Source organism: Micromys minutus, assembly GCF_963924665.1.
Source record: "Micromys minutus genome assembly, chromosome: 13".
Taxonomy (NCBI): Eukaryota; Metazoa; Chordata; class Mammalia; order Rodentia; family Muridae; genus Micromys; species Micromys minutus.
Window position 1 is genome coordinate 1,913,127 of NC_137982.1, and position 61,142 is coordinate 1,974,268.

The 61,142-nt window shown below is 50.4% G+C and overlaps 5 protein-coding genes across 5 annotated transcripts; 1 reads left to right on the forward strand and 4 right to left on the reverse strand.

Annotated features, from left to right (window-relative positions):
* Positions 1 to 1,672: 1,672 nt before the first annotated feature.
* Positions 1,673 to 24,039, reverse strand: RABL6 (RAB, member RAS oncogene family like 6). The gene is made up of 15 exons (XM_080927450.1): positions 23,690 to 24,039; positions 19,466 to 19,600; positions 18,392 to 18,439; positions 15,248 to 15,300; positions 13,752 to 13,843; positions 10,675 to 10,815; positions 10,186 to 10,291; positions 6,921 to 7,024; positions 5,687 to 6,012; positions 5,300 to 5,450; positions 4,233 to 4,442; positions 3,875 to 4,142; positions 3,407 to 3,578; positions 2,753 to 2,811; positions 1,673 to 2,634 (listed from the first exon to the last, which is right to left on the reverse strand). Exons 1-15 carry the CDS (start codon positions 23,817 to 23,819, stop codon positions 2,437 to 2,439), a joined length of 2,193 nt encoding a protein of 730 aa, XP_080783576.1. The 5' UTR covers positions 23,820 to 24,039; the 3' UTR covers positions 1,673 to 2,436.
* A 223-nt stretch (positions 24,040 to 24,262) lies between these two features.
* Positions 24,263 to 31,720, reverse strand: CCDC183 (coiled-coil domain containing 183; the record flags this gene model as incomplete). The annotated part of the gene is made up of 14 exons (XM_080927872.1): positions 24,263 to 24,381; positions 24,859 to 24,955; positions 25,030 to 25,140; positions 25,224 to 25,392; positions 25,561 to 25,721; positions 26,322 to 26,422; positions 26,818 to 26,869; positions 26,960 to 27,085; positions 28,313 to 28,435; positions 29,501 to 29,605; positions 30,270 to 30,437; positions 30,640 to 30,717; positions 31,092 to 31,213; positions 31,651 to 31,720. The coding sequence occupies 14 exons, from the start codon at positions 31,718 to 31,720 to the stop codon at positions 24,263 to 24,265; spliced, it is 1,602 nt and encodes a 533-aa protein (XP_080783998.1).
* A 2,399-nt stretch (positions 31,721 to 34,119) lies between these two features.
* TMEM141 (transmembrane protein 141) lies at positions 34,120 to 36,004 on the reverse strand. Its single transcript, XM_080927093.1, has 5 exons — positions 35,922 to 36,004; positions 35,605 to 35,671; positions 35,353 to 35,436; positions 35,025 to 35,132; positions 34,120 to 34,595 (listed from the first exon to the last, which is right to left on the reverse strand). Exons 1-5 carry the CDS (start codon positions 35,973 to 35,975, stop codon positions 34,582 to 34,584), a joined length of 327 nt encoding a protein of 108 aa, XP_080783219.1. The 5' UTR covers positions 35,976 to 36,004; the 3' UTR covers positions 34,120 to 34,581.
* Positions 36,005 to 39,074: 3,070 nt separating this feature from the next.
* LOC308429274 (ficolin-1) lies at positions 39,075 to 42,233 on the reverse strand. The gene is made up of 10 exons (XM_080928004.1): positions 42,074 to 42,233; positions 41,786 to 41,899; positions 41,629 to 41,682; positions 41,298 to 41,333; positions 40,999 to 41,034; positions 40,642 to 40,677; positions 40,302 to 40,429; positions 39,809 to 39,938; positions 39,592 to 39,726; positions 39,075 to 39,467 (listed from the first exon to the last, which is right to left on the reverse strand). Exons 1-10 carry the CDS (start codon positions 42,159 to 42,161, stop codon positions 39,220 to 39,222), a joined length of 1,005 nt encoding a protein of 334 aa, XP_080784130.1. The 5' UTR covers positions 42,162 to 42,233; the 3' UTR covers positions 39,075 to 39,219.
* A 15,200-nt stretch (positions 42,234 to 57,433) lies between these two features.
* LCN8 (lipocalin 8) lies at positions 57,434 to 59,702 on the forward strand (the record flags this gene model as incomplete). Its single annotated transcript, XM_080928160.1, has 5 exons — positions 57,434 to 57,526; positions 58,497 to 58,627; positions 59,052 to 59,122; positions 59,423 to 59,527; positions 59,608 to 59,702. 5 exons carry the CDS (start codon positions 57,434 to 57,436, stop codon positions 59,700 to 59,702), a joined length of 495 nt encoding a protein of 164 aa, XP_080784286.1.
* Positions 59,703 to 61,142: the final 1,440 nt, after the last annotated feature.

Genomic DNA, 61,142 nt, shown 5'->3' on the forward strand with positions numbered 1-61,142 from the left:
TGTGACACACGCTCCCTTTGGGATGGGGGTGGGGCTTGTTTTTGTATCCTAGTTATTTTGAAGACCCTTCCCAAATAGCAGCCCTGCTTTGACCTGTCCCGGAACAGCCATCAGCAAGAACCTAGTCTGCGTTGCTTGGGGGCGGGGACTCCTCATCCTTCCGTGCAACCCCCTCCCGTGCCAACAGTTCCACATGCTGGGCAGTTTGGCTTGGCCTCTTACCTGGCGATTACTCCACGAGCCGAGCCCAAGTAGGCTGCATAACCCAAGTCGGCTTCAGTGTGTACCTGGCCCCGCTATATATGTATATGTATATATATATGCACACACACCCGGTACCAGCAGAAGCTTGGAGGCAGCAGCTGTGATCCTGGCCTTGCAGCTCAGTGCTGCCTCTAGTGGCGACCAATAAAATGACACTTAAAGGGGCCGCGTTGTAAGGGAGGTGTATACTGGGGACTACAGACGCCCAGGTTCTCATTTGAGCTGTACAGAGTGATAGATCATGAATAGCATTCCCAAAGCACAGATCTTCCTCTCTGAACTGGGGGGGGGGGTCCCTTGCACCAAGAGAAGCCTGCCAGGAGTTCAGGCAGGGCACTGTAAGGAGCCAGAAGCCTTGGCTTGGCTGCAGAGAAACTGGGTTTGAGTACGTTTCCAGAACATCTGGTTGGACCCAGGTGGGAGCATATGAGCAGTTCCCTGCCCCATTGCCTCTCCTCAGGAACTGTCCTCTTTGGCTCTGAAGACGCCAAGATCTCAGCAGGTGCCCAGGAGCCAGATGGCTTGCTCAGTCTGGAGTGTAGCTGCAACTTCCAGTGTCCAAGATAGCCTGGGCAGCCACCGCCTGCTTCCTTTGGGGAAGGTCTTCATGAGGCCCACTCAAGCCGCATCCTCATTCTGGCCCTGGGTGCCCCTTGCCAGAGGTATTGGGCCTTCCAGCATCCCATCTTCGTAGATGGTAGGCCATAGATGTCAGACCTGAGTTAAGACCTGCCTAGTTGACCTGGCAAGATCCCAGTGCTACTGCTTTTTGGGCCATCGTGAGGTAATTTACCTGCAGACTTTCTCTACAGCAGGAGCACAAAACCTGGGAGCTAAAGGGCCAGGTGATGTTTGCCCCATAGTGCCTGCTCAGTTATCATTGTCCTGTGTGCATAGCTCCCTAGCATAGAGTAAGGGAAGCCCCCCTTATGCCACCCCCTGCAGTCCTAGGAAAGTACTCTCAGCCTTGGCCATGCAGTAGGCGCAGCAGTACGCCTGCCACCAACGTCACTAGCAGCGCTAAATGCCTGCCTGCCCCTGGAGGGTTCTCATGGCAACGTGTCCACAGTGGGCGAGGGTGGAGAGCTGCCAGCGGGGGCGACATTCTCAATTGCAGGCACCCCCAGACTCCCAGCAGCCAGAGGCAGAGCAGAGCGGGACTCCCAGGTATTCTTCCTACAGAAACCTTTCATTAGCCTGCCCGGGGGAGGGGACACCCCCTGAACCATGGCCCCCTTAGCCTCCAGGATGACATGGCATGGCTGGGTACTAAGTCCTCAGACCACCTTTTGGGTCAGCATTGTATAATGCTCCTGCTCTATAAACAGGTATTCTCAAAAATGGTTCTTTGGTGAAGTGGCCCATTGGTCTCATCGCGAGCAGTTTAGGAAAGCAGGAGAGTCACACAGCACAGTAAAATCAGAGAGCTTTATGGAGGGCGGAGTGTCTTAAGAAGGCGTCCTCTAGGCTCACCTGCGCAGACGCTCAGCAGGCAGAGGCGCAGCTGGCAAACAGTGGCAGCCTGTTAGTGCCTCTCCCTCAGGAGAGGTGATACTTGTGTTCTCTTGCCAATCTTACCCAGTGCGGGGCCTGGGCCACTTTGCAGTAGCAGATGCTACCTCCCTAGTAACACATCTGCACTTAGGGCAGGACCCTGCTCTACTCTGGATCCATGGGGAAGAAGGTCCACAACCCAAGCCATGCTGTGGCTCTGGGAGAGCTCGGGAAGGCAAGCAGGAGTGGGGCTGGGTGGTGGACATTAGAGAAGCCAAACAGCCCCCCGCCCTGCCTCTGTAAACAGACCCTGGTGGGTCCCTTCTCGGCCCCAGGCACATCCCTGAGAAACACCGGGGACTGGTTGCAGCTTCTTCTGGGAGGGCCAGATGGTCCACCAAACCAGCTGCAACTGTACTCTGTCCCCTCCCTCCCTGCAGAGCAGGCTTCTGCTGGGTTGAGGCCCAGCACCTGCAGTGCCTGACCCAAGGGCCTGACCACCACCAAGGTCTCCAGTACAAAAACCAATGTCGAGTAGGCCAGACCACATGGGGGCAGACATAATGGCTGGGGGACATAGGTGGCAGGGTGGTCCTGGGAATGTGGGTGTATAGACAGCAGCCTCCGCAGCCACTGGCAGCCCACCTCTTCCCAGACAATCAATTGCCCCTGACACATCTAGAGCTCCTCATAGTCCCCACCTCCAGGGTGGCGGCTGCCAGGGGCCCCACCCCCCAGGAAGGCTTCCAGCTCATCCGCAGCCTTCTGCTCTTTGCTCCGAGGGGGCTTCCTCTTCTTCTTACGATCCTCCTTGCCCTCCTCCTTGTCCTTGCTCTTCTTGTGTTTGCTTTTCTTTTTTGTAGCCTTTTCTTCCTCCTGAAGGTCATGAAGAGCAAAACTAGAGTCAATGGGTAACCCACAAGGCTAAATCTCACCTTCCAGGAGGCTGCATAGCTCGGGCTAGCTGGGACGTTAGTGGTGGCAGGGTATATACCTCTTTGCCTTTCTTCTTCTTTTTCTTCTTCTCCTTAGAGGGAAGTTTGCTGTCTTTATCTGCACAAGAAAGACAGCTGAGCTCCTACCTGCTACCATCTGAGGCAGAGGCACTCCTTTTAGAGACCCCCATCCCCAACAAGGCCTGGTTCCACAGGCAATCTGCAAGTCATTCCTTCCCCTCCCTTTGGGGCTGAAACCTGACAGTACAGTCCTAAGCTAAGCTGTTTGTTGGGAGTGAGATGGCCCAAGTTGTAGGTTGTAGCTCCAAGCACTTCTCCAGGAAGCCTGGGCCTGAGACTCCCAGGTCTTCTCTCTGCAGGAATCTTTTATCAGCCTGTGGGCTTTTTTGTTTTTTTCCTCCCAAAATATTTCCGTCCCAATGGCTTGGGACACCTGAAAGCATGGATGTTGGCAGAGTATTTGGAGAGGTAAAGTCCCATACAGAATGATGGACAGAGTGATTGACTGTCTTAGGACCATATCTGGGTGTGTGTGTTTGCCAGCTGGTGTGACAGTTTCACCAATCTCATAGCTAATGACTGTGGTGGAAGAAACCACAGGTAGTGTAAATTCTAAACACAGGAGCACCACAGACAAGGCCCTCCAAGTTTCAGCAGGTTCCTAGGAAAGGGACAAGCCCAGGCCCTCCTACCTTCCTCACTGCTTTCCTTGGGTCCCAGCTCCTCCAGGCCCAGCCCAAAGAGATCTGAGTCATTCTTCAGTCTGAAAGCAGGGACTGGGAGCTTGGAGGGTGGGGGTGGTTGAGCAGGGCCAGCGTCCTCATCAGTTACATCAGAGAGGTCTTCTCTTACTGGGAACCTGCCCTGGAAAGAGAGCAGCTGGTAGGTCTATTGTCCCCTGACCACAACATGTGATCTGGGAAGCAAAGTTGGCAAGTTTACTTAGTACTTACTCCAGGGGCTGGGGCTGGGGCTAGATTGGAGGAGTTAACCTGACAGATTCAGAAAGACCAGCAGGGCCTTAATGTAGACAATGGGCCCCCTCCCATGGATTCTTGTTCTCCAGACTCTCCTCAGACCCTGCTCTGGGAAACAGACCTTCTTGATTGTCCTCTATCTCTGGAAGGATGGAGCCTGTGCAGCCAGCAGCCTGTTCTTACCACTCTCCTCTGTGTGTCCGACTCATCACTTTCAAAGTCAGGGTCGTCCATGACGAAGGACAGCATCTGTGCAGCAATGGGCCCCTCAGGATCACTCTCTGATGACACCTGTTTGTCCTTCACTTCCTGGGGTCTTTGAGAACCATCAGTGGGTGGCTTGGTACTGCTAAGTTCAGGACCCAAGACAGTGGTGAGATCACCTGACCAGGGTGGTGTGCCTCGAGTGGGAGCTCCCTTCTTTTGTAGATGTGAGGCCGTGGTGGAGGACCTTCACATGAGAAGAAATGTCAGAAGCTCTGAGGCCACCTTGGGTTGCCACCACCTCAGCTGGCCATACTCTGGGAATCCCAGCCCATACCATTTAGTCTCAGGCTCTGAGCATTGCTGAGAAGCCACTCTGGGGTGGCCTGCCAGTTCTTCAGCTTCCTCCTCACTTGAGAGACTGATGTTCTTACTGGGAACCGGGTCTGAGGGCAGTAGGGGTTTGCCATGTGGCTGGTCTTCTATGTCTACATCATCCTGAAAACCTGCCACCATTGGGTTCCCTCCTAGGGTCTCCCCATCGTCGCTGCAAAGAGGGGGATAGGCAGTCAGAAGTCTGAGGGGAGCTGTGTGTTGCCGATTACCCACCCCACAGTAGAGCTGCCCTATCTGCAGCACCACATTCCAGTGGCAAGAGCTCTGGGCTGTTGGGGCATTCTGCTGAGAATCGGTGGGGTGAAGAGTGAGGCAAGTCCTGTCTAGTTCCTGGCCAGTGCGGGAATCCGTGGGAGAAGTCCAGAGATGCCTCTCATTTATTTGTTTCTAGAAGGGAAGTCCTTGGTCCCATAAAGCATGGTGATGCTGGACACTGTAATAGTCATTCAACATTTGACCTGTTAGAGGGAGTAATCTCAGGCTTAACTGCAGACAGATGTTCAAGTGTTGTTAGAGAGGGGGTTGTGAGAAGGGTTAGTTGCAGGAAGTCAGACCTGGCCAGAGCCTGCTTCTCTGGGTCTATACGGAGACTCAGGTGGCCTATCTTACACATAGATTGGACCCTCAAGAGTGTCCATGTCCCTGGTAGCCCATCTGCCAAGGCTTCTGCTATCCTAGGAAGAGTCAGCTTAATGTTCTCTAGTTTGCTGTGGCCATAAACTCTGCCCCACTCCTGGGTGAGCTGTTTGCCTATATTCCCCAGGGTGGCTGGCAATAACAAGACTGAGTGGGCTTTGAGGTGACCTAAGCCCTTCCCTCATTTCTTCCAGCCACCGCTCAGCTGTTGTCCTCGGAGCTAACTGCCAACCTAGCAAGCACCAGAGAGGCTGTGCCCACAACCCCCAATGGTATCTTAGAGATCCAGGGCTGAGTGGGATGGGGAAGCTTGCTCTGTTGGCTGGTCCTTGAGGTGGACCCTGTGCTCAGCTGCATCAGTCTTACCCTTACCTGTCACTATCCTGCTGTGGGCCTTTGGCTCCAACTTTCTTGTCTTTAGGCACACTTGTGTCTTCCAGGAAGCTTCGGTCAAGGCCATCTTCAGGGACAAAATCCTCAACATTCTGGACTCTTGCTGGAGCCTCTAGAGCTGGAGCTGGCTCTATAGAGAAATGCTGTTTCTTCCTTATGTGGCCCTTGCCCCCATTCTAGGCAAGCCCCAAAACTGTGCCTGTAGGATTGGGACTTGACAAGGCATGCACCCAGGCTCAAGGCACAGGCTGAGGAGTGGCTGGCCCATGTGGCTTTTCAGGGGCACAAGGACATTCCAGAGAGGAATATGAGGCTCAAGATGCCAGAAGGTGGCCCCAAAATCACGAGAGCTGCTCCCAGGCTTACCTGGAGGTGAAGGGGTCACCTCTGCGGCTGCTGAGGTCCCAAAGAGCCGAGAGATGATGCTGCGACGTTGGGCTGGAGCTGGGGCTGAAGGGTGTACAGAGGACATGGCCTCCAAAGGGGGCACAGGAGACGGTACTGAGGGACAGGTGGAGGAGACACCTAGAGACAGCTGAGGGGCAGGCTGGGGTGTGCTGGGGCTGGAACTCCCTGTGGATACAGCACTTGGAGGCACAACTGGAGACTGGGAGCCTGAGGACGGGCTCTGCCCATTGGCTGCCAAAGGGGATGCGTGGCCTCGACTTCGAGCCTCCATCATTTCAAGGAAGCTAGGAGGGGCAAAAGGACAGGGAGTGAGGAACCAGCTTCTTCTCGGCCGTCTTTCTCCATGGCTTTCAGGTATCATTGTGCCTTTTATATTTATACTATTAGGCAGAGAATAGGGCCTGACTGCCAGTCAGCTGTACCAGTCTTTGGTACCCAGACTAAGCCCTTGCGTATCTTGTCTCTTTAGGACGGTAGGTCCCAAGGCCATGCTCAGCAGAGGTGCAGGACCACCCATTCCTATGGGATCTAGGTAGGCCAGTAGCTGTCAGCAGTACCCACACGGCCAAACAATAGTGATGAGTAAGTGTGGCTGGTTATGGCCAGTGAGGTAGTTAACAATCACACATGAGGAGTTGCTCTCATCACAGGCATGTGCCGATCCACATGTAGGAACCAAATCACATGCTTGGGAAGGTGTAGAGGGCCAGAGCTGACACAGCCCACCTTCAGGAGCACCTACCCTCACTTAGGGGGGATGTAAAGAAATTGAGGCTGCTCTACAGGTTAGCATAACTCAACTCAAAGTATTAATCCACTTGTTCTAGACAAATGTTGATCCGACTAGATATTTTATTAATTAGTTCATATTAATAATTAAACTCCAATAGAGGAACAGGAAGAGCTTTGGGCAACAGCATGGACACATGTCTTAGAAGGCTAAGAGGAGCTGCTGAGCCATGTTAGTCAGATGCTTCCCATACTGTTCTACACTACTAAGGTCTTGGCTGAAGGACATGCAGGCTGACTGTATATGGTGCTTTCTCCACTGCCTCATAGGTAGGTACAGACCAAAGCTTGGCCCCCAGCTTCTATCTGTGGATAGTAGGGCCCATTGACAACAAGATGTAGAACCCATCCTCCCTGCTCAGGGTAGTCAGGGCCTGTGTAGCGTAGATGCTGGCTCACGTACATGCTGTAGTTCTGGTCCTCAGTTTCCTGCTGCACTGACAGCTCCTCTAGTGTGGCATCGATGTCTAGTTGGTTTGTCTCCAGCTGCCTCAGCAGTGTCTCCCTCTGTAGAGGAAGTGAACACAGCTGAGTCTGCCTCTTCACCATTCTACAGGCTGTTCCTGTGAGAGACATGAGCTCTGGCTGCCTGCAAGATCAGCTTATGTGGCTTGGAGGATATAAGTCATGGGGAGCCACACCACAAAGTGCTACCTGCTATTCCACATCTTTGGTCACTAGCACTTTTTGTTGGCTACAATAGCCTATCAGGCGACAGAACCATGGAAACAGGTGCTTCCATCTGTTCAACAGGTCTGATGAACAGAGCTGATCAAATCAAGTCTCTGAGTCCAGCTGCCATGGCTGTCAGTCAACATGGCTTCTTGCATTTAAATTTAATCTTAAAATACAGCAGCATCCAAGCTGTGTAAGGAGCACAGAACAGAACAGGACTATTTCCCTAACTGGAAAGGCCCTGGTGGACAGGCACTGCCTTCAGGAGAAACATAAGACCTTGGCATAGGGCTTGCCCCAGGCTCACACTGGAAGTCATGACAGCACAGAGCAAACAAACCAAATGGAAAAGGGGAAGTTAACTACAGTTCAAGAGACCTGGGGTTTGTTTATACTCTGAAAAAATGCAAAGAAACACACAAGAACAATGCAATCAACAATCAGGGCTAATGCACAGGCAAGCCCGAGACTGACTAGCGCTCTACTCTGACATAAGAAAAGCCCAGACAGCCACATCACATGCACTGTATAAAGTCTATTTAGACCTTACCCTGAAAACTGACCAATAACTGGTTATTTAAAAAATTGTGGAGTTACAGTGTTTTTTTCTGTGTAGCCCTGGCTATCCTAGAATTCATTTTGTAGACAAGGCTGGCCTTCAACTCAGAGATTCACTTACTTCTGCTTTCTGAGCACTGGGATCAAATGTGTGTGTCACCATGCCTAACTTATAGTTGTGATTTTTTAAAAATAAGACTTGTTATTTTAAGTGCCGCATGTTTAGATTACAGCATATAGAAGAGTGTATTAGCTCTCTTGTAGCTGGAGTTACACACAGCTGTGAGCTACCTAATGTGGAAGTTGGGAACTAAACTCCAATCCTCTGGAAGGGCAGCAGGCTGGCCTGAACTACTGAATCATCTCTCCAGTCTCATGGTTGTTTCTTGTATGTGGGTCTGGCCTTGAATTTGCTATATGGCTAAGGATGATGTTTTCCTCCTTGCCTCGACCTCCCGAGTGTTGCGATTACAGACATGTGCCACACATGGTTTTTATAGTACTAAGGACTGAACCCAGGGTGTCATGCATAGGCAAGTAATCTTAACAGTTACATTCCCAAATCCAAAAAGCAATGTTTTTTTTTTCCTTTTAAAATGTTTTGACTGCTATGTCTGTGCTCCATGTACATGTCTGGTACTCACAAAGCTAGAAGGGCTTTTCAGATCCCTTGACAATGGACAGTTGTGAGCCACTATGTGGGTGAAGCATACTGAACTGTCATTCTCTAGAACAGTGCCAGCCCCTCCAAGACAGCAGACAGCAGCACTGAAGTAACCATGGAGGAAAGCTGTATTGTCTGGGTCTCAGCTCAGGCTTTTAGCACCACTGACTATTCTGGCATCCCTTTGCGTCCCATGGTTTAAGTCAATGGTAAAGCTTTTATAGAATGGAGCAATGTGAGAAGTTTGGTTAACAGTTTCCTCCTAGACTGAAATATCCATGCTGCAGAGATCTTTAAACAAGAAGGCAAACAACTGAAAGTAGCTTCAGGAAGTCCCTGAAACTGACCAGATTCACTAGGCCTTTAAGCAATAAAAACTGACTCAGAGGAGAAAGGCTGCAAAGATCCAGATCAGACCAGTTGCATGGGAAGGCTGTGTAGTGAGCTCCAGGTTCCCAGCTTGTGTGGAGCTGTCACCATGCTGGGGTAGGCTTTGATGATACAGCTGTCTTTGAGTTATTTCTGCTCCTGTAAGGAACCCCTCATCCATATGTATGTAAATAACTCCAATAAAACTCATTGGTTTACCAAGATGGACTCTGGTGGTATCCATACTTTGGTTTGTTAGGACCCCTAACTGGACTGAGTAGACAAGCTTCATGTCTCCACAGAAAGAGTTTGGTGACTCAACAGGAATCTTCAGTGGAAAGGCCTCTGATAGAGGCTACTTATCACAGCTCCACCTACAGGAACCTCATGTTCCTCAAAAGGAGAAAAGAACTGAGGAAAGGCAGGCCTTACCTTTCTAAGTAAGCTTGATGTCTTGGATAAAGTATGAAGGGTTCCTAGACACAGAGGAGGCTACAGGTACCCAGGTCCACAAAGGTAGGCAGACCTGTTAAGCCTTTTCTTGTTCACCAGAGACCTCATACCAAGCTATTTGTCCCAAAAGGGATGTGGTTCAGGGATTGGTCCTCTGCTCTTATGCTTAGGATCCAGAACTTTGTTCCACCTTCCACATAGTCTGTTGCTCTCCTAGCTCTGAGAAGCTACAGGACATCTCAAGACCAGAGACACTGACCAGAGCTTAAGCAGGGTAGGAATCTGGGAAGAAATTGGGACTAGATGGAGCCTTTAGTTTATAGACTGATACTAGTTCCTTGGCTTAGACAAATGTAGAAACACAATACAGGCAATGGGGACTGGGTGGAGATATGGTCATTTTTTTACTACCTCTGCAACATTTTCTGTTTTTAAGGGAGCCCAGGCTGGTTTTGAACCTGTGACAGAGCAAAGGGTGACCTTGAACCTCTGATCCTCTTGCTTCTACTTCCCAAGTACTGGAATTACTGGTGTGTACTATGAGCAACACTTTTAAGCTTTTGAGATGGGCCTCCCTGTTACTGAACCTCGTTACATATCCTTAAATTAAACCTGAAATGATCTTCCTGACTCAGCCTTCTAAATGCTGGGATTACAGGTTTGTGCCTCCACATACAGCCTTTGCCACTTCTATACATCTAGAAGGTTCCAATAGGAGCACTGATGGAAAAGCAGGGTAGGTACAGTTCTTCACCCCAGAAGGCCTTACTTGCCTCCACTGCACTAGGAAAGCTAGATGCTTCTGGCAAGGGTAGAGGTGTACATCTTGGTAGCCAGCTTCCAAGAAGGTGCCCAAGGTGTTACCAGGTTTAGGAAGAAGGGCAATTTTTGTACAGAATCAAACAAGTGATGGGTACCCACTTGTTTGCCCTACCTGGTGTGCACTTACCTGTAGCTGCAAAAATGGGATGTTGAAGAACTTATGCAGGTACTTTAGGCCAAAGCTGTTCTTCATGGAAGACTCAGCATAGCGGAAATAGGAGGAACCTGGAGGTCTGTTTTCAAAGAAAGATAAAGGAACTTGATGGGCAGTGTAGCTTGACTCCAACATTAAATGCCACACCTAAGCCTAAGTAAGGCATCTTGCCTACCAAGCTTCCTTCTGGCAGCCGGTTGCTAAGGACATTCAGCTGCTTACTCCTCTAGGGGTGGTGTGAAGAACCAGACAAGAGACAGGCAGGTCCCATAGTCCGGGCATATATGGTCTTCACATCTTCCACACCATTACCATCTCGTGGGGACCTGGAACTCCTCACCCTCTCGGGCCAGGTGCTGTCATCTTACCTCCAACACAGGATAAGACACTGCCTGTACTGCCCCAGTGTCTATGAGCTTCCCCAGCAGAGTACGTCACAGGAGCAGAAGTGGCAGCACCCACCTGTCCAGGTGCTCAATGAAGTCACGCACATCGTCTGGCAGAATGACTCGATGCTCGCCCATGTCACGGTAGTTGCCCAGCACACACACTGGCACATGGGTTGGCACTTTGGGAAGCTCCCGGAGAACATAATTGAAGGTCCTTTGAAAAGGGAGGGAGTGTTTTGCCTTAGCTGTATGACCCTCAGAGAGCTGTGTGTAACTACCCTTTTGGTCTGACTCTCAGAGTACCTGTCACCTCAGGCAGGGTTCAGAGATGAACAAATACTACAACCATCAGCCTGCATCCGTGGCCACTGCTTCTCCCAGAGAGCACAGTTCCCCTACACCTCAATTCAGGGTACCTGTTCTTTTGCCTCTAATTGGTGTGACACCTGTCTATGTCCCTATGAATCAGCTTCAAGGGCTGGTGGGGTGGCTTAGTGGGTAGAAATGCTTGCTGCTGGGCTTGATGACCTGAGTTTGATCTTTGGGGCCACATGGCAGAGTGAAACAGCTGACTCTCATAGCCTGTCCTCTGGTCTCCATCACACAACTCCCAACTCCCTAACCTCGCCCCCTCTAGCTCTCCCAAAGAACTGCTTCGAGTCTCACCTGTTTGTAGCACTGCAGGTGTTCGGGTCGCAGCTCATTCACCTCTCCCTGCTTGTCTCCTGCCTTCTGGTTAACATCACTGAAGTATCCTTAGTGACATGTTTTTGTCTCTAGGACATTCATTATTCTGCAGTGTAGACCATAATGCCTACAAAGTCTACAGGTCTCTCCAAGATGGACTTAATGTGGGGGTGCCCTGTAGTTCCACTTTAAAGTCACTGCAATGTCTCCAATGTCTTGTAAAGCCCCAACCAGGACTGGGGATGTAGTTTAGTGGTTGGGCGCTTGTATAGTATATGCAAGGTCCTAGGTCCAATCTCCACTACTCAGGCCCTGCTCCCCTTCCCCATCTCCCAAAATCCATGAAAGGCAGTACATACCCAATAATCACAGTACTCAGAAAGCTAAGGTAAGAGGATTATGAGTTTGTGGCCAGTTTGGGCTGTATAGTCTGTTCCAAGTTAGCCCTAAGTTACACGGAGACTTAGTTTCTATAAAATCCACTAACACCTCCCCCAACCAGAGAAATGCGGATGACCCAACTTCCCTGCCAAGCAATTAAGAATGCAGCGTGTTTTTAACTATGGCAGCTTCTCCTGTCTTTGGGGTACGCACTTGAAGCACCTCCTGCACCTTTTATCCTACATAACACCTGAAGTGTGCTTGCTGGCCTGAAACGGCAGCTGTGTGAACCTGGCTGTTTCGCTCCTTCACGATCAGTGGTCAGACTCTCACTCGCTGAACCAAGCATGTTGTTGACTAGGGATCTCAGACACTAGGAAATGGCTGTGGTCCTTGTGGTCTGACAAATGGTGCTTTGTGACAAGGGCTTATGAAGTTTCATGGTTCCCAAATATGCATCTGTGCATCCTTCCTAAGCTGGCTTAGCCTTCTCCCCACTCTGTAGCCCAGAACTCATGTCTTGATGCTACGACAAGCTTTTGGGTCCTTGCTGAACTACCTCTCTCTCTATAATACCCCTGGTAGCTACAGGGTCTTGTGAAGTTAGACTGCAAAGATCATAATACACTTCAGTGAAGTACAGAAGCCTTTAGTGTCCAAATGTAATGTCACATAGATGAAGTCTTGTACCAAATAATAGACCAACAGACTACCATCACCCACATGGCAGAATATACTGACCATGTACAAAAGGGCACTGCACTCTGCTCTGTACATGAGTACAGCTTTGTATATGTGTGTCTATGACACGTGTACTGCTGAACTGGAGCTCATGAACTGGAGCCTTCTGTAGCCCCTAAAGGTTTCTTGCATGTGACAGTTGACAGCCTGTCAAGCAAGCATATAGGTCCCTGATGGTTGGGAAGGTTGGACCTGGGCCTGTGACCACTGTGCAGAGACTATAGGAAATATGTTATATAGACTCTGGCTACCAAGGATCTATGGGTTCAGTGCCCTCAAACCAGAATCAGTGACATGCACAGTGCGACTTTACTCTAAGGCTTAGCGTGTACACATGCTGCAGGCTGGTGGAACCAAGTATGACTATTCTTAAATAGCACAAGTGTGAAACCTAGGAAGATAAGGTTCCACTGTATATGTATGATGCACAAAAATCTGGCTGGCCTGCTCAGCTGTCCGAAGTCTTACATGAAGCAACAGAATGCTTTTCTGTCTTTCCAATCTGAACACAGATTATACATGTAACACTAACAGAACTGTAAAAGCAGAGTAAAAGCAAGGTGCTGGGTCTATATGGGCTGCTGTCAGGGCCTCTTTCCTTCTTGTAATATAGTGGGTTTCCTTTAATGCAGAGCCTCACTCTGTAGCCCTGGTTGGTCTAGAACTCTCTATGTAGACCAGACTGGCTTTGAACTCACAGAGATCCACCTGTCTCTGTCTCCCAAGTGCTAGAGTTACAGGTATGTGCCACCATGCTTGCCTACTACAGTGTTCTTAAGAGACTTTTTCAGTGTACAGCGCAAGCAAGCCTCGGGTCCTTGGTTTTCTTGCTGTTGGTTAGAGACATTTCCCCGTCTCTCAGTGGTATGGAATGCAGTCTCCTGATCACGCTTCTTACAACAGCCTCCTCATGGAGCGTGCTGGGCCTCAGCGGCTTCTACTTCCTTACTGCAACTCTGGAGCCTCTGCTCACTTCATGCCTCGTCCTTTGTTGTCACAAATCTTAATTGTGTCTTCTTGCTTTTGAAGAAACTAATTGAGTTACTGAATGTGTGTATGTGTGTACATCTGATTCTGGGAGTCCCTCCAATACAACAGGCCACTTGATTCTGATATATGAAGTTTTCAGGACATCAAGACTGACACCTGATCCCTACCACTGTTAGCTATAAGCCTGAGCCAGCTCCTGCCTAAACTCTACCCATCCTGTGGTGCCTCAGTGTCCTAGGTCAGGGGGTTCTGCTCACACCTGGCATAGCAGGAAACTTCCCACCAGGAGGAACCAAGCACACAGCGCTGCATGAAGGCATGCAGTCACTGCCAGCTACCTGCCCTTCTTACCACTGCTTAGTGATGTCAAACATCATGACCACTCCATTACAGTTCTTGTACACGTCCAGGAACTCAGCATCCAGGGCCATTTCAGACTCTGCCTAGAAACCGAAGGAAGAAAAGCTAAGACTGTGTCCCTGGCCAATCCCATACTTGTGGACCTTCAAACACCTAAAAAATGCAGAGTGGGGCTTTTCTAATCTAAAAGTGATTTCATATTGGAAAAAACAAAAAACCCATGAGGAGACACTTGCGGATGTGCACACCAAGTCCCATGCCTACAGGAAGGCCCACCTTAGGGCTCCCAGAAGCACTGCTGCTGTCAGCCACCCCTTGAGATGGTCTCCAGCGGAAGAACAAGCAGGACATACAGTGCCGTAAACTGGGCAGTCACAGGCCATGGGTGGGGTAAGTGGGCTCACAGCTGCTCTTTAGCCAAACTACATTCAATATTATGTTTCTGTCTGTACACAAATGCTACTCTCATCCTTAATCAAAAAAATCTTTTCAGTTGCTTGAGGTGTTGGGAATACATGGCCATTTAGTGCATAGCTCTAAACTAGACTCAGACAACATGGCAGAATACAGAGCAGAAGGAGTCTAAGTGTGGGGCAGCATCTGCCAACAGTCAATCGTGGGCTAGGGAGGCTAGGTCTCCTAGGCTCCTACCCCTGTGCCCAACAGTGAGCACAACAAATGCCAGTGGAAAATTTCAGACATGTGGTCAGACAGACAGACCTACTTTAAAATCACTGGGTCCTCTGTCCCCGGGACACACACACACACACACACACACACACACACCCATCCCCAGAGGACAGGAGACTTGTAGGAAAAGGGAACAGATGAAAGGGTAGGAGAGAGAAGAGGTAAAGAGTAAACAAAATATGTGTATGAAACTGTTAATAAATTTACAAAAAAATAAAATAAAAAGTTATGCAAATGGTAAAACAAAACAAAACAAAACCCAACCTATCAAGATGAGTCCTGAACACAGCACATGGGAAGGTGCCAGGAAGGTGCCAGGAAGGTGCCAGGAAGGGACTATGTATCACTTAAACGTTCAGCCTTGAAGAGGGAGAAGACAGGGTAGGGCTCTCTAAAACAACTGGAAGGAAGGACCACACAAATGTGCCCACTGTGTCACAGCTTCCAGGAAGCAGAGATCACCTGGTCTCACCTGTGGGGCTGTGGCCACATCTCCAAAATATGCCAGCACTTTAAAGAACAAAACCGCTGTGACAAAGATGTAAAATATGGTTCCTAACAGGCCATTCACACAACAGTTGGTGTCTGTGGACTGAAGCAAAGCAGGCACCACATGGGCCAGGCACCCTAAGAAGGCAGTGACCCTAAAACTTAACAGAAGTAGTCAAGGACAGTCAGTGACTGCCTATAGCATAATGATATTGTCCAGGATCCCAGGATGGGCAGGAGGCCCAGTGAGTGACCACAGGCGCCTTGCTCAAGACACTGGCACAGACCCACCTGACAATGTGGCTCACCTCCTGGGGGTCATTCTCCGTCTTCAAGCCATCACCTCGTTTTTTACATTTTCCTTATTAAAAGACAAACAAAATTAGAAATAAAATTGTTGAGCCCAGGATTTGCATAAGTAGGGGAGTATCCTCCCTTAGATCCCTCCTACCTGCCATAATGTCTTAATGCCACATGGGACTGCACTCCACTCAGCCCTCACTCACCTTTGAGAGATACAGAACTGAGTGACTGGCTAGGCCAGCAGTGCTAGATAGGAAGTGCAGCGCTCAGCAGCCGATAAGACAGGCCTGCCTTGAGCAAAGGGGTCCCCATGACAGCCTGGCTCTCATGGAGGCCAAGAGACCACTTGAGATAAAGAGTTTCTACGATCAAAGCTGAGAGAGACCAAATCTGAGTTCCTTAAACAGTATTCCTGTATTGCTAAGACACTGGCACACTGGGAGAAGAGACTGGGTGGCCAGTCCCAGACTGACACTGCCTGTGATGGTTATTAAAGTGTTTTTATCTGGCAGACAGCCACAGGTCCTGTTTGGAGTCTGCCACTGGATTCTAGGGATAGCAAGATGACTTCACCGCCCCTCTTCTTCATCTAAATGTCTAACTGAGCTCCTCACAACTTTGGGAATTCCACAGCGGACAAATGTCCCCTGAGAACAAACTCAGGGTCATGTGCTCACACAGAACCTCCATTGTATTCTTCAAGTCCTTTCTCAGCACCCGTCACACTCAGGCCAACCTGGGGAGTCAGTCTCTCTCCTCAGTGCAGTGGATGATTCAGCCCGACCCTCATGGGCTGAATGGCAAGTGGAACACTCGGTGTGAGCCTGTAGCCCACCAGCATCTTCCTCTAAGTTGCCATGAAGTGTTTGTGGAAACTACTCTTGGGCAGAACAGAAGTATTGAACAGGAACTGGGAGGTCAGGGAAAGAAAAAATCTGGGCTAAGTGACTTTCTTTCAACTTTCCCTTTTAAAGCGTCTGAAAAAGTACGGGAGCATACTGCCTCCACACAGCTTGAGCTTGCTGAGCTCAACTACTTGGCCAGTCCTCTGCAGAACTTACCAATGCCCCTGAGCCTTAGTTGCTTTAACTTTTCTCACATCTGAAGGTCCTTTGCTTGCTGTGGACATACTCACACTGATCGGGGGGGGGGGGGGGGGTGGGGGGGGGGAGTGAGGAGAGGCAGAAAGTCCTTGCTTCCCAACCCTCCACAGTGAATAGGCAACAGCAGGCATGACCATGCAGGCACTCCCCGAGTTAGCACCTCTGTGCTGGGATCCAGCCTGCCTGCATCTGAGTAAGGATCTGAGCAGAGATTTGGGGGGGGGGGGGGGGGGGGGCGGCGGCAGAGGTCATGTGACCTAGCACAGCAGGAAGCAAAGTCCTCCATGGCTCTTGGGCAGCGGAGGTGTCACTTCTGCTGCTTGGGTTCCTGGGTCAGCTGAGGGTATAAAATACTACTCTGAAGGTCCCTGAGCAAGACTGAGGCTCCTGCATCATGGTCCCATCTGATATCCAGCCCCAAGTTCTCACCACACTCACTGCAGCAGATTGCAGATGTGGAGACTAGAGCTGAGGCAAGAGCTTAGGAAGGCACTGTGGTTTCAAAGGGGTGGTCCTTCTGTGGAGCTGCTCCACATCCTGACTTGACAGAGTCATGAGAATGTGACTCTTGTCCTCAGTGTATACAGTGATGGACTTCAGGTAGCAGGTCATCTATCAACACTCCAAAGATGCGCACACAGGCATTCAGAGGTGTACAGACACACCAAGACCATCAGAGAGGCGCAATGGATAGAGTCCAACTAGGCTGTATTGCTGCTGAAATCAGAGAGAAAAGTGGCTTCAACTGTTCTTCAACACTTGGCCCAAAACCATACTCAAAAGAAACTTGGCTGAGGAGGGAGAAAACACAACCTGTGCCAAAAACTAGAGCCCTGAAGACACATCTTCCGGCAAAGCCCTGGACCTAGAGGTTATGCAACAAAACCATGGTGACGAGGCCAGTGGTCAGGTCAAAGGTGATGCCTATAAAGTCAGGGGTTGTGAGAGGTCAGAGGTCATGTTTATATGCTAGTAGCTAAAGAGGTGGTGTGCCTGTTTGGTCAGAGGCTTGCATGCACACACATGATGTCAGCACAGGGAGGACTATGAGTCCTCAGCCCCAGGGTCAAAGAGGAACTTAAGACCTAACCTAAGAAGAATGAGGTCAGATGCTGTTATTAAGGGCACTCTGAGGAGTTCTGTTGTTGCTTTCTGCAGGTTTTGATGAAGCTAGGTCTCTGTGTGGCTGGGTCTATCTAGGTACTTTGACTTGATAACCCATTCTGTAAGAAATGCTATATATAGGTTGCTGACCTACATCACATGATGACAGAGATGGGTTGAAGTGACAACATGCAACTCCAGCGTGATTTTGCCCCTGCCTTCCACAGCCTTCCAGACTCCTGGTATAGTCCTGCACGTTTCTATTGTACTGGTGCACTGCACTTACACTGTCTGTCTGAATAATTAGGACTGCCTCCAGTGCCAGAGGGCCAAACAGGTAGGTACAAATTGGACCCAAGTCAGACAAGAGCCTGGGGGTACCTACCTGTGAAAACAAGCTCTCATTAGAGAGACCACTGATCACTGTCAAACAACATGACATTAAGCTATCACTTAGTAAAAGAACATTTGACAGAGGTATCCTTCTGTCTGTCTCAGAACAGGGCTGCCAAGCCAGTAAGACTCTAGGGCCCAGTATGGCTATGGGTGCAGGGCTGACACCAAGGGAAACACACAGGAGGGCTTTAGGAACAGCTTCATAAGGGTCAGAGTTTTAAGCATACCCATCCCTTCCAAAATGCTCAAAAGAGCAAAGTGTGTGTGACAGGTCCACTGTTGAACATTTACTCTGCCTACCAGACATGGGATGGAAGTGACCAGGACCCAGAATCTAGACCAGGCAGGGAAGGGATCAGATAGGGACTCTGATGTAACCCAAACATTAACAGCTGGCAGCAAATCCAAACCTCCTATATTCTTGAGTTGATAAAGCTGGTACTTGTGACATGTTTCTGAGTCACAAATGACTCTGTGCAACAGGGTGTAAGGACAAGAAATAAGGGGTGTGTGTCTATCATGAATTAAGGAGATAATGGACCTTACCTTTGTCAACTACATCCCAGACTTCAACTTTCACTACATCATCAGTGGCTGAAACAAGAAAAACTCTCAAATTAGTGCCTAGTATCAAAGCCCCTTCTGGGCTCCCAAATGGAGCCAGGGGCATTCTGGTATCACTAGCTCCCTGGGGCCTCTTCAATACGTGCTGTAGGGTTTGCAGGGCTGTTCCTCCAGGCCCTGGCATGAGCAATGCGTCTATTTGCCCACTGACAAAGCTATCACATAACAATTCACACTCAGTAGCCTGTGGGTCCCTGGGCCACTTCAGGTACACTAGTGGATGCTCACACCGTGGACAGATGAAAAAAACAAACAGCTGTCCAAGTCACATCTCCCCCAAGCCTACTTCTTTACCTGACTAGCCAGTCTTCAGTGACAGTCGATCAGAGTGTAAGAATGCAGGTCAGTTACAAAGGCAGAGCTGTGATGAGCCACTTGATCAGGCCCAGGTTCACTGTAGCCCTGACGTCACAGCTCACCCTCCCTGGCCCAGTCTCCTGAGGCTTTCTCTGATACTGTTAGACCTAAGTTGCATGAGAACAGAAACCATTTTCCAAGTTTCTGTTAGCTCTTCAACCCCTCCTCAGTAACCACTCTCCATTCTGGGTGTCCTAAGTCTAATGGGGCTGTACGGATGGATGGTGGAGACCCCAGAACACAGAAGGGGAAGACAAGGGTTAAAATAGTCACTGTTCTCCAGAGATGAGCACTTGCCATGGTTCATAGCATGCATTCCTACGAGGCAAAGCAGCCATGTATGTTGTCAATATGTATGGCTGGATCTACTCCTAGAGGTGTCCAGGGAATTCTAGTCTTTGGAGGTGTGTCCTTACTTCCTTGTAACCATGAATATCCTGAGCCAGAGGCACCACAGAGGAGAAATGTCAGATTCAAAACCCAGATGAAGTGAGTCACATACAACCTTAGTTAGTGGGGCCTCCTACATGGGCAGTATTTTCTCATACTAGAAAGTACCTTCTAGGAACCAGGAAGGCAGAAAACTACCATCTTGTATAGGGGAAAATGGTGTTGAGCTATTATGGGCCTTGAACTCACTTTTGTAGTTCCAATGGATGCTGGTGACCTGGATCTCCTGTGTGGGGATGTACTCTTCCACAAACCTCTTGCCCTGCAGTCGATGCCACAGAGCTGTCTTGCCCGTGTTCCTGTCACCCCGGATCACAATCTTCACTGGGGCAAGGATGGGCAAAGAAAAGAGAAAGGAAGATTAGTCAGCCATCCTTTAGAAACTGAAGTATCAAACCTGTTCCATCTCAAGGTGACTGGCATACAGGAGAGGAATGGGTGAAGACACCAGCAGCTCCCTAACAGGGCAATTCTGGCTTGGCAGACCTGGCAGTGGTCATAAATGTAGCACCAAGAACAGAAGCCAGGGCTGGCAGAGGAAGCAGCACCGGAGTTCTTCATCTGAGCCTGGCCCTCCTGGAGTTATACACTCTGAGGAACTGCCAGCGGCAGGATCAGGACTGGGATGCAGACCTGAGCTGACAGTGGACATGGCTTCCGCTAACATTTCTCAGTCGTCATGTTTGTGGTGCAGTTCTGTATGTTTGTTTCCTACTTCACACATTCCACGGTGCACCAGGCCTGAACTCAGCAGGTTCTCCTGGCTTCGGGCAGGAAAAGGCATGTACTCCAGGAATGGGGACAGGGTGGAGTGCCGTCCTAGGAGTGGGGTGAACAGAATGAAGAGCTGTCCTTAGGCTCGAGGCCTTTATGTAGACCTCTGCCTCTTAGGTGCTGGGATTAAAGGCATGTGCTACCATACTTGGTTGTTTTGCCTTTTAAATCAACATTTCAAGATGTGTCCATTAGTCATCATATATGTCATCTTACATTGTATTAAATGTTCTCTTAAAAATCTGCTTTTGTCTGTTCTTGCATTTCCCCCTTCTACTTTCCCAGGGTTCATTACTTTAGACTTGCAAATTATATTCTTACCTCAAGGACTTACAGGGTTTGTGAGTCTCTTGTGACTTGTAAGTACTTCCTTTATTGTTTTTTCTAGATACGGTTTCTATGTAGCTCTGGCTGTTGTAGAACTCGCTTGGTAGACAATACTGGCCTCAGAGATGTGCCTGTCTCTGCCTCCTGAGTGTTGGGATCAAAGGTGTGTGCCACCACTACCTGCAGAGAGTGCTTTCTAATTTTCAGGTAATTTTTCACTGCATCATAAACTACTTGGAAACTGTTGCCAGCTGGATCTTTAATTTCTCCTACTTCCAACCACAGCTGATCCTGCTTCTGTTGCCTGAGTGCTACACTTTAACTTTTATATATTAACCATCCTGTAGCAACAGAGGACTAATAAAGAACTACTTTTACCTTCAAAAAGGCAGGTGAAGTAAATGCCTGTACTCTCAGCTACTCAGGATATTGATAAAAGATCAGTTGGGCATACAAGTTTAATAGATTGAGCAAAATAGTAGGCACTATTTCATAATAAAACCAAACCAGAATACAGACTCTCCCCATTATCAATCACTGGACACAGAACGTGGTCCTTTTATCATTCTCAGGGGTTTGCTGGGCCTCTTGGTTTTTATGGCTGTCCTTTGGTTGAGGGACAGAGGAAGTCATGAGCAGGTGACCTGTTTCTGAATGGGTCTGCACTGTCCTTATCTCAAACCCATTTCTTCACCTCGAAATGTGTGCTGGACAACATTTGTCCAGCTGCAGTGGACCGGACCACGGTTCAGCAGTGTCCTTGTGCTCAGACTTACCCAGCTCCTCACCTCCACCCCTTGCTGTTATATTATAGATGTATCCCTCAAAAAGCCACAGGGCCCAATTAGAGGGATTTTGTTTTTTCAGATTTCTTAACTGCACTGTGTCTGCTAATAGAAATGGAATTATTCTTACCACTTCATTTAATAATTTTTAGGAGCTGGGGATGTAGATCAGCAGTAATGCACTTATTTAACAAGAACCTAGGTTTAATCTCCAATAAGAGTAGAGAAAAAAAAAATCAGAGCTCGACCAGCAAGATGGCTCAGCAGGTAAAGGTTCTTGCCACCAAGCCTAACAACCCTAGTTTAATGCCCAAGAGCCATACAATAGGAGAAAACTAACAAGTTGTCCTCTGCCACACAGGCACCAAGGAGTGCATGCCCTCCCAAGGAATACATTTTTCAAAATGCTATTCTTAAGTTACTATTCTAGTTCTCCCAGCCATTTTTACCTTTTACTAAGTTGGGCAAACTTTGCCACATTTTGCCTGACATACAGTTGGAATGGCTATAATGTACATTTTAACATTCACACTTACTGTGATATAAAGTCAACACAGTTCTGAATTATGCCAGCTGTAGTGGTGCACCCCTTTAATTTTAGCACTTGTGAGGCAAAGGCAGGCAGGTTTCTGTGAGTTCAAGGCCAACCTAGTCTACAAAGTTAGTTCCAGAACAGCCAGAGCTACACAGTGAAATCGTGTCTCAGATGCCTCCCACCCCCAATCTTAGTATTTTAACTATGATCAGCTCTATTCTATTCTCCAACTATTTCAGTACTGCTTTAAAAATGAAAGCCAGCAGCCTGTAAAAAGCATTATCCCAGAGACTAACAGCCACCGAGTGTTTAGGGCGTACTACAGACGGGCCCATCCTTCGAGTACCTTTGTTTTTGTTCCCACCCCTATCTTTTCAGTGGAGGCCCCACCTATGTACAGAACACCCTTCAGAGTTTATTTTTGCAAGATCCTCTGCTCAGCAAGCTATCGATCATGCACTGGCCGTGGGTGAGCAGCATTCTGGCCTGTGCAAAAGTGGGTCACCAGTTCAGGGCTGCTCTTTCGATTATCTCTTTACTTTGGTTGCATAGTTTCCTCTTTTTGCTTCTGAAATTCAGACAACTTCCAGTGACCTATGGTTGTTAAAATTCTGTTTTTTCTTTTTTCTTTTTCCATTGCTTTTTTGAAACAGGGTCTCATTATGTAGCTCATGCTGTTCCGGAACTCACTAGGCATACCAAAAAGGACCCAGCTGCCCTGCTTCCCCAGTGCCGGGATTAATGACGTGCACCACCTGTCCAGTCTCTGTTACTTACCATCCTGACATACTGAAAAAAGATGGTTGTGCCCACCTCCCCGAGCCACCCAGACAGCATTCTGTAATAGACAATTCAAAATTTGGAAACTCTTACAAGACTCCTGAATTTGTATTTATTATATTGCAGGTTTGCTCCTCTAAATCATCTTGGAAAATATGGAAGATTTCAGCTCTTTTATATCCCTCCTCTTTAGAATCACCAGGGTGTAGGTCCAGTAGAGAGCAAGTTTAGAAAGTAAAAAGCTTCCAATTCAAGCCTAATTTCTAGAATTAGATCGCAAATAATACTATATAAAACTAAAGAATCCAAAGGTAGATCCCAAAGAACACAAACCACTGAATATTTTACTCAATCTTCTCTTTCATAGATTCAAGAGAAATACAAACTTTCAAGTGAACATGTATACACTGTTTGCTTCTAATTATGTACAAAATTTTCCTAGTAAGTTTCATGTTACATTATCACCGGAATATCAGTAACCCTGTAAGACACTACTTAAAGTAAACTGTGTGTGCTTCAAAAATCTAGCAGTATAGAAATAATTGAGACGTAAACAATATCAGACCAAGAAACTGCCCGAGAATCTTTAGACTGTTCTAGAAAAGAACCTGCAAATGGAAAAACTCTAAAGAGGTCAAGAGAATGGTGTGCTTCTCGCTGCGCAACATACATAATTTATAATGAAGGGCAGAGCGGACCTTTCTTCTGGTGGGGTCAGAGATTTAGAGTTAGAGCCTCTTAGAATTTAAAAAAACATAACCCTTACAAAAACCAAACCAACCAACCAAACAACAACAACAAAAAAAAAAAAAACAACAAGACAAAAAACACGGCTCGAGGCCCACAGCCGACAGACTTTCGGGAGCCTCAAGTGAGAGCAGGCGCGGGGGGCGGAGAGGAGGCTGGCAGCACGCGTCCATCCGCCAGCCACGGACCCGCGCGCGCACCCACGGGTTATGTAATGGTCTCTCTCCGCAGGGTACCCGCGCCAATCAGGGTCCTCCACCGCTGTTGCAATAGTGTCGCTGCACAGCTCTTCTCTGGAGGTCTCCTGTCAGATGACGGCGCTCCAGGAACGACCGCTACTCAGAACCCAGGGACCACGTCCACCCCTACCCTCTGGCTGGTTCTCCCAGACCCTCGTAGGGCTGGGTGGACGCCCCGGGCCCCGCCAGCCGCCCCGGCCTGCCCGACGGCACGGCCCGCACTCACTGTTGTATTGAACCCCCTTAGCGAAGCGCCTCTGCAGTGCCTGGTTCATGGACTGCAGCCCGGCGGGGATGTTCTTGTCCCGACCTGGGGCCTGCTCCGACCCCACCAGCTTCTTCAACGCGGAGAACATGTTCCTGCTGGACGTGTGAGCCCGGCTGGCCTGCGAGCTCAGCGGCGGCGACAACGCAACGTGCCTCGCACCATGTCCGGCCGGCCCAGGCTTTTCCCGAGGCTGGAGCGGGCGCGGCCTCGAGCGAGGGTCTGGGGCCTCAACCTCTGTGGCCCTGCTCCGGCTTCCACGGCCCTGGGCGCAGCAGCCAGGTACCCGTCAGCGCCGCCATCTTGGCGCCGGCGCAGCTACGGGAGGCCTAAAGGGACACGTAGACGCCGCACGCGCAGAGAGCGCACTAGGTCCCGCCCCTTTCTAGCATCTCCCCCGCCACCTCCTCGCTGTCCCCTCTCACCTCCCTCCTGCCCAACATCCGCTTCCCGGTCCTAAGAGTCCTGAGGTTTCTCTTTCCTCTAGTGTAGTTCTGGAAAAATGTTTATTTCTATACTACAGCCCGGACAGATTTACTTTTTCTTCTTTTTGGCTCCCTTGAGCTTCCCTTCGATCAGTCGCTGGGCCTGTTTCTTTATCTCCGCCCGCGAAGGGACATAGCTATGGTCCACATCTGCAAACTGGAATGTTTCTGAACAGGCAAGAAAAGGAGTGGCTGGCTCCCGCTTTTCAGAGATCTCCCACCTCTACCCATTTGCGTTTGCTGCCCTGTGCCATTTCCTGTATCTGGAGCTCATTTCAGAGATGTATCGACTGGAGACCTCTGCCCTAAGTCACCCAAGGCCAGGTGCCAAACAACTAGGATTTGCCAGGATTATCCACACTGTCTGTCCTGGTCCTTTCACCCTACCCTGCCTCTGTGGCAGAAATTCTTCTAAAAGTTTGGTTTGGTCTCCCTTCTGGTCCATGCCATGGTATGCCCCTTTGTCTCAGAAAAAGTAACCTCTGTCACATGTATCAAATAAAACCCTTCCCTTCAGCACCCAGTTTGTATGTTCAGGACAGGGTGTATGCCATCTCTTGTCTTGAGTTTAGACCCTATCTAGTTGCAACTATGGCCCCTGTCCCCATTCTCCAATCTTCCTGTGGCCGGCATCTAGAGCCTCACCTATCATGTCCTCCTCTGGGTCCTCAAAGGTAATTCTGGTATTATGTTTCTCACTTAGAGTTGATGACTCCAAGGCGTCCTTCACCTTTGTGTCAACCTGTGGGGCAGCACCCATTGTCAGCTCGGAGAGCACATGGGCTTTGTGGGGACCCCTTCATGGCTCAGGGTTACCTCCTCATTTCTGAACAGTGGTTGCATGCGCTCAGCCAGGTATATGAGCTTCCCCTCACAATAATCCAGCTTGCCATACACATCAAGAGTGTCAGATGCTGGGACTTCTTTCTGTAGGTCAGAGCAGCAGCTTGTTTTCCCTGTGGTCCCACACAGGGACCCTGTACACAGGATCTCCTCCCCAGGGCTGATACCTGGAAGGCTGGCAGGGTGATGCCGATGAGCCGGATGTAGAGGTTGTCAATGCCCGTCTGGATAATCAGTAGCAGCTGCTGGCTCCTGTTCATGTTGTTTTGGACCTGCTGGAGCCTTGCTTCTTCCTCTTCTAGCATGTTCTTCATCTTCTTGTAGATAGAGTTGAAGCTGCGGAGGAGGTAGGCACAGCAGTGAGGGACCCACTGGGCCTGAGCCAACTTCAGCTTCGGGCGGGTAGGTCCTCAGCTCTTCTGCAGATGAGCAGGTTTATTGGCAGTAGATATGTGCAGTTATTAACTTGTGCTTGTGGGGCCGTCCAGTAGCCCTGGAACATACCCAACGGAGCTGGGTGACTGGTGGAACTTGAGCACAGCTTCTTCGAGTTCTAGCTTCTTCATCAGGGCCTCTAACTGTGTCCGACGCTCCTCACAGTCCTCCATCTGCAGCTCCAGGTTCTCCTCTGTATTCTTCTGAGCCAGGAAGCGGCCAGCTATGTCCTAACCAGTCCAGGGCGGAGAGAAACAGGTGAGATCTTGGAAGGCAGTAGGGCTTCCTAGCCCTGGTTTCTCTGGGGCCCCTTGCAGTTGATAGTGCAGACACTTGGTACTTGGAGCTCAGTCATGACACTGAGTACTTTTGGGTGCTAAGGTCTGTGAGGAGCTGGGTGACTGGTGGCCTGGACATATCCTTACATAGCTTTATGATAGGCAGAGGGTAAATAACCCCACCTATCATGAAGAGACCATGCATCCCGTTCAGTCAAGATGCTGTGGATGGCGTTCAAGGCCTGACAATGGTAACTCAGGTGGGTCTATGACAAAAGGAGGCCATCAGAAGCAGCTGTTCACTGTGGCTGTCAAGTTGGCAAGGGGCTAGAGCAGAGGTGAGGCCAGATTCTTAGCATTTGGACTTTCAAATTCTGGTAGGCTCTGTCCTGTACATGGAACATGGTGGGGACAAGCCAGCCATGTGCTGGGGGTATCTTCTTTTCTGACTGTTTCCAGGCTTGGAAGCATCATGTTTGGGGACCTCCATGGGGAGGTCTAATCTTTGTGAAGGTTTTGTAGAGCATCCCAGGCCCTGTCAGGGAGACTTACCCAGAGGTGGGAGCACTGCACAGCAGATTTGACCCTCTCTACCAAAGTAGTCACTTTTGTCTGGTATTCTATATCTGCTACGGAAGTTTCTCTTTTCTTCACTGGGCAGAGCAGAGAAGGAGGGTCTAGTCAGTGTGCAGAAATGGCTACCTGGTGGCTCTGTAGACACTCAGGCTTTAGAGAAGTCACTGAGAATGTTGGGTGCCTTCATGTGACCTGTACCTGTACCTGCTCTCCTCAGCCTGACCATTCAGAGTACTTGGGACTTTTTCTGAGATGTCACTGGGTGACTGAACTCTAGTTGTTAGAGATAGTATCTTTTTAGCCACCAAAGGCTGTCAGCTTCTTCAGGGACAAACAGGAAGAGGCAGGGGCTGTCTTCCTCACCCTCGTGTCCATAGGTTATACCTGGCCTCATGGTGACCTGGCTGGGAGGTCCCAGACATTGCTGGCTACTGGAGACCTTCTCTGGACAAGGCAAGGGGCTGAAACTCACCCTTCAGGTTTTCCATACTCATGAGGTTGGGGAAATCCAAGTCTCTCCGGCCCTGAGAGGAGAAAGAACCAGATGAGGAAAAGAAGGAGAGGATCCTCCCAGCTCTTCCCCACGGGTGAGGGAGCCATGGGGCGTGATGTACGCGGCGGTACTTCTCGCTTGTCTCCTTGGTGTGGATCTTGTCAATAAGCTTCTTTTGCTGGTTGAGCCGGTTCTCCCGTGCTCTTCGCTCCTCGATGAAGGTTGCCTCCCCTTGCCTCATGTTCCTCTGGAAACAACAAGAGATTCAGTGGGGCAGCGCCTCACCACGGATCCCCCCAGGGTCCTAAAGCCAGTGACCAGTTTTCAGTCTTTACGTTACTGGACTGTGGGAGAAAGTTGGCTGCTCTTCCTGTCTCCCACCATCCTCTTGGTACTCCTTTGCCTCTGTGATGTCGAGACTCCTAGCTGACACATGCCATGACCTTTCTTTCTAGCCCAGCTGCTCTGTTTTCCTCTGGGCCCTTGCCTTTAGTTATCTCCTGACATGTTCCACTTGGGACTCATTAAATTAGGTTTGACAAATCTAAAAGTAATTCAACCCCTTTATTCCCAAACCTGTATCTCCTGCACTTTGCCTTTGTGACTGAAAACTACCATCCTTGCTGGCTTTTGCCTTCTCTCATACAGACTCCCATCATTAAAGATCACTGTGGTTACCCCTTAAAGACTTCCCTCCTCTACCTGCTTCTGGCCACACAGCCAATATCTCTGCTCTGTGTGCCGTTATAAAACAGTATATTTTTGTTTTGTGTTTTGTATTTGGCTTTTTAAGACAGGGTTTCTCTGTGTAGCTCCTGGCTGTTCCTGAATTCACTCTGTAGACCAGGCTGGCCTTGAACTCAGAGATCAACCCCCTGAGTTCTGGCAGTAGAGGCAGGTGCCACCACACCTAGCATAAAACACAGTCTGAGTATATGTCCCCTCATCTGCTCAGAGGCTGTAAGCCCAAGAACCCTGTAACCACCACTGACAGGGAAGCTATGTAGATTTCTGTGCACTAACACATGGTAACAGCTTTGGGTCTTCTGTCCTGTTTCTTCCTGAGCTGTGATTACCCCAGACTTTGCTTGTCCTTCAGAGCCCATTCAAGCATATTTCCTTGGAAAGCCACCTCTGAAACCCTCTGTCTCTGTCTGCCATAGTGACCTAGATATGATGTGGTGGATTACTAGATGAATTACCCACTTCAGGAGGATAGGGCTTGCTGACCCTCTAGTCCTGTCTCCCTAGAGATCTTGGTACTGACATGGTCAATAGATGCCCAGTGTCCTAGCCACATCTGTCATGACCTCTGTGCTCAAAGGTCTCATGGGTGAGCAGACCAGTTGGTAGGGCTGACAGTAGATTTCTCCAGGGACAATAGGCAGTGCAGGCATGGGGTGTCCAGATAGGTCCTGAACAAGACAGGATCGGGTGAGCCAGTTGTTGCTAGACCCCAAGTCCTGGGACTCACCTTGACCTCCTCAGTAATCATCATGGCGTCTTGGGACATGACTGTCATATCTGACAGCTCCGAGCAGTAGTTGGCCACCAGGTTCTGGAGCTTGTCTAGCTCTGTGGGGTACTCTGCTAGCACCTGTGAGGACAGGCAAAGGCAACATGGTCATGAAGCCATAGGTTCCTGTCATCATCCCGCACTGTTGGCTTTCCCGAGCCCTTCCGTTCTCTTCCCCCCTTCATGTCCAGACTGTGTGAGTCCTGGGACAGGATAGGGGTTGCATCTGTGGCCCAGCATCTGGGAAAGGCACAGAGCAAGGGAAAGAAGTGTTCTAGCATACCTAGGCATTGGTGACCTATGGACTTTCACTACCCAGGACATGATGACTCAATGATCCACCCCATAGAAGGTCAACTCTAAAATTCAGGAGGGTTTGCTTGGGGGACATCTTTGGTCTGAAGTGGAAAAGAGGGGCTTAAAAGATGGGTGTGGAACTAGACAGGGCTCCAAGTGAAGGCCACCTCTAACCAGCCAGCTATGTGATCTTTGGATCACACCTAACCTTTTAACGGTGATGCCGGTTTTGCCAAAGGTTGCTGTTAGAATGGATGGAGCAGTAAGATAGCACACTTAGCACACAGCTAAGCCTAGGTATTGATAATGCTTTACTTTGGAAACCTATACATGCCGAATCTTTACCAATTAAAAAGAAAATCGTGGTTGGACACGGGGATTTGTTCAAGTGTGTCTGTTCTGGAAAGAAAGTTCTGTAAAGAATACCCTAGTGAAGGAGTGTGGGGAGGGGTGGATGTAGGAAAGAAAGGTGGGAGGGCCTCCAGCTGAGCCTCCAGCACTAGGGTCAGGTCAGAGGGGCACACCGGAGCATGATAGCGAGATTCTGGCTCCCGGGTACGACCCCAGCAGAGGAGGCTGAAGATGTTCACATACCAACCCTTCCTCCCAAGCTAAGTCACTTACTCACCCCCCTTTCCTAGTCAGGGAATTAGGAGTGTTTGCTTGGCCACCGTTCAGGCCTGTCCACCATCCTGTGCCCAGGCTTAGGCCAAATTCTGGGTGCAGCCCATAATATGCTTATGTGGAGCAACAAAAGTGAGGTTCTCGAAGGAACGTTTCCACATACTTCAGGGCAGCTTTGCCGGCTGCTTGGGGGAGAGGTTGAGGCTCTCTGGCTAAGGACTTTACCTTCTTCAGGTAATCCAGCAGTGTTGTGTACAGCGTGTGGATGTTCTGGCTACTGGAGATCTTGACCATCGTCTTCTCAATGTTGTTCTCCAGTTGGCGGATAATCTGGCGGTGGTGGCGGGGTTATGGAGTTATTGACAAAGCTTGGTGACAAGACCCACCTCCTTACAAGTTCTCATCTGTGTGAAGCGACTGAACCCTGCCCAGGAGGGTAAGGGGGGTGATGGGTGGGGGCGGGGGCTAGGCTTTTACACAAGGGGGGCTCCCCTGATCTTGCCCCTGCCTTCAGGACCTGCAGATGAAGTAATTATTGTACATATTCACTTCCCAGCCACCATATAGAAAATGGCTTTGATTTCCAACGTCATGTTTACAGCTGTGTAATAAAACATTACCTCAGGCCATCGGTTTTCCGGCTCCTTGTTAGTAAGTTTTCCTGTTTGTACACAGCCTTATAAGTTTGTACACACTAACCAAAGGGTATGGCCCACCCGCAGGTCCCACCCTTCTGATGTTGGAGGACAGTCCCACCGACTACCGCCGAGCTGTTCCTCTTACTCAGACCCTCAGCAAAGGAGAGGACGCTCTTCTCACCGAATACCAATTAGCGGCCCCGCCCTTATAACAGAGTGCCTGTCTGAAGGGGCTTTGGTCCCCCTCACAGAATCTCCACATCCTCCGATGTAGACCCACCCCTTCAAAGCCTAGCTGGCGAGTCCCACTCCTCTCCAAAGCTCCTACGCTCAGTTGGAGCCCCGTCCCCGGGCACCTGAAGCTGCCGCAGTTCATCCTTAGTTGCGTCGGGCTGGTTCCGCAAGCTGGCCAGCTCCAGCTGCAAGCTCTCCAGCTTCTGTCCCCGTCGCCGAACCAGGTGGATCATTACGTTGTGTGTATTCACGCGGTCGAAGACGTACTTGCGCAGCTTCTCCCGAGCCACCTGAGTCCGGGAGGGCGCCCGCGCGTGGGTGCGAGAGGGAGCGCTGCGGGGACCCCAGGAAGGTAGCAGGCTGGGGACCCGCGGCTGCCCCACGGGGCTGCAAGAGATGGGGACGCGCTCCGTAACCTTTACTGGGGGCGGGCCTCGGGGACTGCGGCCGAGAGGGGCGAGGGATCCTCTCTGTCCTCGCCTGCCTCGTTACCTCCATGGTACTGCGGCAGTGTGCCAGTCTCATGGACGTATCCTTCCCGCAGGCGTTGGAGATGGTCCATTGATCATGCTGTGGAGCGGCGGCGGCTGAGCTTGGAGCCTGGCCCTTGGCGTTGTTTGCTCTGGCATTTCCCCCAGCGCCCCTTACCCGCCGCTAGCCCAGCAAGGAGACCGTTGTTTCTGGGACCCCTAAGCAGAGCGCGCAAGACCCCTCCAGGGTCATCCCTGCTCTGGTGTGATGGGGTCCGGAAAGGAAGTCAGAGACCCCAAGGAGTCTCTGCTGTTGGCGCTAAGCGCTCTGTGTGGGTGTTGGGGAACCTGACCTGGGCACCAGTTACACGGAATCTACCCCTCCAGGCCTTTAGGTCCAGAGAGAGGGGTAGGGTGTGAGCATGAGCGGCAGCCACCTAACCGCAGGCTGCGAAGTGGGTGGGGCTTTTGCACCTTCTTAGCCAAAGCCCAGTCTTGGGCCCCTCGACGGAGGTTGCTGCGCAGGAGACCCAGTGTAGCTTTGTTCTGTGTTGTCTTCTCTTTCACACCCTGGATCTGGAGCGCCCGACATTGTTCTGTAAGTGGTGGAGGGAGCAAGATTATCTGACGGTAGGGTAAAAGGACTGGCTGAGAATCTCCGCAAAGCGTCCAGAGAGGTCAGTGGAATGCTGTAAGCATTTTCTCTCCTCTCGCCCTGCTCTGCATTTCACAAGCTTCCCTGCTCAAAGTGGCAACCTGCAGGCCTCTCTAGGGATAGCTGCTGGCGAGTAAAGGGGGTGAGGCCAAGACCAGCAATGGAACACCCTTGTCTCTTCAGAGTTCCTGCAGAGACATTGGCAGACCTGTCCTCGATTTCTCCAACTTTGGGCCAATAATGTGGGAAATGCACCGGTTTCCTGGAAGCTCCGTCACCCCTCAGATGGCAGGCCCTTCGTGACTTTTACCCGCTGTGGGGGCCTGGGTGGGAAGCCAGATGGCAAGCTTCCGAATAGCCAAGCAGAGTGAGGCTCACCCTGGAGCCGAGTGATGGTCCTCAGCTCCTGTATCTGTGCCTCCACAGCTGCTTCGTTATGCACCTTCATGGTGGCCTAAAGGCCCTCCCTCCAGGGGTTCTGCTTGCCTCTCACCCTTCCTGTGCAGTTGCCTGCTCAGGTTGAGATTGTCTGTGGAACTTCAGCTCATTATGATGGGGACTAAGGTTCTCAATGCCCAGGGAACTCTGAAATTCCATCCTTCCAGAATTTCATTCTTAGAGTCATCTTGCCCTAAGGGAAGTGAGTCTTGAGCGGTGCTTCAGGAGCTCTGTTGTCTCCACTCTGAATTTGTGATGGTTTACTGTTACACTTGCCCGTACCTCCCACATCCTTGTTCCCTCCCCCTGGCCCCTAGGGTTACAAAGCAGCTTGACTGAGCCTCCCACGTGTCCCTCAGGTCAGTGCCTGGGGAGACCTCTCTCTCCAAATCATACTTGCAGTTGGAAGGCACCCACCCCAGCTTCTGCCCGCCACTGTTCCGTCTCTTCCAACTTTCCCAGACCTGTGCTGGCCTGTCTGCTGCCATCCTGCCTGACTCCTGCACTCCTCAGCCCCCTGGTTCTTGGGTCACAAATTATTGCAAAGGCCAATCCACATACCTACACTGTACCCTGTCCCTTACAGCAGCGTGCCAGGAGCAATCAGTAGTGTAGAACACTGGGGTATTCGAGACAAGTGCAGACACCTAGTCTACGGGTGTCTGTGACTTCGTACCTGCGAGGAGCACACTCGTGTGCAGGTCTGTGTGACTGAGTACCTGTGTGAGCACACTCACATACAGGTGTCTGTGTGTCTGAGTACCTGTGTGAGCACACTCACATACAGGTGTCTGTGTCTGAGTACCTGTGTGAGCACACTCACATACAGGTGTCTGTGTCTGAGTACCTGTGTGAGCACACTCACATACAGGTGTCTGTGTCTGAGTACCCGTGGGGAACACACTCGTGTGCAGGTGTCTGTGTCTGAGTACCCGTGCGGAGCACACTCTTTAGGCATTTATTCTTCAGTCTCGGAGTAGAGGGCTGGCTCTGCTGCTGTGTCTCATCGGCTGTGGATGCTTTCAGCTCCTTTGACTTCATGTGGTTGTACCTCTGTGCCTGTCTGTATCGTAATTTCCTCTTACAAGGATACCAGAAAGACAGATTAGTCCCCATGGCATCAGTAGCCCCAATCACTCCATCAAACGGCTCACCTCCAATAATTGCCGTCTGAAGTCCCTGGGGGTTAGGATTTCACTGTATGGATTCTGGAGGTTATGTAGTCAGACCATGTGTCTAACACTGGACACATCAGTGCCCGTCTTCCTATGACCTCATGGATCCTCTACCGTTTAGCCACGTTTCTGTCCAGTCTAAACTCCATGTTCACGCCTTGCCTTCCTTTTGGTCTATGCCTCATTCTCGAGAGGACTGAAGGACCTGCCATGGCCACAGCTGCTCACCTTACCTCCTTAGTGGTCATATCTTTGGATATAAAGCCAGTTATGTCCCCGGGCATTGCCTCCTTTCCCTCAGATACAGAGGGTCAAATGACTGTCCAGGGCTGCCCTCCTCAGTCTCCTTATAACAGACGTAGCACGTGATTTAGTTCTGGTTAGTAGGCAGATCTCTCTTTCTTCTTCCAGTTAAACGGGATGGAGCTGGCGCAGCCACCCGGCAGGATGGATTAGACTGCAGAGTGGGAGCCGTGACAAGGAGCAGCTTGAAGGAAGCCTGGGCCCCCGACCCCAGCGCAGTTCGTAAAGCACTGTGGGGTATGAGGATGGCTGGCCCCCGAAGTTCGTGCTGGGCTTAACCTGTTGTGTTCTAGATAGGGCCTTGGAGAGATGGCTGGAATTTAAGTTACCAGGGTAGAGCCATGACCAACTCTTGGTGGCTTTATAGGAAGAAGCATGAATGCTTTGTTTCTGGCCACGTGCAGGAAGGCCTGTGATGTTTCTGGAGTCTGCCAGAATGACGGCCACCATCAAGTGGCTGTTGGTCCTCCAGAATGATGGGCTAAAATTGATGTTAGCTGCATGGCCACAAAGGTGCATGATTACATCTTCTTACCCTCTACTTTCTAATTTATTTATTTGGTTTTTCAAAACAAGGTTTCTGTCTGTAGCCCTGGCTGTCCTAGAACTCACTCTGTAGACTAGGCTGGCCTTGAACTCAGATCCTTATGTCTCTGTCTCCCAAATCCTGGGATTAAAGGTGTGCACCACTATGCCCGGCCTTTCTTTTTTACTATTAGACCTGTATTTGTTCATGTCTTATGTGTCTGTGCGTGCATAATGGGAACCTATATGCCACAGTATGCATGTGGAGATCAGAGGACAACCTGGGGGAGTTGTTACTCCATCCACCACATGGTTTCTGGGGCTCTAACTCAGTCACCAGGCTTAGAATCAGGCACTTTAACCACAGAACATCCTCGCCAGCTCATGTTTAATTGCTTTAGGGCTCACATAGGAAAAAGGACTCCCCCACATTCTCCATGCATCTAAGGCATAGAGATCAGAGAAGGGCCCAAGCAGCAGAGAAAGCACTCAAGCCTCATCACATGCAGGCTGCTGGCTCAACAGTTGTGTACAGCAGAACACAAGCCTCTCAGACTCAGACTGATACCCTGGCGCCTTGCTGCTCTGGAGGAGACACCCCACCCCCACCCGTCCTGAGCCCTTTTCTGAGCTGGCCTCCTGGGCATGTCCTGGGTTTGGAGCAGCAGTGGTCTTCATGGGTTTTTCAGACAAGCCTCCACACGTATGTGTAGGAAATAGATGACACATTCGTGTGTGTGTGTGTGTGTGTGTGTGTGTGTGTGTGTGTGTGTGTACTTGGTGAGCTAGGAAGAACCAGCCTGGAGTCAGATGACATCCAAGTCTGTGCTGGAGAAGCTTCCCTGCACACCCAGCAGCCAGAGCTCTTCTAGTTGCGATGATCTGTAAGAGGCAAAGAGAGACGGGCCTATGGTTTTTGAGTCCTGACCCTGTTCTATCATGACAAAAGATCCTGTCAGATGTGGTTACACAGACTTAGGATCCTAAGCCTAGGAGGAAGCAGCAGCAGAAGCAGGAACTCAAGGCCAACCTGGGTGATACACTTCTCCTCAGAAGAACAAAAAACAAAAAACCTGAGCCCAGTAACAAGGACAGGCAGGCCCGAGGTCCACCAACGTGGTATCACATTCAGGGCCACGGTCCTGGACACTTTTTCTCTGGGCCGTCCGTGTAGTTGCTGTGTCCTACTCTCTGCCTCAGGGTCATCCTAATTTTCTGGTGCCCCAGCCTCTCCAGGGAGGAGCAGGACTGACCGGATGGAAGGGCTGCAGTCCATCTTTTGAGTCTTGCTGTCCCTCTGGGGTCTCTCACCTGTACTCATGTCTTTGGGGAGCTGCCCGGTCTCCAGGAAGAGCCATAGATTGCTGCACTTCTGACACTCCATTCTTGTCACCCTGTAGCTGGCCACAGATCCTACAACTGGGGTACAGAGGGTGTGGGGGGGAAGGTTGGGAACCTCAGCCTCTGTACTTTTCAGAAGAGGACCTGGTACAAGCTACTTCTGGGCAGACAGGGTAGACAGACTCCAGCCAAAACAGGCTGGAACACAGTTCAGTTTCTATTGGAAACACACCAACACTGTAGAGTCCCTGGTAATGGATGCATTTCAGGGTCTAGGCACCCACCGTGGAGTACTCACCGGCAGACACCAGGAAGCTCCACTGTACAGGGTATGGAAACTTCCTCTTAAGGAACATCTGCAGGCCAAAGGTTGCACCAGTACCTACCAAGAGCCAAGCAAAGTGCTGGTCAGGGTACCTGCTGCACTTGCAGGAAAGGTGATTTGGCGCCGCCTGCTGGACAGACAGGGTGGGACAAGATGTTACGTTTTTTTTTTTTTCTTCTTTAATGCGTTCTTTTTGCTCCCCCAAGACTCCTGAAACTAGCTTACCTGTGACAAAAGTGAAAATGCCCTTCATGAAGGCGTTTGACTGGCAGGCAGCATACTCCTCGAGTCCCTGGGATTGGAGGGCAGGGGAGATGTTCATGGCTCAGTTCTCTTTCCTCCTTCCTTCCAGCTTTTCCTCTAGGCATGACCTGGCCTTGGTGAGGGAGACTGGGGACTGGATTTATTCATCCCTCCCCTAAACCCATTTAGCGTGCCCTATCCCTACGGCAGGAGGGTTCCCCCACTCCGTCACTCCCTGACGAGGCTTCCCCTGCCTCAGGTAGGCTTCTAGGGACAGTACCCTAGGTCAGCCTTCTCACCGGGTGCTTGGCGGCCACAGCGTCATCCACACGGGACAAGCCCAGGTTCACCATGGTTGGTCAGGTTTCGCCGAGGAGGAGAAGGGACGGGGCGGGACATACTCGGGCCTGCGCAGAACGTAGGTAAGGCTCTACCAGGCCTAGGGGGCGGGACCTATAACCGCGAGCTTCTGGTGGGCGTGGCCGAGCGGGGTTGTAATACTGTCTTGCAGTTGCATTTGGGAGTTTTTGTAACCCTGAGCCAGGCTTGGCTTTTCACCACCCCTCATATTCATACTCATAGAGCGCAGCGATTGTTCTTACTACACGAGATGGGACTTTCTTGTTTTAAGACTACATGGACTACAGTTAAGGGCTCTTTCTCTCTGAAAACCACAACAGCGTAGAGACTTTGGAATTCCAGAAGTTCAACTGAGCCCAGTTTTGGTGTCAGGGCATGGGGTCCTATGGAAGAGTTTATAGAATTGGTTGTCCACAGGAGGTCCGAAGGTACTGGCTGGACAAGGGAGAGGCCAGGACATGGGACATCCAGAAGGCTCCCAGAGGGGAGCAGGTAGGCTGAGCATTCTGTAAAGTTAGGAGCCAGGGGTGGAAGAAGATTGGATGGTGTGTCAAAGAGAACCCTGTGGCTTGTTTCAGAGCTGGACTACTGTGGGAAGCAGAACACGGGGCTCGGGTGAGTGGAGTAGCTGATACCAACTTTGCCAACCAAGCCTTGAGAGTGGAGACAGAGGGATTGCAGTGTGTTCTGTTACTCATCTCTGTGTCTCTGCAGCCCTGTTGGTAGCAGAGGCTGATTGTCTGTGTGAGGACTCAGCTCTATGGCTTGGGCTTAGACGGTGGAGAGCCGGTTTGGATGCAGTTAGTGGTGGCCAGGTGACTATATCTTGATGAAAAGTGTGTTGGGGATTGGGCTGTAGGGGTACCCTAGTCATCCTAGTACCGGGGAGGTGAAGGCAGGGTGATTTTGAGTCAGGGGCTAAAGTTGAGGACCTGTTTCAGATAGGAGTGGAAGAGTGGGGAGGGGGATTGAACTTGGGTCTTCATGGTTGCATGGGAAGAACTTTGAAGGCAGAACCATCTCCTCGGCCCCTGTGTTTTTCTTTTTAAGTCATGTGTGTCTGTGTGTGAGTAGGAGCACATGTATGTAGGTGCCTACAGAGGCCAGAAGAGGGTGTTGGATCCCCTGGATTTGAGTTACAGGAATCTCTGCCAGTCCTGACACGGGTGCTGGGAACTGAACTCCAGGCTTCTGTAAGGCTATCAGTGTTCTTATCTGCTGAGTCCTCTCTTCAGAATGCTTAACTCTCTCTTCTTCCCCTCCCCTCTTTTTCTTCAAGACAAGGGTTCTCTGTGTAGCCCTGGCTGTCCATCTTGACCTGTAGGGCAGGCTGGCTTCAAACTCAGAGAGCTGCCTTCCTTTGCCTCCCAAGTGCTGGGCCTAAAGGCTTGTGCCACCACACCTAGTTACACCTTTTCTTTCCTTCCTCCCTCCCTCCTGCCTTCCCTCTCTTTTCTTCCTTCCTTCCTTCCTTCCTTCCTTTCTTTCTTCCTTTCCTTCATTCCTTCCTAATTTCTTTCTTTCAGGATTGGTAATTGGGTGCTTAGAGAGATGTCTTGGCAGTTAAGAGCACTGGCTGCTCTTGCAGAGGACCTGGGTTCTATTTCCAGCTGTCTCATGCAACTTATAACAGCTTATAGCTCTAGTCCCAGGGATCTACTCTCCTAGTTTGGCTTCCAGAGGTAGTAAGTACATGTGCTACACAGACATATGCAGGCAACACACACACACACACACACACACACGCATATATGCACACACATGAAATGAAAATGTTTTAAAAAGTTGATTATTGCTTATTAATTAATATTTTATATGAAATTTAGAGCAACACAGATACTTCTAAAAGTAAAAATGGACCCAAGGTCTCATTCCCTGGCATTAGCTGGTACTGAACAGTGGGAGAGACAGGAAAAAGGGGCACTAGAGTGATTCCCAGTGTCTGTTCCCTTCATGACTCTTGAGAGTCCTGGGGTATCTAGGAAGAACCCTCTGCCTTTAGATCCCCACTCCAGCCTCTGCTGTCTCCCTTCTCCCACCCAGCTTCTGAGCCTTTCTCTTGTTCTTCCCACCACTCTATGAAGAACAAGTTAGGTTTGTGTTCCTGGCCCAGGCTCTAAGATACCAGCTTCCCTAACATAGGAACAGTGGCTGTCCCCAGTGTTCCCAGATTTGCTCCAAAGAGTCATTTTGTAGCTATGGCCTTTGTGTCCACATGGATAAAAGTACAACTGTGTCCCCCTAATACTGACACCCACCCCACTCCTTCCCTGGCAGCTTGGATCTGGTGCTTCTCTTTCTTAGGCCCAGCCAGTAGGCGTTACCCAACTTGCTGCCTCTGCCTCCTGTACCTGCTGCTCACTTTTCTCTGCCTGATGACCTTCAGGACCCTGGATGACTGGCAAGGCTGGCTGTGTGGTCATCGACGGTCAGGGAGCTCCTGGCCTACCTGCTTACATGTAGCATCTTCCCCACGGTGAACCTTCCAGGAGAGAGAAACTTGTTGTTTTGAGAATGAGCCAAGGATGGCTCTCAGCAACACTCAGTCCTTTGGGCCTCAGTTTGCTCTTAGGTATGATGTGACCATCTGCCCAGTGTGAGCACCTACCCAGGGGTCTCTGGGCTCCTAGCTGAGCCTCAGGCTTCCCTGTGTCTGTCAGCAGGACCCCTGTTCAGCCCATTCTCCTCCCAAAGTTCCTGAGGTCACCATGCTCCATCTATCTGCCTTTTGTTTTCTGGGGCTAAACTATACTCATCACGGACTGCTTCCATCTATGTCCCCTGTGCCCAGAGTGGCCATGGACTTGCTGAGGTAGAAGAGACTATGGGAAGGAACTCCTGGCCCCCTGAAACCCTTGCTGCACTTCTCTGTTCAGGCACCAAGTCGGTGTCCAGATGGCTTTTCCTCTCACTGATGGGTTCGTTCCTGGAGGCGGGTCTTGGAAGGCTGAGCTGACTCCTGCCCGGTGCTGCGTCTCAGTCTCACGGCCACTGGATGTGTGAGGACCTCCCTTGCCTGCTGCCTTTCGACGCTCTAGACCCTCTCAGCGACCAGGCTCTCACCTCTGCTTCTTTGACCTTTATTAGTGCATTCTGGTCAGTGCTGGACAGTGTCCAGGGGGGCGTGGAGAGAGCGCACACAGACAGCACACAGACTTCATCTTCTCGTGATCCCTCCCTTTAGTGTCCCCACATGGCCTGGACACGGCTGCGGGGGTGGGTGGAGGTCGGGGCACCTTAGGATGCTCGGATTTTCATCTCGGCAACCTTGTAGGAGTAGTGGTGGCCTTGGCCAGTTAGCCAGTTGATGCCATCGGCATAACTCTCGTGGGAGCCAGAAAAGTAGCGCCCGTTGAGGTTGGACTGGTGACAGTTGTGGTACCACCAGGATCCATGGAACAAAGCTGCACAGTTCATGCTGTTTGCATCATTATCTTGGTCACGGGTTGTAAATGACATGTTGCTGTGCTTAGTCAGCGAGTCTCCTGCAAAGACTCACATTTGTCAGCCCTCAGGGCGAGGGCAGAGACCATCTCAGACGGGTGGGAGCAGCTCGTGGGTCCCTTTCCACATCCCCAGCACCAGCCTCAAGCTTTCTGTGTGACGTACCTGCAGTGCCCTCCAGAAACTGCCCCAAGGTCAGCTTGTATTTCTCCTGTTCTCCAGACACCTGGAATGAGCTGTACTTGGCATAGGAGGTTTCACCTTGGAAATCTCTTAAGTCCACCCGGAGCTCTTGGTTCCCTAGCAGCAGGTGTGGAAGGAAAAGGCTCAGGCGGGGCAGAGCACTGGAAGGCAGGGTGATGCCGAGAGGCTGCTTCCTCACCATCGGCTGTGAGCAGATGCAGGTAGTCATTACCCAGCCAGAACTCTGTGCCCAGGTTGCCAAAGCCTCTTTTATAGTTGTCCCAGTCTCGGAAGAAATCGATGGACCCATCCACTCGGCGTTGAAAAACCTGTGGGGTGGGGCAGGGCAGCCCGTGAGTTTCGGGCTCCTAAGAGCAGGAACCCGAGGGATCCGTCTGCGTCCTGGGTTTTGGTTGTTTGGTTGTTTTTTCTCACTCCTATAAAGAACGGAATGAGGATGAGGTTTCAGGAGCAGGGGTACAGGAGATTGGGAAGGTGATTAGTAGATGCTGTCAGCTGAGGGCATCTGCTGTGACGGGTCCTGTCACCCATCACCCACTTAAGTGCTTAGGGTCTCCTTGGAGGGTGAGGCACCACATTATTATTATTTTTCTGGTTACTCTGCCATCTCCCTGCCCTCCGTTCTCCAGAGTGTGGCTGCTGTGTGTCCCACACTGAGCCTCCTTACTCACTGTCCAGCCCCCGCCATCCACGTCCATGTCACAGAGCACCGTTAGTGGCCGGCAGTCAGGAAGATGGATGGTGTACCAGCCAGTTAGGAAGATCCCCCGTGTCAGCAAGTCTTTGCAGCTCCGGGGCCCTGTACCATGGGGAAGTGGGCGGGTCCTTGCCATGGGAAGTGGGCGGGGCCTGTGCCATGGGGAAGTGGGCGGGTCCTATAACATAGGGAAGTAGGCGGGGCCTTGCCATGGGAAGTGGGCAGGATTGGCCTGCACCTGGGGTATGTTCCCAGGTCAGACATCTAAGTAAGGATCCAATAATGTGGGCGGGGCCAGCTGGGCGGTCACTTACCTCTCTGGCATAGGGTGTCTCCCAGCTCCTTCTCACCTGGGCAGAGACTTAGGTGTTACTTTCCTCCTTGGTCCCTTCCCAGCACACAAAACGCCCCTAGACTCCATATTCTACTTAGCGTAAGTAGTCTAGCTAAGAGTCCTGCTAAGAGTCTAGCACACCCATCCTGGCTGGCCCCTGCTGGCTCAGGCCCCTTTGAGTGTTTGTCTGCCATGTATGCTTTGTCCTGTCCGTGACTGTGTCCAGAGCCAGCTGGGCCCACAGATGCTTCATGACTTCAGACCCCCATTTTTGGTTACTCACAACCACAGGGTAAAGATGCTGGAGATTTTAGGAGAGAGTTTGGGGTGTACTGACCCAGTGAAGATACAGCTCCCGTATCGCCTTTCTCTCCTGGAGGAATACAACATGCCAACCTTGTTCCAGAGCTGGGGTCCCTCCACATCCTGTCCTGTACCCCTCCCAGTTTCTGCTTTCCTCTGGTCTGTGAGCCCCCAACATTCTCATATGCATACCGAGCTTGGGGAACCCTGAAGTAGTGCTTCTGGGAACATCCACCTTTCTTCGTATTCAAGGTTCCCCTTAAGCCAACAAGACGCTAGTCCCATATTGTCCTTCCTGGTCCCTTCCTGAGAAGCCTTGGTTACCAGGCTCACCTTTTACTCCTGGGGGCCCCATGCTTCCTGGCTCTCCTGTAAATAGAAGGGGCATTCTCATAATGGTGGCCTCCACAAGGGAGGAGGCTCTTCTTAACGTGTGTGTGTGTGTGTGTGTGTGTGTGTGTGTGTGTGTGTGTGAATACACCTATGTGTCCATATGTGAGCAGAACTTGTAGGAGGGAGACCTGAATACCCAGCCTATAGGAACTGGGCAGGCATGCATCTGGACATAGGGGAGGATGGTGTGTGGTCTCAGGTGCTACTGGTACTGCTCCCAAGACCTGTCTGGATCTTAGGTACATAGAGCCATGGGAGAGGTCTCTCTTACCTTTGCTGCCAGCAGGTCCCATCTTCCCTGGGCTGCCCTGAAAGCCCTTTTCTCCTGTAAACAGAAGGACTAAACTGGATCCCATCTCCTAGGTGGAATTGGAGGAGAACTGGCCAAGGGGAGGTGAAGGGGAACCCTCTCCCCTCCAGATTGCTACCTTTCCCAGCAGGGCTTCCAGGCTCCCCTTTAGGCCCAGGTGGGCCAGGAAAGCCAGGGCAACTTTGGATGACAGCCACCTTGTCCTGGGCCCCCAGACCTACAATCTTAACATCTGCATAGACAAAAAAAAAAAAAAAAAAGAGGGGTGGCTCTGGAGCTTTGAAAACCACAGCTTTCTGTTCCCAAGCATCCTGCTGCCCTTCTAAAATGTCCCATTTCCTGCTGCCACAAGTGTAGGCATATACAGGTATGTGTCTGCTCACATTCCTGAGCAGACCCCTCTCACCTGGACAGCCACCTCTCTCCTGACCCAGGGCCCGGGAGGGACAGAGACAGAGCAGTGCTGAAAAGGCCCACAGTGTAAGCCGCCGCATTGCTCCCCAAGGGCAGCAGCCACTCCCTGACTCCCTGGCTGAGACTAAGGCTGGCGAATGATGTATGAAGTGAAGGCCCTCACTGCCTGGATTCCTCAGAGCTCAGCTTTTCTCCTGAGGAGTCCAAATTAAAGCCAGGCACACTTCCTGTGTGTCACCAGATGGCCAGCGCCACACCCAATAGTTCCTGTAGCCTGAGAGTACAATACCAGCTCAGCACACTTTCCCAGCCAGTAATGGGGATTTGGGGGCATGAAGACACCACCTCCTTCTCTTCCTTCCCCGCCTTCCTCTTCCTCCTCTACCTTCCTCTTCTGTTTCTCACCAAAGAAAAGATTTACCAAAGAATTAGCTCAGAAAGGCAAAGCTGGACAAAGTTGAAGTCTCACCTATACGAGGTACCTACTGTGCCATGAAAGAGCTGGGCCTGGCCCTCCAGGCCTGCAAACCCTCGTTCTGACTGTCCTGCCTCCCTTATTTACTTACTTAGATTTATTTTATGCCTATGAGTGCTCTATCTGCACGTACACCTGGAGGCCAGAAGAGGGCACCAGATCCCGTTATAGATGGTTGCTGGGGACTGAACTCTGGAAGAGCCGTCAGTGCTTTTACCCACTGATCCATCTCTCCAGCCCTGCCCTGTATACCTTAATACCTACCTACTGCAAAGTCTGGCATTGGCCTGGTTAGGGTTCAGTTGTGAGCAGGGTATCCATGGGGACCTGAGTGGGTGGTCAAGGAACTGGTGACAGGAGAAGGTTGTAGTCAGGTGATGGACACAGCTGGGGTGGAGAGTACAGGCCAAGGCTGCTCTGGGTGTGGTGCCGAGCTCTGCCTGGCAAAGCCCTCTCCGCCAGGCTCCAGCTCCTGGCTTCACAGGGGCCGGGCACTTCAGCCACCATTATGTCTGAAGGTCCCCAGGAGGCCTTGTATTTACATCTGGTGACTCTCAGAGTATCTCTTCCTGTTTCTGGCTTTGTGTCCCAGCCACCAGAGGAGTCAGGAGATTACACCTCAGTGTAAGCCGCTGCATTGCTCCCCAAGGGCAGCAGCCACTCCCTGACTCCCTGGCTGAGACTAAGGCTGGCGAATGATGTATGAAGTGAAGACCTTCACTGTCTGGATTCCTCAGAGCTCAGCTTTTCTCCTGAGGAGTCCAAATTAAAGCCAGGCACACTTCCTGTGTGTCACCAGATGGCCACTGGAACCTCCCAGGCCAGGTCCTCTGGTGGTCCCTTACTTGCTGTGTGATGACCAGGAAGTGCCGTTGGCTCTCTGTGTCTCGGTTCTTCAAGAAAGCCATAGGAACCAGTAACCCCAGCCTGATGGCTCAGCCGTCAAAGGCTAGGCTCACAACAAACGTTTAAGCCACCATTACCCTGTGCTCAGCATTACACCTGTTCCCATCATCTGTGGAGCGACCCAGATGAGTTAGAGGCATCAACGTGAGCTGGAGGAAGATGGAGGCGCTGAGGCTCTTTTTTGCTTCAGGGTCCCTTTTTTCTCCATTCCTTGAAAGTGATCCTTCTGCAGCGTCTCCGGCCTTCCTGCTTACAGGTCAGCTAGGCAAGCTGTGCTCAGTTCAGTTCCTTTCCCAGAATGCCTCCAGGTCACTCCGGGCCACTGACTTCCCTCTTCTCTATCCTCAGGGGCACCAATTCCTGCATAATGTGCTCTTTCCTGCCCCAGGCCTGACCCCGGAGGTTTATCCGAAAGCCAGCTCTCTCACTGAGCAGTAGCTTCCCTCATGGCCAGCTGCGGCAGGCTGAGCACAGCCCAGTCCCTGGGTGTTTTCAAAAGAGTCTAGGCATGTAAATAAATAAAATAATTAATTAAAAAAAGTTAAACCTAGAAAAGTCTAATGTGGGGAAGATTTCCCATGTCACCTCCATTCAGCCAACCTCGCACCAGGATCATTGTTTTAGATTTTATTTTTGTTTCTGCGCATGAGTGTTTTGCCTGCATGTATGTCTGTGCACTATCTGTATGCCTAGTGTCCGTGGAGGCCAGAGGAGGGCGTTGCATCCTCTAGAACCGGGCTTTGCAGATGGTTATGAGCCTGCATGGCCCTCTGGAAGAGCATCTCAACTGCTCAGTCATCGTTCCTGCCTCTAGATTTTAGTTTTGTTTTTAGGTGTGTGTGTGTGTGTGTGTGTGTGTGTGTGTGTGTGCAGGTGCCCGAGGAGGCCAGAATAGAGCTGGGATTTCACACAGTCCTGAGTCACCTGACTTGAGTGTTAGGTCCTCTGCATCTGCAAAAGTATTCATGAGCTGTCTCCTCAACCCGATAATTTTTTTTTTTTCTATTTTTTGGAGACAGGGTTTTTCAGTGTAGCCTTGGCTGTCCTTGAACTCAGAGAAATGGACCAGTCTCTGGCTCCTGAGTGCTGGGATTAAAGGTGTGCACCACTGCCCAGCTGCTAATCACTTTTCTACACTATGCAGTTGAATTTTGTCTTTTTTCCTCCTTAATTTTTAAATTTGTATAGGAATGGTGGCATATGAAACTAATCCTGAAACTGGGAAAGCAGAGGTAGGAAGATCTATACAGTTTTAAGGCTGGCCTCAAGTCAGTCAGGGATAAATAGTAAAACCCCATGTAAAACTCCATCTTAATTTTTTTTTTTAAATTGGGCTGGGGATGTAGCTCAGGGGTAGGATGTTCACTCGGATACATGAGGTACTGGCTTTGTTCCCCACTGTTTCTAAAATAAGACAAAACAAAAACTTCACTGGAAACTTGTGAGAAGAAATTCCTTTCCACTTGAGTTCAATCTATTTCCTTTAATGTTGGATGGTTTTAAGATCACTGCTGGGGCTGCAGAGATGGCTCAGTGGTTAGAGCACTGACTGCTCTTCCAAAGGTCCAGAGTTCAATTCCCGGCAACCGCATGGTGGCTCACAACCATCTGTAATGGGATCAGATGCCTTTTTCTGGTCTGTCTGAAAAGAGCAACAGTGTACTCACATAAAATACATTAAAAATCTTTAAAATGTCATTGTGGCACATTTTCCTGTAGTAGATAATTTTGTGTGTGCGCATAGGTGCGTGTGTATGCGCACATGTGTGTGGAGGACAGAGGTTAGCCTTGGATGTTGTTTCTTTCCACATTATCAACTGTTTGTTTTTTGAGTCAGGGCTATCCTGGAGCTTGCTCTATAGACCTTGAACTCAAAGTTCTACCTGCTTCTGCCTCCCAAGTGCTGGGATTAAAGGTTTGTGTCACCAAGCTCCCCATATACTTACCTTTAAAATAACGTTTGCTATTGTCTGTCTCAGTGTGTGTCTCTGTGTGGGGTGTGACATGTTTGTCAGGGTGCAGGGATGCACATGCCACTATGTATGTATGCCCAGAGAGCAAGTTTTGGGACTCATTTCTTGCCTTGTGCTTTGTTGAAGCGAGGTCATTTGTTCCTGCGGTGTTGTATGCTGCAGGCTGGCCCTCAGCTCCCAGCCCCTGCAGAGCAATGGAACTACAGACACATGCACAACTGCTTCTGGTTTTCTATGTGTGTGGGTCCTGGGGGTTGAGCTCAGGTCATGTCTGTTTGTTTTTGTCTTTGAGAGAGATGGGTAGGGTAGAGGGCTCTAGAGCCTGCCAAGTAGGCTGGGCATTGAGTCCATGGATCTACCTGCCTCTGCTCCAGAAAGAGAGGAGGGCCAGAGAACTAGAGGTCTGTAGCAGGTGCTGCCTTTTTCCTCCATGCCAGAAGAGGGCGCTGGTGGCTGGCAGAGCAGAGTGCCCTTTAGGCTGAGTAGTTTTCCTTTGCCCCAGCTGGTGGCGCAGTATCTCATGAAGTCCACACTGCATGTCTCTCAGAGGCCCATGGCATAAGCTACTCCATCCACTGTGTTCCCTGTCAGCAGGACTCCATAGAGATGTCCATGACAAAACCTGGGGAGGTCTTTCTGTGTCCTCCCAGAAAGGGAGGGTGGGTAGCTGGCAGATGGCCTCTTCTCTCACTACAACCACAGTGTCAATATTGTTTCGGTTCAACATCTTCCTGGGTGAGAAGGAAGTTCTTATAGTTCAGGTTAGTGTCCATTCCCATGTGGACCCCTTCCCAGTGGACCCCTAAAATCTCCGTCAATGTGTCTACACCTATGTACGTACCCTTTGCTGCCTTACAGAAAACACCTGCTGAGGCTCTTGTCTCCTGAGTCCTGCCCGCTGACCTTCTGAGAAGAAAACTGGCTTGGATCACTCTTCACTGAGATGTGGCCAGAGAATATGTTGGAGGTCCTGTCCACACCTCATGACCTGTGCGGGACTCCAAGGAGAGGGTGCAGGGAATCTGACTGTCAGGGCTAGTGGCCGGAGTCTGGAACATCATCTGTTCTGAAGGACAAGGAAGACACTGCCACATGTGTCCTGTCAGCTGCAAGTGCTGCTGTGCTAGAGACCCTAGACTTCAGCAACAGCAGGCAATCTGTCTGTCTGTCTGTCTGTCTATCTATCTATCTGCATATCTATCTATTATATATCTATCATTCTTCTATCTATCTATCCACATATCTATCTGTCTATCTGTCTATCTATCATCTATCTATCTGCATATCTGTCTATCATTTATCAATCATCTATCTACATATCTATCAATCATCTATCATCTACCAATCATCTATTTATCTATCTATCATCTATTCATCATTTGTGTTCTTTACATGTCAGATCATAAATTAGGGACTGGGGTCATGAAAATTTATTTTCAGGTCTCTGTGTGTGTGTGTGTGTGTGTGTGTGTGTGTGTGTGTGAGAGAGAGAGAGAGAGAGAGAGAGAGAGAGAGAGATTATACAGAGTGTATCTAGAGTAATTTATCACTCAATTTCCAGATGCTTTAAGCTCCTGAAGCCATGACTCATATGACTTCCCTGCCATGACAGACCTGACCCTTGCTCTGTAAGTCAAATAAGCCCTTTCTCCTTCCTTAAGTTGCTTTTGTCAGGTTGCAGCTGTGGGAAACCTCCAGAGTGAAATGACATATAAGAAAATGATTTCCCTTGCTTTACAAACACTGAGATAGAATTTACAGACAGTAGGATTTGCCTACCTGGGTATATAGTCCAGAGATGCGGACGGAGTCATGGAAGCACTGCTCTCAGGCTCCCAACCCACCCCCCCCAGCTCTCAGGCTCCCAACCCCCCCAGCTCTCAGGCTCCCAACCCCCCCCAGCTCTCAGGCTCCCAACCCCCCCCAGCTCTCAGGCTCCCAACCCCCCCCAGCTCTCAGGCTCCCAACCCCCCCCCAGCTCTCAGGCTCCCAACCCCCCCAGCTCACAGGCTCCCAACCCTCCCCCCCCAGCTCTCAGGCTCCCAACCCCCCCAGCTCTCAGGCTCCCAACTCTCCCCAGCTCTCAGGCTCCCAACACCCCCCCCCCAGCTCTCAGGCTCCCAACCTCCCCAGGCTCTCAGGCTCTCAACCCCCCCCAGCTCTCAGGCTCCCAACCACCCCCAGCTCTCAGGCTCCCAACTCCCCCCAGCTCTCAGGCTCCCAACCCCCCCAGCTCTCAGGCTCCCAACCCCCCAGCTCTCAGGCTCCCAACCCCCCCAGCTGTCAGGCTCCCAACCCCCCCCCCCAGCTCTCAGGCTCCCAACCCCCCCAGCTCTCAGGTTCACAATCCCCCCCCCCCCAGCTCTCAGGCTCCCAACCCCCCCCCCCCAGCTCTCAGGCTCACAACAGCCCCCTCCACCTCCTCATACTTCTTTTCTCTCCAACCCTCAACGTCAACAAGCCATGTCCTGTTGTCCCGTGGCTTGGCCTATTCTAGAATGCCATATAAAAGGAGAAAGGCAATTGCAGACTTCTCGAAGTGGCTTCTTTCCCTCAGCAGAATTGTTTAAGATGGTGTACTGGGTGGTTTTGTGTGTCAACTTGGCACAAGCTGGAGTTATCACAGAGAAAAAAGCCTCCCTTGAGGAAATGCCTCCATGAGATCCAGCTGTAAGACAAAGGAATACAAAGGAAAGGAAGAAGCCATCGCTGACATCCCACAGGTCCTGCCTCACCAACTATGAGGATTCTCAGGATTTAGAATCCGGCTGCATGATCTTACTGCCATGAACTCTGCCATGCCTTCCTTCCCTTGTATGTCAACAGGGCCCTCCCAGGTCGAGAGTCAACGTAAGTCAGAATTTTTTTTTATTTGTTTGGTTTGGGGGGATTGTTTGTTTGTTTGCTTGTTTGGGACAGGTATTTGGTCACAGTGAGAGAAGTAACTAACTCAGGCACTGTTGATTCTAATATGTTTCTACAAGTTTCTTGCTCTTCTGTTGGACATGCTTTGCATGTGCATGCATGCAGAGGACAGAGGCCGGCATCAGGTAAATCAGTCACCATCTACTTTTTTTTTAAAGACAGTGTTGCTCATTGAACCTGGAGCTCATCAATGTGGTCTAAAGAATTTGGCCAGCTCTCACCCAGAGGACCTCTGAAATAACCTCAGCCCTCTCTCCTCTCTCCCTCAGACTGGGACATTGATGTCTGTCTATACTGGCTGGTTTTGTGTCAACTTAATACAAGCTGGAGTTATCACAGAGAAAAAAGCCTCCCTTGAGGAAATGCCTCCATGAGATCCAGCTGTAAGGCATTTTCTCAACTACTGATCAAGGAGGGGAGGGTCCAGGCCACTGTGGGTGGTGCCATCCCTGAGCTGGTAGACCTGGGTTCTATAAGAAAGCAGGCTGAGCAAGCCAGGGGAAGCAAGCCAGTAAGTAACATCCCTCCATGGCCTCTGCATCAGCTCCTGCTTCCTGACCTGCCTGAGTTCCAGTCCTGACTTCCTTTGGTGATGAACAGTGATATGGAAGTGTAAGCTGATTAACCCTTTCCTCCCCAACGTGCTTCTTGGTCATGATGTTTGTGCAGGAATAAAAACCCTGACTAAGACAGATGGCTATGCTGCCACATTTGCCACCTTGCAGGGGCTCCCTACTTTATTGAGAGCATCTGCCACAGGCGTGAACTGCAGTGTGGTCACTGTGGAGGGAGCCCACTGCTCTAGTTCTGGTGATTGTTGCTAGGCAGTGTGCGCTGGTTTGTTGTAAACCCTAATTCTTGTTTCTCTTTGGGGCTTGCTGCTTTTGGGATTTCTCACGGCATGTTTTCTGAATGTGACATCTTGCTTTCTTCCACAGCATGGGAGTGGTCCCATCGTTCCTCATTGTCACCAGCACTAGGCAAGTCTTAGAAAGCTTTAGCCTTTCTGATGTGACTCTCATTGCATCTGGCTCTCAGACCGGTGTCATGTCCATGTCTCTGATGATTGACAATGGGCATCTTGCCGTTTGATCATTTCCTGTCTGGATGTCTTCCTCAGTGGAAGGCCTTTTCAAATTTTTGGCACATATGCATGTGGATGTATTGCGTATACATTAATGTATGTACATATTTATGTATGTACATCTGCATATGTATGTGTGTGCATGCAGAGACCAGAGGTTAATGTTGGGTTTCCCCACCTTGTTTTTTGAGGTAGGGTCTCTCATTGAACCTGGAACTCATTAATGTGCCTCAGTTGGCTAACCAGGGAATTCCACAACCCAGCTGCTCCTGCCCTTCTGGTGCCAGGGCTCTAGACCCTCCCTGCTGCGTCCAGTTTTTCAGGTGGACCCTGGGGATCTAAATCAGGTCCTCATGCTTGTGAGGCAAGCACTTTGCTGACTGAGCATTGCCTCAGCCCTCAGAGCTTTTAGCTTTTTTGATAATGTGCTCTTGGCTTGCTTTTTATTACTGAGTTTATCGTAGTGTCTGATCTGACTTTAGTCCCTTGGTTATCCTTTCCTGGAAGGCTTTCTCTACTCTATCCTGTAACATTGGTGATCTGGCACCCCACGAACTGCCTCAGAAGTGTGAAGCCCTTGACCCTGTCTCTCCATCTCTTAGGGTCACTGGGGTTCTTTCTCTGATCCAGCGCTTTGCCTGCAATGCCTTGGATGACTTATGGCCCTGGTCTCTCTAATGGACCCTGAGTCCTGATTGGAGGGTTCCGGCCAGGGTCCATAGGTACTCTGTAGTGACAAAGGTCACTTAGCGAGACCTTTCCTGGTACCGGCCTTCACCAGCCCCTACTGCCTTGATGTCCATTTTCACAGGCACACTTCTGAGACCAGTGATGAGGTAGCCATGGATACCGCAGTCCACTTTAAGTGCTGCCCAGCCCCTCTGCTTGTAGGAGGCCCAGCTGGAGGTATATAGAGGGAGGCTGCCCAGGGCAGTCTCAGGGCTGTGCCGGTACAACCATTCTGCCTGCCCTAGAAACAAGCCCAGAAGTGACCCCAGCCCAGAGTTTAATATGAGAAATGCAGGGAGGATCTGATTCACCCAACATCCTAGTGGTAAGCATTGGAGTACTGCCAGGGTGTCTTAGGGTTTTCTCCTGAGAATAGATACCATAGCCAAGGCAAGTCTTATAAAGGACAACATTTAACTGGGGCTGGCTTACAGATTCAGAGGGTCAGTCCATTATTATCAAGGCGGGAGCAGGCAGCATCCAGGCAGAGCTGAGAGTTCTACATCTTCATCTAAAGGCTGCTAGTGAAAGACTGACTTCCAGCCAGCTAAAATGAGGGTCTTAAGCCCATGCCCATAGTGACACACCTACTTCAACAAGGTTACACCTTCTAATAGTGCCACTCCCTGGGCCAAGCAAAGATAAACCATCACACAGGGTAAACCCAAGCTGCGTGTTTCCCAGCAGCGCCCTGTATCAAAACAGTCTAGAGGATGGACAGAGGTGTGTGGGATCTAAGTCCTGACAATATGAGAGAGAGCCTTTGCCATCTCTGTGACCTGGTTTCCAAGGTGCCTTCTGCTCATTCCCCAAACCCAAACCAGGGTTGTGTAGGTCTATAAAGCCGGTGCCACTGGGGCTGGGCCACTTGGGTGCCAGGGCTGGAGAGCAGGTGTAGGGATGGGGTTAGTCCTGCTGAGCTGAATACAATTGCTTTTCTGAGGCTCAAGCTGAGGTCTTACTCAACCTAAAAAGCACTAGGCCTCCAGCTGTGCCCAGGTTGGGAGGGCCCCAGCATCAGCTTAAGACCTGGACACAGGCCATCTGTGGACCCCTCTGCCCTAAGAAACAGAGGTTCAAGGTGATCAGCGGTACCATCCTGGCAGAGACCTCACACAGGCCCCTGGTTCTCTGGCCTTTGGTTTGTCCCTGGGGTTTCTGGGCTAGGATGTCCCTGGGCAGTTACTGGCCTGTAGCCACAGAACCATCCTGAAGTCCGCAGGCCTCTGGTATGTTGTTGCCATGGTACCCGACTGCAGTGTCTTCCTGGACACCCAAGACTATGTGCTGATGCCCACCAGAGCTGCAGTGCTTCTGCGGAGGATAATCTCGCTATCCTCATGGCGTTCCTAGCCCGTGGGCTGGCTGGCTGGGAAGGGGCCAGCAGGAAGTGATGCCTATATTCCCTCAGGGTAATGGCTGTAACTAGGTTGATGGTTAATAACTGAGGATAGGATCCCAGAGACACTTCTAAGTTCCAGATAGGTCTTGTTAGGGATCAGGAAGCCTTCTGAGAGAGTGGTAGATTGGCCTAACACTGCTTGTATTCTAATGCTAAGTGTTGGCCTCCAACTTTTGGAGTCATCATGTAGCTTCTGAGAACCTGTCCTCAGTTCATTCTGACTGGTAAATAAAGATACCAGCAGCCAATAGCCAGGGAGAAGAGACATAGGTGGGGTTTGGGGTTCCCAGGCTTGGGACCAGGAGGAGGAGGGAGGGAGACTCAGAGGTCACCATAGAAGGGTAAGAAGGTATAGGAGAGAGGAGCAGAGTCACCATGTAAATGGGCCAGGAGAACGTGGCCCAGAGGGCTGCTCAACTGGGTCAAGAGCAGCCAAGACAGAACATGGAAATTAGTTAAGTAGTAACTCAGAGTTATCAGTGAGAGGTAGATTCTAACAGCCCAGCTATTGTGTTGCTTAAGGCATATTGAATATAAAAGCTGTGTGTGTGTTTTATTCAGGAACATAAACCATTGAGGTGGGTAGTAACCCTGTACTGGGCTTTATTTAAACTATTAATACTGCATGGGAACATCTGATAGGCTTATATCAGGGACCCCTGAGGAGAGCCCTACTTCTATACATATATCCTCTCTCCAGGGTCTCACTTGTGTGGTTCAGCAGGGGTGGATCCAACTCCTGTCTACGTCTTAGCTACCTATGCCACTTCCTATACAGCCCTGGGCTACCCGGATGTGTACATCTGATACTGACTCTAGCGCCTTCACAGAGGTCTCTGTCAACAGGAGCTGGGAGGCTAAGGACCACAGCACAGCTTACAGTGAGAGGCCTGCATTTCCTTGTACCCTTTCTCCCTCACCTCTCTGTGTCCCTACCCCTATTCAACCCACCATTTTCTCCAGAATCCCCCCCCCCCTTCTGGCCCTGTCCAGCTTCTCCTCACTCTTTCCTTGTCCCTGTCTTATCCCGCCGGGCCAGGCTGGCTAGGACAGACATGGTGGACAGGAGGCAGAGTTGGGCCGTAGGGAATGGCAGGGGAAACTCCTCTCAGCTGCTGACCAGGAAGGGTTTGCTGGCAGGGTTCCCTGAGGACCAGCCACACAGATATCTCTTTAGAGTGGGAATCCTTCCTTTCTTCCTCAACACTGAGGCTGATTCCACTTCCCAAACTCGAGAGGTGAGAGCCAGGGGCTGGGGACTGTGGGGAAGCTGCAGGAAAAGATATTTGAGGAGACAGGGTTTAGTGTAAAGTGAGCACCCTGGCCTCCGTTAGGACCTAGTGTGAAATGAGAAGAGGCTGAGCAACGTGGGTTGACATAAAGCCTAGCCCTAGATAGGTTTTGTAGAGGGACAGCACCCTTGCTATCAGGGCTCCAGGAAGTGGTATGAGGCTAGAAGACTCAGTTTTTCTTTATTTCTTTATTTACTTTACATCCTGAGCTCCCCTAGTTCTGACTGATGTCTGTCTGTGGGTCTCTGCATCTATTTCTGTCCACTGCTAGAAGCCTCTCAGGAGACAGTTATGCCGGGCTCCTGTCTGTGAGTCTAGCAGAGCATCATGAATTGTGTTAGGAATGGCTCTTTCACTTGGGGTGGGTGGGTCTCAAGTTGGGCCAGTCATTGGTTGGCCGTTCCCTCAATCTCTGCTCCCTCTTTGTCACTGCACATCTTGTAGGCAGGACAAATTTTGGATTGAAGGTTTTGTGGGTGGGTTGATGTCCCCCTCCCTCCACTGGAAGTCCCACGTGGCTTCAAGCGGTGGCCACTTCAGTCTCTGTGTGCCCTGTTGGTGATCCTCAGGCAGGATCACCTCCATGGACTCCCTGGAGCCTCCCCCAGACCCCTGTTCCAGGTTTCCAGTTCATCCCAGAGATGCCCCCTCCCCCTACCGACTTCCACCCACAGTCCCAGCCCTCTCTGGACCTGCTCTTCCCACACCTGATGGCTATTCCCATTCCCCTCCTCCTGTCCCACCCAGTTTCCTCTCTCCGTCCACCTCCAATGAAAATTTTGTTTCCCTTTCTGAATGAGATCCACACAGCTTCCCTTGGGCCCTCCTTGTTACCCAGTTTTTTTGGGTCTGTGGATTGTAGCAGGTTACTCTTCACTTTATGGCTAATGCCTACTTATAAGTGAATACATATCATATGTGTCTTTCTGGCTTTAGGTTACTTCACTCAGGATGATATTTTCAAGTTCCATTCACTTGTCTCCAAAATTCTTGATTTCCTTGTTTTTAATGGCTGTGTAGTATTCTCCTGTGTAAATGAACCATATTAAGAAAATCATTTTCAGTTGAGGGACATCTAGGTGTGTTTCTAGTTTTTGGCTATTTATTACAAATAAAGCTGCGATGAGCATAGTTGGGCCAGCATCCTTGTGGGATGGTGGAGCATCTTTTGGGTCTATGCCCAGGAGTGGTATAGCTGGGTCTTAGGGTAGAACTATTTCCGTTTTTTTTGAGAAGCTGCCACATTGATTTCCAGAGTGGTTGTACCAGTTTGCACTCCCACCAGCAATGGAGGATGGTTTCGTTGCTCCACGTCCTGTCACTTGAGGTGTTCTTAAGATTTTATTTATGTGAGTACATGGTCATTGTCCTCAGACACACCAGAAGAGGGCATTGGATCCCATTACAGATGGTTGTGAGCCACCATGTGGTTGCTGGGAATCTATATGCCTCAGGACCTCTAGAAGAGCAGCCAGTGCTCTTGACCACTGAGCCATCTCTCCAGCCCATCACTTGAGATTTTTGATCTTAGCCATTCTGACAGGTGTAAGATGAAATCTCAGAGTCCTTTTGATTTGCATTTTCCTGATAACTGGGGATGTTGAACATTTCTTTAAGGGCTTCTCAGGCATTTGAGTTTCCTCTGTTTAGCTCTGTACCTATGGCCAGGAATTCTTTACTCGCCTGTGGAGAGCTTTCAGGGTTGCTTGGCAAGAGTTTGGCATTGGGCCAGGACAAGGAAATATGGCTACTCCAGGCAGGAATTTGACATTGGGCTAGGACAGGGAAGTAAGCTTAGTCAGGAATCTGATTTTAGGCTAGAACAAAGACGTAGGCTTCAGGAATGAGTATGACTTTGCCTAGGACAGAGAAGTAGACTCAGATAATCCTATCATCTTTTTAAAGATTTATTTATTTATTATATATGAGTACACTGTAGCTGTCTTCAGACACACCAGAAGAGGGCGTCAGATCCCATTACAGATGGTTGTGAGTCACCATGTGGTTGCTGGGAATTGAACTCAGGACCTCTGGAAAAAGCAGTCAGTGCTCTAACCACTGATCCATCTCTCCAGTTCCAGGTTTCCAGTTCATCCCAGAGATGCCCCCTCCCCCTACCGACTTCCACCCACAGTCCCAGCCCTCTTTGGACCTGCTCTTTCCACACCTGATGGCTATTCCCATTCCCCTCCTCCTGTCCCACCCAGTTTCCTCTCTCCATCCACCTCCAATGAATATTTTGTTTCCCTTTCTGAATGAGATCGACACAGCTTCCCTTGGGCCCTCCTTGTTACCCATTTTCTTAGCCTTTGGGTCCCCCTCCTTAGGGCTTGTACCATATCTTTAATTTTACCATCTTGTTTCTAAAGACCCTGAGAGGGCAGAACTGCTTCTCATCTACTGCTCCACTGCAGGGTTAGGGTAGAAGTGCTTGGAATCTAGATACAGGAAGGTTTGTGGGGAGACCTACCTAACCAAACCATGGCAGAAAGCTGCCTAGTTCCTACCCAAGTTCATTGCTAACAGTTTTTGCATTCACAAAGCCACAGTAGTAGATGACATATGGATGTATAAAAGGCACCTGGATAGAGGGCGTGGGGTGACACCCAATGGCTTATCCTGGGATGGGGAGAATTTGTGGTGTTTCTTCAAATCTGTAGCCCTATTTTGTTCTTTTTCTAGCTTCCTAGTCCTCCGTATGTTGGTGCTTTGCTGGTCATGATAGGCTTCTTATTACCCTCTCCTACTGCCTGCTTATTCCAAAGGCCTGCTGTTTAGACTGTCCAGGGATCTAAACACCTGTGCCGAGCTTACGTATTCTCCACGATGCGGTAGTTTTGAAAACAAAAGAGGATAAACTCAATGCCAAATCACCCTGTCATTTTTCTTGTTACTATGGTCTCAGTCTCTCTGCCCAGGACCTGGCAGGGCCTAGGGGTTACTAGTCCTGTAAAAGTTAGGGATTCAGAAGGGCATCAGTTCTTTACAGTCTCTGGGAAGGTGCCTTAGAGAGGCATCTGTAGTATGGGGTCAGGGGCAGTGTAGGAGGTTTTTACTGTTTTGCAGAAACTTGGCAGAATTCTTTCCTTGCCTTTGTGGGTTGACATCTTGGAGGCAGTGCCTAGCTTGTGGGGAGTATGAGGGCGTTTGACAAAGGAGTGGCCTGGGGATGGAGTTCTTGTTCCTTTTTTTTATGCAGGATAAACCTGGAGCTGCCAACCTCAAGAGTATCAACCTCACGGTGACCTCTTGGGCCCCACCCCCTTCTTTCCTATGTTCCTACTCTTGCCCTAGTCCTTCCACCCAATAAACAGATTCAGCATCCACATGGCTCCTTGACTCTTTGGAGATGCCCTTGGGGAGGGCATAGGAGACCCTTGCTTCATCCTAGCCCTCTGCCCACTTAGGGTTCTCCTGGGAGAGTTGGCAGGATGTTTGATTCAAATTTGGTGAAGGGAAGTTACTGCATCCACAGGGAAAATTGAGCACAGCACAATTTTCACAGTGTCTTTGGTGAAACTGAGGTCCTTGTGAGGATGGGTTCTTGGCTCCAGGCTCCCCTGGGTCTCCGATTGGATATAGGAGCTGGGACAGCATGACATTTGTAACACTGACCTCGTTTGGGCTTCGATTCCCATCCCTCCTATGACCTCAGGAATATGGTTTGGACCTTTGGGAGCCTGAGAAGTAGGTGAGGGCAGTGGCCACTGTGCTCGTAGCCCTTGCTAGACTCGCTGTCATGTGACTTCCACGACAGACCTCCTGACACATAACTAGCTCCATCTATTCTTTTTCTGAGATCGAGACACTGAGGCACAGAGGCTGGGCAGGTTATTCAAGATCACATGATGAACAAATTTAGGGTGGCATGGTATAGTCTCTGTGTTGCTCTTGAACAAGATGTGGGGTACAGGGGCTCCCCTCCTCTCACTGCTCGTCTCCATGTCACAGAACTCCCATTCTTCTAATGCGTCTAGTTCTACTTCAAAGGGCAGACGTGGGGGTCGGGAAGGGGCTGGTTCTGCTCCATTGCTCATCTGTCTGTGGTCCTCCAACAGCAAGAACTGGAAGCAATTAGCCCTCACAGCTGCTGCCCTCATCCTGCCCTGGTCACCCAGAGAACCAGGTGCCACCCACACCATTTCCCTTTCTGTCACTCCAGTCAGACCCATCTCTATATCCCCAAGGACCCCAGCTTGTCAGCCTGCTGTTGGGACCAGTGGGTCCTCAGCTTCCCTCCTGAGCTCCAGTTCACTATTTTGTTATTCTTTTAAACTTATTGCTACAAATAGAGAAACTGACAGCTCAGAGGGTGGTGATGGACTTGGTCGGCCCAATCTTACTGCATGGTTCATCACCGTCCACATGCTAGGATGGAGACAGCTTGACTTCTGCCTTAGCTTGGGCCAACCCCTCTCTGGATGTGGGTTGATAGCATTTGAGCAGAACCCGAGTCTCTAATGGCAGCCCGCTTTGTCCAATGACATTCTCTGGGTGGTTGCACATGCTTGCACACTCTCCAAATATAAGGTCCCTCCTTCCACAAACAGAAGCCACAGCCCTGAGATGGAAGCCAGGCTGCTGAACATCATCCATGGACTCTTCCTAGTGTTCCTGCCGCAGGCAGGGTCCACCAGGGTGGAGCTAGTTCCAGAGAAGGTGTCTCTTTCTTCTTGACTTCGAGGCACTTCTGGGGTTTAATGGGAAGTTGGATAGGGAGGGAACAAAGTGTACAAACCATTGGAAGTCTCTCTCCCCTTCCACCCAACTCCTAGTTGGTTCCAGCCTAGCTGGCATGGGGCTGGACCCACTCTTGAGACCTCCATCTTTAAGACAGTAGGCAGGGTGAGTCCTGTGAGCTCTGAGCTCTGTGGATCTCTCCCTCCCTGAGTTCTCTAGTGAAGCTCTGAGCTCTGTGGATCTCTCCCTCCCCGAGTTCTCTGATGTGGCACCCATCTTGAGGCAGTAGTTGCCATCCTTAGGCTGGTCACTTTAGGGTCCTTGGTGATTTACAGATTTGGGGTCCCTTCCTGCTTCCTGGTTCATAGGGTTCCTAAGACCCCCCCCCCCCGTACTGTGAGGCTAGAAAAGGACTTCTCCAGAGCAGACAGCTTATTGCTTGAATTCCTCCTTCTATGCCCCAACTCCCCATCCTTCCTGAGATTTTCAGACTCACACTGAGGGCTCAGGCTTTGGGGGACACAGGTTCTTTTCTCTTGTAACAGTGATGAGTTTAAAAGTTTCAGGTGGTGTGCTGTGCTCTGAGAACACTGCTCCTGTAGGAGATCATGATGTCAGTGAGGGTGAAATCAGTAGAACCATGTTTCATTCCATGGGAAAGCTATAGGCCTGGATGCTTGCTCCCCACACATCTGTAGAAAAGGTCTCCTGGCAAACCAGGAGTTAACCTTGTGTCAGTATCTTTTGGAAGGGACATTTCTGTCTGGTGTCCTGAAAGGTCCCTGGGAAGGAAAACTTAACTGAGGACAAATGGCTTCCCAGTCTCATGACTACAGATTGCTCCTGAAGCCCGTCCACTGCTGCCTGAGGGTCCCTGAAATACCCTCTCCAGCCCAGAGACCCCGTTTGGCTGTGCAGAGCCAGGGATACCTCTAGCTCTGTTCTCTAGATTGCAGGATTCTGGAAGGAAGTGGCTGTGGCTTCTGATCAAAACCTGGTGCTGAAGGCTCAAAGGAGGGTAGAGGGCTTGTTTCTCACCTTCAGTGGGAGGAACATCACTGTGAAAGCCGCATACAACAGGTAAGAGAGGCTTGGGTCATTGGGGATGTGGCCTGCTGGGAAGAAGAGCCAAATATGTAGTTGAATACAGACAAAGCTAAGCCTCTTATAGTGGTGAGATTATCAGCATGTGGGCTGGCCTTTTCCAGAGAAAGTGAGATCTCAGGCTCCTAGATCTGCCTTTTTGCCAAAATATAAGCATGAACTTTAGATAAAGCTCTATTGCTTTATAAGAGTGTGTGGGTAGTAGTAGCTGCCTGGCTCTCTGAAGGTGAGAGTCTGGGGCAGCCCTGCCCCATGCACGGCCCCTTCTGCGTGGCCCCTAGACTTCAGCATTGGCATGAGCTTGACAGCATCCTCTCTGAAGGCATGTACCACTCAAGAATGTGCCCAGCAGGAAAATGCAGGCTGGTAGGTTCTTCACAAACACTATGTTGCTTTTCAGTTCAGGAAGCTGTACGACAGAAACATCAGTGGGTTCAGAAAGAGACACTGTAGGGAAATTTGCTTTTCCTGGTGAGTACTGTTACCTTATTGTGAAAGTTGAAGCTGTCTGGGCTTGGACATCTCCCCCGGGCCTCCCTCTCTGTGCCTGCCCTTCCTAGGATTCTCAGGCCCTGGACCCCAGGCCCTTCATTTCTACTAGTGTACTGGGTTGACCTTCAGAGGTTGTCTTCTCAGATGTCACAGGCAGGTCCCAGCACTAGGCAGAAACAGAAAGGAGTTAGATTCTGCAGACCCAGCCCTCAAGGTCTGCTCCCTGGAGTGTTCATCTCTGAGCAAGCCTCCTTAACCCTGCTCTTGATACTCCCGCAGGCGACAGGGAGATCCAAGTGCTGGACACGGACTATGAGCACTACACCATCCTGAAGTTGTCCCTGCTCTGGCAGGGTAGAAACTTCTACGTGCTCAAGTACTTCAGTAAGTTCAGCCTGGGCTGGGGCTCTGTCCTGCGTCTGCCTTCCTTCAGGCGGCCAGCCTAACTCTTCAGTGTCCCACAGCTCGGAGCCTTGGGAGTGAGGATGAGCCAGGCTTCTGGAGGTTCCGGGAAATGACAGCAGACCAAGGCCTTTACATGCTGGCCAGACATGGTTAGTACAGCATTTTGGGGTGATTGTTGTACCAGGCCTCTGTGATGGGGTCTGATGCCCGGACTGTACTAATGATGTCCTATCATGCAGGGAGGTGTGCTGAGCTCTTGAAAGAGGTGAGCCAACTACCCTTGGTCTACACTGCAGTCCGGGCTCCCATGAAGCCCCTGCTGATGCTACTAGATCCTGATCCTGGAAAGGAGGGGTCATCCATCCCTCCTATGTTCAAGACAACCAACAGCCCCACTTGGCAGCTTTAGACGCATCTGTTTTGTAAATGCATCTTCATTCAGATGCATCTTTGGAAAGATCAGTCTGCTATGTGACCCCAAGCTGTCATGCTGGGTTCTTGGGTGTGGGACAGAATGAGGTTGGGAGAGAGGTCCCTTGTTTGTATCGTTCTGCATGGCAAGGCTGTTCAGGATTCTGAGCCAGCTCTGTCCCTTCATGTCCTGACAGTGGGATGGTGTATTAGATACCTTGGGGTTTCCTGTGTCTGGCACCTAATCCACGAGCTATACAACCTCACTGTCACAGCCCATACCTCAGAGGTTGACACTTTAACCCATTTTGCAGACAGAGACTCCAAGGCTCAGAGAATCAGTGCTTTTGCCAAGCCAGGCAGCTGGGGTACCATGCGTGGCCCTGAGCGCTGTTGTTCTGTCTGCAGGGATTAGTCTGAGTAGCTCCTGCCCAGGCCCGAGGCTGCAGCCCCACCTATCCCGCCTCTCCTGCGGCTGCCTGAAGAACTTCTCCAAATAAATCCTGCTGCCAAATGCTGCCTAGCATTTTTCCTGAGGGTGGGGCGGGGAAAGGGGCGGCAGAAGTGGGCACACTTGGTAGTAGAGGAACATATGTATTTAGGAGCAAACTGTGGAGCAAAGACACATATGGGAGGTCTATGGTCTCTGAGTAACAAAGTCACACACAGCTGAAGAATGCAATATTAAGGTGAAGAAACATGTTTGGGTTTAAAGGACACATATTTTTAGAGTCAGGGACATACTCTGGTACAAGCACATTCATCTTGTGGGACACACACTAAGGTGACACTCTGAGAACTGTGGTTATATACATCTGAGGACACACTCCCCCGGGATCCTTCAGGGATCACTTCCAAACCACAAATCCTAGCATGAGATTATCAGCATCAGGATTGCTCTGAACAGAACCAAAATTCTTTTGAGGTTTTCAGAGAGGCCAGGCTGCGAATCTGGGGCTGGCTGAGATGGAAAGAGGTCTGGGCTTGATCTGACTTGATCTGGGCTCCCTCAGAACAGTTGATTGACTGGTTTCAAGAGCTAGGAACACTGGCTCCCATTAGGATGAAAGTGGGTGAATCAGTTCACAAGCTGAGTTAGCAGAAGATCCAATGGGCAATCGATCGCCTCTGTCTGCATTCTATGTCCCCTTCTACATTTTATAGCCCTGGATCATTTTAATAG

Bases quoted from the DNA above. Each gene is read 5' to 3' on its own strand.
- RABL6 (XM_080927450.1), bottom strand. From the start codon at position 23,819: ATGTTCTCCGCGTTGAAGAAGCTGGTGGGGTCGGAGCAGGCCCCAGGT. The intron at 15,301-18,391 runs GTAAGGTCCATT...TCTTTTAATAAG, and splicing joins CTGGGATGTAGTTGACAAAG to GAAAATGTAAAAAACGAGGT. The intron at 2,635-2,752 runs GTATATACCCTG...CATGACCTTCAG, and splicing joins AGAAGAAGAAAGGCAAAGAG to GAGGAAGAAAAGGCTACAAA.
- TMEM141 (XM_080927093.1), bottom strand. From the start codon at position 35,975: ATGGTGAACCTGGGCTTGTCCCGTGTGGATGACGCTGTGGCCGCCAAG. The intron at 35,672-35,921 runs GTGAGAAGGCTG...CTCCAATCCCAG, and splicing joins CTGTGGCCGCCAAGCACCCG to GGACTCGAGGAGTATGCTGC. The intron at 35,437-35,604 runs GTAAGCTAGTTT...GGCTCTTGGTAG, and splicing joins CATTTTCACTTTTGTCACAG to GTACTGGTGCAACCTTTGGC.
- LOC308429274 (XM_080928004.1), bottom strand. From the start codon at position 42,161: ATGCGGCGGCTTACACTGTGGGCCTTTTCAGCACTGCTCTGTCTCTGT. The intron at 41,334-41,628 runs GTAAGAGAGACC...TTCTATTTACAG, and splicing joins GGGACCTGCTGGCAGCAAAG to GAGAGCCAGGAAGCATGGGG. The intron at 41,035-41,297 runs GTGAGCCTGGTA...GTATTCCTCCAG, and splicing joins GGGGCCCCCAGGAGTAAAAG to GAGAGAAAGGCGATACGGGA.